The sequence below is a fragment of the Heteronotia binoei genome, unplaced genomic scaffold (assembly GCF_032191835.1).
Source record: "Heteronotia binoei isolate CCM8104 ecotype False Entrance Well unplaced genomic scaffold, APGP_CSIRO_Hbin_v1 ptg001899l, whole genome shotgun sequence".
Lineage (NCBI taxonomy): Eukaryota > Metazoa > Chordata > Lepidosauria > Squamata > Gekkonidae > Heteronotia > Heteronotia binoei.
Window position 1 is genome coordinate 1 of NW_026800455.1, and position 57,444 is coordinate 57,444.

A 57,444-nucleotide genomic window follows, 5' to 3' on the forward strand; every position below is an offset into this window, starting at 1 on the left:
TCCACTCCGAAGAGTCTCAGAGCGGCTCACAATCTCCTTTGCCTTCCTCCCCCACAACAGACACCCTGTGAGGTAGATGAAGATATTGGATTTATATCCTGCCCTCCACTCCGAAGAGTCTCAGAGCGGCTCACAATCTCCTTTCCCTTTCTCCCCACAACAGACACCCTGTGAGGTAGATGAAGATATTGGATTTATATCCCGCCCTCCACTCCGAAGAGTCTCAGAGCGGCTCACAATCTCCTTTACCTTCCTCCCCCACAACAGACACCCTGTGAGGTAGATGAAGATATTGGATTTATATCCCGCCCTCCACTCCGAAGAGTCTCAGAGCGGCTCACAATCTCCTTTACCTTCCCCTCCCCCCCCACAACAGACACCCTGGGAGGTAGATGAAGATATTGGATTTATATCCCGCCCTCCACTCCGAAGAGTCCCAGAGCGGCTCACAATCTCCTTTCCCTTCCTCCCCTCAACAGACACCCTGTGAGGTAGATGAAGATATTGGATTTATATCCTGCCCTCCACTCCGAAGAGTCTCAGAGCGGCTCACAATCTCCTTTCCCTTTCTCCCCCACAACAGACACCCTGTGAGGTAGATGAAGATACTGGATTTATATCCCGCCCTCCACTCCGAAGAGTCTCAGAGCGGCTCACAATCTCCTTTGCCTTCCTCCCCCACAACAGACACCCTGTGAGGTAGATGAAGATATTGGATTTATATCCTGCCCTCCACTCCGAAGAGTCTCAGAGCGGCTCACAATCTCCTTTCCCTTTCTCCCCCACAACAGACACCCTGTGAGGTAGATGAAGATACTGGATTTATATCCCGCCCTCCACTCCGAAGAGTCTCAGAGTGGCTCACAATCTCCTTTCCCTTCCTCCCCCACAACAGATACCCTGTGAGGTGGGTGGGGCTGGAGAGGGCTCTCACAGCAGCCACCCTTTCACGGACAACCTCTGCCAGAGCTATGGCTGACCCAAGGCCATGCTAGCAGGTGCAAGTGGAGGAGTGGGAAATCAAACCCAGTTCTCCCAGAGCTCGCACACTTAACCACTACACCAAACTGGCTCTCCTAGAATGATGTTTACATGTTAAAAAGTATATTAGGTGGACAAGAACATCACTATCCAGTGTATTTCTTTTAGCCGTATTGACACACTCAAACAGGGACTTTGGTTGCTTATCCCGATACATATATTGAACCCATCTCCCATTGTCATTGACAGACAATCTCACATTTTGACATACTGCTGTTTTGTTGCTTTCGCGTGCTCGTGATACTCGGATCAAAGGTTTGCTCCATTTGTTAATTTTACTATTCTGTCATTGCACCATTTTACATTCTCAACCCCTGCCTACCAGATCATTTTACTTCACTGTCATTGGTTCTTAAATCTGTCCCATGTTGCATTCTGGGCCACTGCCTACCAGCTCTGTACGGCTCTGCTCAGCTCTGTATGGCTTTGCTCCCTGTGCTGGATTCCTCGTCTGAGGAAGTGTGCTTAAGAGCACACGAAAGCTGACGCTCTAAATAAAAATTGGCTGGTCTTAAAGGTGCACTTGACTCCTGCTTTGCTCAACTGCTTCAGACCAACACGGCTGGCCGCTTGGATCTATCTGCTTCCTTATTTCTTTAACACGCTTATATCCAACCTTTCCTGGTAGCTCAATACACTTGGAAACATTTTCAATTCAACCAAATATAAAAAAAGAAAGCCAAAATCCCCTATTCCCCAAAAAGATGCCTGCAACTCTTTAGCCTTCCAGGTGATGAAAGAGTGTCTGATATTTATTCCCTGAATGAAATTAGAAGCTACTAGCTCCTCGGTGATGGGAAACGCCATCATAAGAACATCAGAGAAGCCCTGTTGGATCAGGCCAATGGCCCATCCAGTCCAACACTCTGTGTCACATAGGAACATAAGACAAGCCATGTTGTATCAGGCCAATGGCCCATCCAGTCCAACACTGTGTCACACAGTTGCAAAAAATCCAGGTGCCATCAGGAGGTCCATCAGTAGGGCCAGGACACCAGAAGCCCTTCCACTGTGCCCCCCCACCAAGGACCAAGAATACAGAGCATCACTGCCCCAGACATAAGAACATGAGAAGCCCTGTTGGATCAGGCCAATGGCCCATCCAGTCCAACACTCTGTGTCACACAGGGGCCAAAAACCCAGGTGCAATCAGGAGGTCCACCAGTGGGACTAGAAGCTGTTCCACTTTGCCCCCCCACCAAGCACCAAGAATACAGAGCATCACTGCCCCAGACAGTTCCAATAATATGCTGTGGCTAATAGCCACTGATGGACCTTTGCTCCATATTTTTATCCAATCCCCTCTTGAAGCTGGCTATGCTTGTAGCCACCACCACCTCCTGTGGCAGTGAATTCCACGTGTTAATCACCCTTTGGATGAAGAAGGACTTCCTTTTATCCATTCTAACCCGACTGCTCAGCAATTTCATGCAGTGTCCACAAGTTCTTGTATTGTGAGAAAGGGAGAAAAGCACTTCTTTCTCTACTTTCTCCATCCCATGCCTAATCTTGTAAACCTCTATCACGTCACCCTGCTGTCAATGTTTCTCCAAGCTAAAGTTAAGCAAGGTTAGTCCTTGGATAGGAGGCCAGCAAGGAAATTAAAAAGGTGAAGGTAGTCCCCTGTGCAAGCACCAGTCGTTTCCAACTCTGGGGTGACGTCGCTTTTACAACGTTTTCACGGCAGACTTTTTACGGGGTGGTTTGCCATTGCCTTCCCCAGTCCTCTACACTTTCCCCCCAGCAAGCTGCGTACTCATTTGACCGACCTCGGAAGGGTGGAAGGCTGAGTCAACCTCGAGCCGGCTACCTGAACCCAGCTTCTACCGGGATTGAACTCAGGTCGTGTGCAGAGCTTAGGACTGCAGTACTGCAGCTTTACCACTCTGCGCCACAGGGCAAGGAAATTACACAAGGACATAAGAGAAGCCCTGTTAGATCAGCCCAACATTCTGTGTCACACAGGGGCCAAAAACCCAGGGGCCATCAGGAGGTCCGCCAGCAGGGCCAGAACTCCAGAAACTGTCCTGGCTTTTTCTCCCCAAGCACCAAGAAGACAGAGTATCCCTGACCCAGACGGAATCTTCCATCTAGACCTTTTGGCAAATGGACACTCATAGACCTCTGCTCTATCTGTTTTGCCAAAGCCCTCTGGAAGTTCTCTATGCTTGTAACTGCCACCACTTCCTACAGCTGTGAATTCCACATGCTGCTGACAATTTGGGTAAAGAAGTACTTCCTCTGATCTGTTCTAAACCGACTCCTCATTAATCTCAATGAGCGCTTATGTTGTGGGAGTTCTTATGTGGTGGGAAAGGGAGAAATGAGTTCTTATGTGGTGGGAAAAGGAGAAAAGTACTTCTTTTTCTGCCTTCTGTATCCCATGCATAATTTCATAAAGCTTTATCATGTCACCCCTCAACTGTAATTTCTCCACTTTACAGGCTGAAAACTGAAGCAAATATCTAGAATGGACGTCTCGTGAAGGCTGAACGGATTTCCTGATCCTTTCCCCTCTTGAAGCTGGCTATGCTTGCAGCCGCCGCCACCTCCTGTGGCAGTGAATTCCACATGTTAATCACCCTTTGGGTGAAGAAGTACTTCCCTCTATCCGTTTTAACCTGTCTGCTCAGCAATTTCATCGAATGCCCACGAGTTCTTGTAATGTGAGAAAGGGAGAAAAGTACTTCTTTCTCTACCTTCTCCATCCCATGCATAATCTTGTAAACCTCTCTCATGTCACCCCGCAGTCGACGTTTCTTCAAGCTAAAGAGTCCGAAGCGTTTTAACCTTTCTTCATAGGGAAAGTGTTCCAACCCTTGAATCATTCTAGTTGCCCTTTTCCGCACCTTTTTCCAATGCTATAATATGTGATTTATTTGTAAATTTATAAGAAGTCTGTATATATATATATATATATATATATATATATATATATATATATACACACAGAAATATATACAAAAGTCTTTTGTATATATACAAAAATATATATAGAAAAGTCTGAATATATACAAAATTTGTTATTTAACAAGAGTGTGAAAAATTGTTGCTTAGAGGTTTTTCTGTCTATTGACTTAGACCAGGCATCGAACTCATTTGTTATGAGGGCCAAATCTGACATAAATGAGACCTTGTTGGGTCGGGTTATGTTGGGCCGGGCCGTGTGTGTACAGATTTAAGATTAAGTAGCAGAGATATCAACTTTATAAAGGACACAGAGAAACACAAAGATTTTTTTAAAAAAAACCCTGAAAACATGCTTAAAACATTAGCACTCGTTGGTCTTAAAGGTGCTTTCTTTGTATTTCTCCCATGGGACCGAGGGAACTGGGCAATGGAAGCTCTGGCTCTTTCCCTCCTTCCCCAGGGGACCAGAAAAGGGGGGGGGAGGAACCTCAGCCAATAGAAATAAGGAAGGCTTGGCTCAGTAGCTTTATTGTGAGGTTGAGAGAGCCTGGCAAAGCAAGCTCTCACTCTCCCCCCTTCCTCTCCAAGGGAGGAGCCTCAGCCAGTGGGGAAAATAGAGGTATTGCTGTGTAGCTCCTGTGCGATTGAGCAAGCCTTGCAAAGCAAGCTGTGATGCAGAAGGAAGAAGGGAGAAGAAGAAGGGAGAAGGAAACAGACAACAGCCAGTGGCCTGCGGGCTTGACATCCCTGACTTAAATGCTGAGACCTTTTCATTTGTGGATCATAGCAAGGGATAAGCCAAACCCCCTCCCCTCAAAAAGTGGCTGCAGACAAGAGAGAGTACTAGTTAGTAATTGGATGGGAGAGCACCCAGAAAGTGCAGGGTTGCTGTGCAAACCTCTTTGACCCTATCCTAAGAGAACATAAGAGAAGCCATGTTGGATCAGGCCAATGGCCCATCCAGTCCAGCACTCTGTGTCACACAGTGGCCAAAAAACCCCAAGTGCCATCAGGAGGTCCATCAGTGGGGCCAGAACACTAGAAGTCCTTCCAGTCTTGCCCCCCCGAAGCACCAAGAATACAGAGCATCACTGTCCCAGACATAAGAACATAAGAGAAGCCGTGTTGGATCAAGCCAATGGCCCATCCAGTCCAACACTCTGTGTCACATGGGGCCAAAAAACCCAGGTGCCATCAGGAGGTCCATCAGTGGGGCCAGAACACTAGAAGCCCTCCCACTGTGGCCCCTCTCAAGCACCAAGAATACAGAGCATCCCTGCCCCACACATAAGAACATAAAAGAAGCCATGTTGGATCAGGCCAATGGTCCATCTAGTCCTACATTGTGTGTCACACAGGGGCCAATGGCCCATCTAGTCCTACACTAGATGGGCCAGAAAAGTCCAAAAAAGGGCAACTAGAATGATTAAAGGTTTGGAACACTTTCCCTATGAAGAAAGGTTGAAACACTTGGGGCTCTTTAGCTTGGAGAAACGTCGACTGCGGGGTGACATGAGAGAGGTTGACAAGATTATGCATGGGATGGAGAAAGTAGCGAAAGAAGGACTTTTCTCCCTTTCTCACAATACAAGAACTCATGGGCATTCGATGAAATTGCTGAGCAGACAGGCTAAAACGGATAAAAGGAAGTACTTCTTCACCCAAAGGGTGATTAACATGTGGAATTCACTGCCATAGGAGGTGGTGGCGGCCACAAGCATAACCACCTTCAAGAGGGGGTTATGGAGGAGAGGTCCATCAGTGGGTATTAGCCACAGTGTGTATGTGTGTGTTTGTATATTGGCCACTGTGTGAGCCAAATGCTCTACCACTGAGCCACAGCCCCATTCATGGCTCTACGGGGTCTCCAGCTAAGGTTTTTCACGCCTATTTGCCTGGACCCATTTGAGTTGGAGATGCCAGGGATTGAACCTGGGACCTTCCGCTTCCCAAGCAGATGCTCTACCACTGAGCCACAGCCCCATTCATGGCTCTCCAGGGTCTCCAGCTGAAGTTCTTCACGCCTACTTGCCTGGACCCTTTTGATTTGGAGATACCAGGGACTGAACCTGAGACCTTCTGCTTCCCAAGCAGATGCTCTACCACTGAGCCACCGTCCCTTCCCGAAACGATTAATGCTTGCACAGGGGGGCCTTTCCTTTTCCTTTCCCACTTGTCAAATCCTGGCTACCGCCTTGCCGGACAGTGCCTTTCCCACCCAAGCGAGTGGCCCCGAATCCCCGGCTAAAGAGCCGGGCCCGGCAAGCTCTCCTCTCCTGCCCGGCTTCGCGCGGAGCCAGCCTGCCTCAGGGTCCCCGGCCGGGCCGCTTCCTTCCTTCCTTCCTGCCGGGCGGGCGGGCTGCGTGCGCCCAAGCAGCCGGGGAAGGGACTTGGTGCGCGCCTGTTGCGCACAGGATTGCCGCGCGTCGCGCTCCCTCCCGGGGCCAAATCATGGACCAAGGCTGGGGGGGAAGAAGGGGGCTCCTGACCTGCTCGGCTCCGGCTGCTCCGCGGCGCCGCCTCGCCCCCGGGAGCCGCTTCCTTCGGCCCGCCAACGGAGCCCGTGCGCTCCCTTCCCCGGGCACTTTGGCACGCTCCTGCGCCCCCCGCGGGCAGGCGAGGCGAGGCGAGGCAGGCGGCGGCTCTCCTTCCTGCCTGCCTTCTTGCCTCGTTCTCCGCCTCCGGCTCGGCAGCGGCGGCAGCAGCAGCTCCCCCGCGGGGCCGCCGGGCGAACTGAGCGCTCCGGAGCTGAGCTCCGGCCGCTCGCTGCGCCCCCCGCCGGCCACGGGCGCCTAGGCTCCAACCCGCCCCCCCCCCTCCAAAGCCGATTTCTCCAGGCGCGGAGCGGGAAAGCTGCGGCGCCGCGGTTCCTAAGCTCCGCTCACGACCCTGAGCTCGATCCCCGGCGGAAGCTGGGTTCTCAGGTGGCCGGCTGGAGGTTGACTCGGCCTGCCAGCCTTCCGAGGCCGGTCAAACGGGTCCCCGGCTTGCTGGGAGGGGGGGGAAGGTGAAGATGGCTTGGGGGAGGCAACGGCAAACTGCCCTGTGGAAAGCCTGCCGTGAAAACGTTGTGGAAGCAAGGTCACCTCAGAGTCAGAAACGACTGGTGCTTGCACAGGGGACCTTTCCTTTCCACATTCACTTTTTCTCTCCGGCCCTTCTCCTGGCCGTCTCCTCCTCTCTGGTAGTAGTAAAGTGGGCAGACTCTTATCTGGTTTGATTCCCCACTCCTCCACTTGAAGCTCCTGGAATGGCCTTGGGTCAGCCAGAGCTCTGGCAGGAGTTGTCCTAGAAAGGGCACCTTCTGTCAGAGCTCTCTCAGGGTGTCTGTTGTAGGGGAGGAAGGTCACGGACATTGAGAGCCTTCTGAGACTCGGAGATTCGAAGTGGAGAGAGGGGTATAAATTCAATATCATCTTCTTGAGAGCCAGTTTGGTGTAGTGGTGAAGTGCACCGACTCTTATCCGGGAGAACCGGGTTGGATTCCCTCCTCCTCCACTTGCAGCTGCTGGAATGGCCTTGGGTCAGCCATAGCTCTTGCAAGAGTTGTCCTTGAAAGGACAGCTTCTGTCAGAGCTCTCTCAGCCCCACCCATCTCACAGGGTGTCTGTTGTGGGGGGGGGGGAGGAGATTGTAAAGGAGATTGTGACTGCTCTGAGATTCGGAGTGGAGGACGGATATAAATCCAGTATCTTCTTCTTTGATTCGAACAACCACCAGGCCAAAGAGCTGGGGACCTGTCCCGTGCCACTCAGCCAGCTTCTCCTAGCACGGGTGGGGATTTGAACTCGAGTCTCCCAGATCCTGGGGTGGAACTCAAAGCTCCTCTGGGCAAATATCTTCAAGAAATCTAATGACACGTGATAAACATTCGTATCCAAACTATAGCACTGAAGCTACAACTGGTAGCAGTGCGCAGAGTTAAGAGCTTGGGAGTTCTACTGAAGCCTCCCTTGACAATGGAGGCCCAGATAGCAGCTACTGCCAAGTCCGCCTTTTTTCATCTTAGACGGGCGAGGCAGCTGGCCCCCTTCCTGGAGCGCGGCGACCTGGCAACAGTGATCCACGCAACGGTCACCTCGAGGTTGGACTACTGTAATGCCCTCTACATGGGGCTGCCCCTGTACCGAACCCCGAAACTGCAACTAGTGCAAAATGCAGCGGCCAGGCTGCTACTGGGACTGCCTCGGTGGGAACATGTGCAGTCTGGGCTGCGAGACTTGCACTGGCTGCCAATTGCTTACCGGGTTCGTTACAAGGTGCTGGTCGTTACCTTTAAAGCCCTATATGGTCGAGGACCTGCCTACCTTAGGGACCGCCTCTCTCCATATGTTCCCCAGAGAGCACTGCGATCAAGCTCAAAAAACCTGCTTGAAATCCCTGGGCCAAAAGAAACTAAATTAAAAGCTACCAGAGAACAGGCGTTCTCGACAAAGGCTCCCCAATGGTGGAATCAATTGCCGGAAGAGATGCAGGCCCTACGGGATCTTAACCAGTTCCGTAGGGCCTGCAAAACTGCCCTCTTCCAGCTAGCTTTCTAAGACAGAACTTCTGATAAGATCAGGAATACCGAGCCATCCTATATACCATCCGATTGTATTTTAACGTCATACTGTTTTATTGGTTTTATTGTTTAAATTATTAATTATATTATTTATTGTTTATCTGTATCATGGCCTTACCATGTCTTGTTAGCCGCCCTGAGCCTGCCTAGGCGGGGAGGGCGGGATATAAAGTTTATTATTATTATTATTATTACTTTTTTAAAAAAATACAATTTTGGAGTATTACCAGCAAGGGGGGATTACACGATAAATTAAAACTGGAATGTGAGAACCAGATATCCTTGCCTTGGATTGAACATATGAAACTCCATAATCTTATCTCTACTGTCAACTCTAAATCCGGGGTGTCAAACATGCAGCCGGGGGGCTGAATCAGGCCCCCGGAGGGCTCCTATCAGGCTCCCAAGCAACTGGCTCTTATCAAAGATTTCAGGTTTTCACGGCTGGCATCATCATTAGGGTTTGTAGAATCTTTCGGGCTCAAGTGCCGTGTTCTACTGGAGAAAGTTTTTCTTCCAGACGTTTCGTTCTCAGCTGCGGAGAACATCCTCAGTGGCGTTGCAGCCGGAGCAGGCGCTCTGACCTTCTTGACTCAATGCACAGCAGCCAAGAAGGTCAGAGCGCCTGCTCCGGCTGCAACGCCACTGAGGATGTTCTCCGCAGCTGAGAACGAAACGTCTGGAAGAAAAACTTTCTCCAGTAGAACACGGCACTTGAGCCCGAAAGATTCTACAAACCCTAACAACTGGCTCTTGTTTGCTTCCTTCTCTCTCTCTCTCTCGCTTCCTTTTGCAGCTCAGCTTGCTTTGCAAGGCTTGCTCAGTCGCACAGGAGCTACAAGGGAAAGCGTCCATTTTCTCCTTTGGCTGAGGCTCCTCCCCCTCCTGGTCCCCTGGGGAAGGAAGGAAAGAGCCAGAGCTTGCTTTGCCCCGTTCCTGGATCCCATGGGAGAAATACAAAGAAAGCACCTCTAAGACCAACGAGTGCTAATGTTTTAAGCGTGTTTTATTTTTTTTAAAAAAAGCTTTGGTCGCGTTTGTCTGTGTCCTTTAGGTAACAGAGATGCAAAATTTTTAATCTTAAATAGGTACCCGCGTGGCTTGGCCCAACATGGCCCGGGAAGGTCTCATTTATGTCAGATCTGGCCCTCATAACAAATGAAGAAGAACTGCAGTTTTATACCCCACCCTTCTCTCTAAATCAGAGACTCAGAGCGGCTTACAATGTCCTATATCTTCTCCCCCCACAACAAACACCCTGTGAGGTGGGTGGGGCTGAGAGGACTCTCACAGCAGCTGCGCTTTCAAGGACAACCTCTGCCAGAGCTCTGGCTGACCCAAGGCCATTCCAGCAGCTGCAAGTGGAGGAGTGGGGAATCAAACCCGGTTCTCCCAGATAAGAGAGCTCTGGCTGACCCAAGGCCATTCCAGCAGGTGCAAGTGGAGGAGTGGGGAATCAAACCCAGTTCTCCCAGATAAGAGAGCTCTGGCTGACCCAAGGCCATTCCAGCAGATGCAAGTGGAGGAGTGGGGAATCAAACCCGGTTCTCCCAGATAAGAGAGCTCTGGCTGACCCAAAGCTATTCCAGCAGCTGCAAGTGGAGGAGGGGGGAATCAAACCCGGTTCTCCCAGATAAGAGAGCCATGGCTGACCCAAGGCCATTCCAGCAGGTGCAAGTGGAGGAGTGGGGAAACAAACCCGGTTCTCCCAGATAAGAGAGCTCTGGCTGACTCAAGGCCATTCCAGCAGGTGCAAGTGGAGGAGTGGGGAATCAAACCCGGTTCTCCCAGATAAGAGAGCTCTGGCTGATTCAAGGCCATTCCAGCAGCTGCAAGTGGAGGAGTGGGGAATCCAACCCGGTTCTCCCAGAGAAGAGTCCACACACTTAACCACGAAACCCCTGCTCTAAATGGTCCCCTCTTCCTAAATTCTTAACAGAATGCAAAAGGTTGCCGGTGAGCAGAATTAGGTCAATTCACGGTGTGGTCTGTACAATTTACAAAATCTTACTACAGCCAGCTTTCACTAGGCTCATAAAATACCAGTTGGCAAGCAGACTCCAGAATAATAGCATCATAGAATCACACAAAGTTGGAAGGGGACATACGGGCCTTCTAGTCCAATCATCTTTAGTCCATTGATCCCAGACAATTAGAATTTCTCCTTCCTACCAGACACAAAAAGGGTATTCTGCTAGCTAAGCTGGTACATTGCTGAGGAGTATTCATTCATTCATTGCATTAATGTCCCACCCTCCCCTAACAGGCTCAGGGTGGCTAGCGACAACTAACAATTTAATTCTGATGAACAATTGAAAGATGTGACACAAAACCTCAGCCTTTTGAATTTGTGTAGGGTGTGCTTTGGTTTTGACAGTTGGATTGTCGGATGAACTGAGATTGATGGACTGTGTAACTGACTATTCTTTTGGACTGTGATTATTGTACCTCTGAAATGGCTGGGCTGACTGTGAGTGAACTGACTATTGGACTGTACTTGACTTTGCTCTTGCCTAAGCCCTAATACAACTGTTGAACTGGCTGTCTGTGAGTCTGTGTTCATTAGAACTTTAGCTGAAGCTGGGTTGACCAGAGTGGCCCCACGGGACGTCTTCCAGCACACTCTGTCAGGTTTTTTATTATTATTTATTTGACAGTGTTGGCATAAGAACATTAGAAGAGTCCTGCTGGATCAGACCAATGGTTCATCTAGCCCAGCCTCCTGTCTCACACAGTGGCCAGCCAGTTCATCCGGAGGGCGAATAACAGGGCAAAGAGGCTGAGGCCTTCCCCTGAAGAACCTCAGAAGGAGCCTGCTGGATCAGACCAGGGAGGGTCCATCTAGCCCAGCCTCCTGTCTCACACAGTGGCCAGCCAGTTCATCTGGAGGGCCAATAACAGGGCAAAGAGGCCGAGGCCTTCCCCTGAGAAGAACCTCAGAAGAGCCCTGCTGGATCAGACCTGTGAGGGTCCATCTAGTCCAGTATCCTGTCTCACACAGTGGCCAACCAGTTCCTCTGGAGGGCCAACAACAGGGCAGAGAGGCCGAGGCCTTCCCCTGAGAAGAACCTCAGAAGAGCCCAGCTGGATCCGACCAGGGAGGGTCCATCTAGTCCAGCCTCCTGTCTCACACAGTGACCAGCCAGTTCCTCTGGAGGGCCAACAACAGGGCAGAGAGGCCGAGGCCTTCCCCTGAGAAGAACCTCAGAAGAGCCCTGCTCGGTCAGACCAGGGAGGGTCTATCAGTCTAGTTTGCCATAGAAAAAAAGAATACAATAAAATATAGTGAAAATGGGTAAAGTATATGTAACGAGATAAACAGATATTGGCGGTTTATCTTTTTTTCTTTTGTTCTTGTGTTCTTTTTTTCTAATGGCAAACTAGAACAACGTTTACATGTTAAAAAGTAAATTAGGTGTACAGGAACACCACTATCCAATGTATTTCTTCTTTTAGCTGTATTGGATTAGTTGGATGGGAAAATAGATAGAAATTTCTTCCTTTTGGCCCAGGTTTATAGCAATAGAGTCATTGACAGACACATTGACATTACTACTGTTTTGTTGCTTTCGCATGCTCGTGCTAGTCAGATCAAAGGTTTGCTCAATTTGTTAATTTTACTATTTTGTCATTGAATCTTATATTTGTATCATCTTACCTTCTACAGTTTTCCAAAGTTTTATTAGTTTCAGAAAAAGATGGGGGTAGGAATAAGGGGGAAAGAAAGATAAAAGCACAATACATTCGGACACAAGTATAATTCTACAATATTTTCTTTACATAGATTGTCCCATATTATTTTGTCTAAGCTGTGTATATTCCATTTTAAAGTTTTATAGTATAAATCTTTTGATATTATCTAATAATTTTAACAATCCCTATAAAGGTAACTTTTATAATATAAAAAACAGAAGAAAAACAAAAAGAAGTCAGTTCACACCCTCCATCTTACCTTCTAAATCACCAGATAATTTTACTATTCTGTCATCAGTTCTTAAATCTGTACCATTTTGCATTCTGGGCCACTGTCTACCGGCTATGTGTGGCTTTGCGCACTGTGCCGGATTTCTCGTCTGATGAAGTGTGCTCAGAGAGCACACGAAAGCTTACGTTCTGAATGAAACTAAGTTGGTCTTAAAGAAGAAGAAGAAGACGATATTGGATTTATATCCCACCCTCCACTCTGAAGAGTCTCAGAGCGGCTCACAATCTCCTTTTCCTTCCTCCCCCACAACAGACACCCTGTGAGGTAGATGAAGATATTGGATTTATATCCCGTCCTCCACTCCGAAGAGTCTCAGAGCAGCTCACAATCTCCTTTCCCTTCCTCCCCCACAACAGACACCCTGTGAGGTAGATGAAGATATTGGATTTATATCCCACCCTCCACTCTGAAGAGTCTCAGAGCGGCTCACAATCTCCTTTTCCTTCCTCCCCCACAACAGACACCCTGTGAGGTAGATGAAGATATTGGATTTATATCCCGTCCTCCACTCCGAAGAGTCTCAGAGCGGCTCACAATCTCCTTTCCCTTCCTCCCCCACAACAGATACCCTGTGAGGTGGGTGGGGCTGAGAGGGCTCTCACAGCAGCTGCCCTTTCAAGGACAACCTCTGCCAGAGCTATGGCTGACCCAAGGCCATTCCAGCAGCTGCAAGTGGAGGAGTGAGGAATCAAACCCGGTTCTCCCAGATAAGAGTTCGCACACTTAAACACTACACCAAACTGGCTCTCCAGTTGCAATCAACTTCTATTTTGTTCTATAGATGTGATTTTGAGAAAGAGACAGCAGGTGGCGGTATTTCACATGCTTAAGTATTCTGGATGGCCTGTCCCCCCCCCCCCCCGCCCTTCCCCGCCGAGTTTTGGGCCAGGTCCATGAAAGGTGGACTGCAGAAATATTTGGTTCTAGATCAGGGATGTCAAACTTATTTGTTACGAGAGCTGGATCTGACATGAATGAGACCTTGTCGGGCCAGGCCATGTGTATACCTGCAGTACTGCAGTCGGAGCCCTCTGCTCACGACCTGAGTTCGAATCCCAGTGGAAGCTGGTTCAGGTATCCATCCTTCCGAGGTTGGTCAAAGGAGTCCCCAGCTTGCTGGGGGGAAAGGGTAGATGACTGGCGAAGACAATGGCAAACCACCTCGTAAAAAGTCTGCCATGAAAACGTTGTGAAAGCAATGTCACCCCAGAGTCGAAAACGACTGGTGCTTGCACAGGGGACTACCTTTACCTCTCAACAGAGATATAAGCTTTATAAAGGACTCAGACAAACATAATTATATGGGAGGGGTTTAAAAAAGAACTTAAAACATGCTTAAAACGTTAGCACTCATTTGTCTTAAAGGTTCTTTCTTTGTATTTCTGCCATGGGCTCCAGGGAACTGGGCAAAGGAAGCTCTGGCTCTTTCCTTCCTTCCCCAGGAGGACTGGGCGGGGGTGAGGAGCCTCAGCCAATAGAAGGAAGAGAGCCGGTAGTAGCAAATTAGAGCATGCATGGATCCATGTTGTAAAGAGTAGAGCTGTGGCTCCGTGTAACATCAAGAGAAAGAGACTGAGGAAGAACTAACGATTGAAACCGTGAGGACTCATTTAAAAGTCCTTATTCTCTCCACAGCATCACGAGTGGAACGCTAAGAAATTAAAAGACTTCACCCCCACCTTCATTAAATCCTAGTTGAAGAGGCTTTCATTCTTTGTTGAGGGACTTTGTGGGGAAAATTCCAAGAATGTTCAGTGTTCCTTAGTTCTGGTTTTGTTTAACGTCACTAAAAACACGTATTTACACGCTTGGCGTGAAAGTTTTATTGCTTCTGGTGGTTATCTTATCTTGCTCAATAGAAGGAAGAGAGGCTTGGCTTAGTAGCTCTGCTGTGTGATTGAGAGAGCCTGGAAAAACAAGCTCTGCCTTCCCCCGCCCCTCCTCTCTAAGGGAGAAGCCTCAGCCAATGGAGAAAATAGAGGCTTTGCTCCGTAGCTCCTGTGCAATTGAGCAAGCCTGGCAAAGCTTGCTCAATTGCTGCTGTGATGCAGAAGGAAGCAAGAGAGAAGGAGAAGGAAGCAGATGACCGTCAGTTGCTCAGGGGCCTGATAGGAGCCCTCTGGGGGCATGATTCGGCCCCCAGGCTGCATGTTTGACACCCCTGCTGTAGGTTTTGTAAAGGTTATAGTAATATGCTGTTAAAGAGTGCCAGACCCTGGCTAGCTGAGCTGTGGAGGTCACTGACCATACGCCTTGGTTACTCTTCAGGAGTGTCCTTCAGAGCATCCCAGGAGTGCAACGATTTCTCTTCTGTCCCAGAAGCGTGAACCTTACAGAGCGGCACAGAATTCCACCCAGAGTGGAATCTTGACATTTCCGGTAACGCGCAAGCTGTATCCTTCAGCAGGTGAGCATTTGGCTGTTGATCTCTTTATATATGGCGGCCCCGTGGCGCAGAGTGGTAAAGCAGCAGTACTGCAGTACTGTGGTCTGAACTCTCTGCTCACAACCTGAGTTCGATTCCTGTGGAAGCTGGATTCAGGTAGCCGACCCAAGGTTGACTCAGCCTTCCATCCTTCTGAGGTCAGTCAAATGAGTCCCCGGCTTGCTGGGGGGAAAGTGTAAAAGACTGGGGAAGGCAATGGCAAACCACCCCGTAAAAAAGTCTGCCGTGAAAACGTTGTGAAAGCAACGTCACCCCAGAGTCGAAAAATGACTGGTGCTTGTACAGGGGACTACCTTTACCTTAAAAGCCCCGTGGTGCAGAGTGGTAAAGCTGCAGTACTGTAGTCGGAGCCCTCTGCTCACGACCTGAGTTCGATCCCGGCGGAAGCTGGTTCAGGTAGCCGGCTCCTGGTTGGCTCAGCCTTCCGAGGATGGTAAAAGGGGGTTGGTAAAAGAGTGGTAAAGCTGCAGTACTGCAATCGGAGCCCTCTGCTCACAACCTGAGTTTGATCCCGGTGGAAGCTGGGTTCAGGTAGCCGGCTCCAGGTTGACTCAGCCTTCCATCCTTCCGAGGTCGGTCAAAGGAGTCCCCAGCTTGCTGGAGGGGGAAGTGTCGAGGACTGGGGAAGGCAATGGCAAACCACCCCGTGAAAAGTCTGCCATGGAAATGTGAAAGCAACGTCACCCCAGAGTCGGAAACGACTGGTGCTTGCACAGGGGACCTTTCCTTTCCTTTCCTCTTTATATATACTTAACCCAGGGGTGTCAAACCCATTTGTTATGAGGGCCGGATCTGACATAAATGAGCCCATGTTAGGCCGGGCCATGTCGAGTTGGGCCGGGCCATGTTGGGCCAGGCCATTTGTGTACTTATTTAGCAGAGATATACATTTTATGAAAAACAGACAAACACAAATATACATTTTTAAAAAACTTAAAACATGCTTAAAATGTTAGCACTCATTGGTTTTAGATGCTTTCTTTGTATTTCTCCCATGGGATCCAGGGAACTGGGCAAAGGAAGCTTCGGCTCTTTCCTTCCTTCCCCAGGGGACCAGGGGAGGGGGAAGACGCCTCAGCCAATAGAAGAGAGGTTTGGCTCAGTAGCTCTGCTGTGCGATTGAGACAGCCCGTCAAAGCAAGCTATTCCCCCCCTTCCTCCCCAAGGGAGGAGCCTCAGCCAATGGAGAAAATAGAGGTTTTGCTCTGTAGCTCCTGTGCATTTGAGCAAGCGTTGCAAAGCAAGCTGTTTTGTAGAAGGAAGCCAAGATATAGGGAGAAGGAAGCAGATGGTGAATTTGTCCATGGGGTCGCAAAGAGTCAGACTCAACTATGCAGCTGTACAACAAAACAACTATGCAACTGTACAACAAAACAACTATACAACTATACAGCAAAAGCAATTTTTCTCCATGCCACTTTGGCCCAGGGACCCTGGAGGTTTTTGCCATCTTCTGGGCATGGCGGAGGGGTCAGTGGGATGTATGTCTGCGGGGGAGGTATTTGTGGAGTTCCTGCATTGTGCAGGGATTTTGGTTAGATCAGGGGTGTCAAATGTGCAGCCCAGGGGCCGGATCAAATCCCTGGAGGGTTCCTTTCAGGCCCGCGAGCAATTCTGCTTCCTTCTGCATCACAGCTTGCTCAATCGCACAGGAGCTACTGAGCCAAGCCTCTATTTTCTTCATTGGCAGAGGCACCTCCCTTGGGGAGGAGGGAAAGCTTGCTTTGCCGGGCTCTCTCAATCGCACAGCGGAGCTACTGAGCCAAGCCTCTTTTTCTTCTATTGGCTGAGGCTCTGCCCCCCTCCTAATCCCTTAGGGAGGGAGGGAAAGAGCCAGAGCTTCCTTTGCCCTGTTCCCTTGATCACACGGGAGAGATCATAAATGATTTGGAGTTGAGAGTAAGCAGTGAAGTGGCCAAGTTTGCAGATGACACTAAATTGTTCAGGGTGGTGAGAACCAGAGAGGATTGTGAGGCACTCCAAAGGGACCTGTTGAGGCTGGGTGAGTGGGCACCAACGTGGCAGATGAGGTTCAATGTGGCCAAGTGCAAAGTAATGCACATTGGGGCCAAGAATCCCAGCTACAAATACAAGTTGATGGGGTGTGAACTGGCAGAGACTGACCAAGAGAGAGATCTTGGGGTCGTGGAAGATAACTCACTGAAAATGTCAAGACAGTGTGCGTTTGCAATAAAAAAGGCCAACGCCATGCTGGGAATTATTAGGAAGGGAATTGAAAACAAATCAGCCAGTATCATAATGCCCCTGTATAAATCGATGGTGAGGTCTCATTTGGAATACTGTGTACAATTCTGGTCACTGCACCTCAAAAAGGATATTATAGCACTGGAAAAAGTCCAGAAAAGGGCAACTAGAATGATTCAAGGTTTGGAACACTTTCCCTATGAAGAAAGGTTAAAACGCTTGGGGCTCGTTAGCTTGGAGAAATGTCGACTGCGGGGTGACATGAGAGAGGTTTACAAGATAATGCATGGGATGGAGAAAGTAGAGAAAGAAGTCCTTTTCTCTTTCTCACAATACAAGAACTCGTGAGCATTCAATGAAATTGCTGAGCAGTCAGGTTAAAACGGATAGAAGGAAGTCCTTCTTCACCCAAAGGGTGATTAACATGTGGAACTCACTGTCACAGAAGGTGAACATATTGAACATATGAAGCTGCCTTATACTGAATCAGACCCTTGCTCCATCAAAGTCAGTATTGTCTACTCAGACTGGCAGCGGCTCTCCAGGGTTTCAAGCTGAGGTTTTTCACACCTACTTGCCTGGACCCTTTTTGGAGATGCCAGGGATTGAACCTGGGACCTTCTGCTTACCAAGCAGATGCTCTACCACTGAGCCACCGTCCCTCCCAAAGGTGGTGGCGGCTACAAGCATAGCCAGCTTCAAAAGAGGGTTAGATAAAAATATGGAGCAGAGGTCCATCAGTGGCTATTAGCCACAGTGTGTGTGTGTGTGTGTGTATATATATTTGGCCACTGTGTGACACAGAGTGTTGGACTGGATGGGCCACTGGCCTGATCCAACATGGCTTCTCTTATGTTCTTAGATACAAAATCTTTAATTCTGTTTGTCTGTGTCCTTTATAACGTTTGTATCTCCGCTACCTGACATTACATTTTATGTCACATTTATGTCCGATATGGCCCTCGCAACAAACGAGTTTGTCACCTCTGGACGATATAACCCTGGCGGTCCCTTCCAACTCTATGATTTTAAGTTTGGGCTCCCTTCATCCCTCAGTATCATGCCATGTTCCCTCTAAGCTGCAGTCACGTGAGCAGAAATTCTGTTTTGTGAGCTACTGGTATTAAAAACTGCATCCCATTAGTTTGCTCTGAGGCTATTTTGTTCTGAGTTAAGACAACAAAAATGTGTGAGCCAGAGGCTAAAAAACTGTGAGCTAGCTCACACCAACTCAGCTTAGAGGAAACACTGTCGTCAGGGCGTTCAAATTTTCGTCCGATGCAAATTAAGAAAGGTCCAAGACGATCAGATGCTGGAATTATTCCTTTTTATTGTCATTTTTTTTCAATAAACTGCTCCAATAACAAGATACGAAATCTCACCTGTTTTTTTTATTCCTTTCCACTCCCTTGAAATGCAAAAAAAAGTGTTTCAGGGAAAGCCCCCCGAACCAAACAGTCACCAAACTCCAGACTGAACGCCAGCCCCCCGACGGGGGCACAGGTGGGGCTGGGGAGAACACGCCCTGAAGATGCTTGAGCCTAGTCTATATTGCAGAAAGACTCCCCAATGCCATGGGGTGCAAACCCCCCCACCCCCAATCTCCCCACTAAGCAAAACTTCCCATCCCCGAAAGGTGGTTCCGCTAATGAGCATTTTACAGGATAACACAGAAAGTCAGCAGCTACAGAACCACACAAATGTGTACAGATGCCCGGGGACGGTCCCCCAGTGTTTTAGCCACTTGTGGGGGGGAGCATTCAAGTGTCCCAAAAGGGGCGTTTGTGTCTGACGGGCAGTCATTTAGCTGTGGAAGGGCACTTTACAAGCTCCAACCTCCTTTCCCAAGTGGGAAGACGACCGTAGATTTATACCCCTCTTTTCTCTCTGAATCAGTCTCAGAGCGGCTTGTAGTCTCCTTTATCTTCCTCCCCCACAGCAGACACCCTGTGAGGTGGGTGGGGCTGAGAGAGCTCTCCCAGAAGCTGCCCTTTCAAGGACAGAGTCACAAAGCGGCCTACAATCTCCTTTCCCTTCCTCCCCCACAACAGACACCCTGTGAGGCGGATGAGGCTGAGAGGGCTCTCCCAGAAGCTGCCCTTTCAAGGACAGAGTCTCAAAGCGGCCTACAATCTCCTTTCCCTTCCTCTCCCGCAACAGACACCCTGTGAGGTGGGTGGGGCTGAGAGAGCTCTTTCAGAAGCTGCCCTTTCAAGGACAACTCTGCGAGAGCTATGGCCAACCCAAGGCCATTCCAGCAGGTGCATGTGAAGGAGTGGGGAATCAAATCCAGTCGTTCCAGATAAGAGTCCACACACTTAACCACTACACCAAACGGGCTCTCCCAGGTCATTCCTGGTTCCCTGGGAGAGAGCCAGTTTGGTGTAGTGGTTAAGTGCGCGAACTCTTATCTGGGAGAAACAGGTTTGAGTTCCCACTCCTCCACCTGCAGCTGCTGGAATGGCCTTGGGTCAGCCATAGTTCTGGCAGAGCTGTCCTTGAAAGGGCAGCTTCTGGGAGAGCTCTCTCAGCTCACCCACCTCACAGGGTGTGTTGTTGGGGGAGAAGATATAGGAGGATTGTGAGCTGCTCCGAGTCTCTGATTCAGAGAGATGGGTGGGGTATAAATCTGCAGTCTTTTTCTTTTTTTCCACTTGCAGTTTCTGGAATGGCCTTGAGTCAGCCATAGCTCTAGCAGAGCTGTCCTTGAAAGGATGGCGTGGAATTGTTTTCTGTGGCCTCGGAAGGTAGGACCAGAATGAATGGGTTGATATTAAATCAAAAACGTTTCCGGCTCAACATTAGAAAGAACTTCCTGACTGTTAGAGTGATTCCTCAGTGGAACAGGCTTCCTCGGGAGGTGGTGGGCTCTCCTTCCTTGGAGGTTTTTCAACAGAGGCTAGATGGCCATCTCACAGCAGTGTGGATCCTGTGAATTTAGGGAGAAATGTTTGTGAGTTTCCTGCATTGTGCAGCGGGTTGGACTAGATGACCCTAGAGGTCCCTTCCAACTCTATTATTCTATTCCTTCCTTCCTTGGGCTCTCCTTCCTTGGAGGTTTTTCAACAGAGGCTAGATGGCCATCTGACAGCAATGAAGATCCTGTGAATTTAGGGGGAGGCATTTGTGAGTTTCCTGCATTGTGCAGGGGGTTGGACTAGATGACCCTGGAGATCCCTTCCAACTCTGATGATTCTTTTCTATTTGTTACAAAATGACTATACACCTAAATAATCCTTTCTATGCAAAGTTGATTTATTTTTTGAAAAAGAAACCATGAAAGATGTATGCAGAAGACACCCTAAAGCAATAACTCTGTACTTGGAATGTTAAAGTACGGTTTGTTTTACTTTCTTTTGATTTTGTTACGTAATTATGAAAAATCCAATAAAAAATTTAATTGGAAAGAAAAACGAATAAAAGCTTGTTGGTCTTGAAGGCTCTACCTGACTCCTGCATGTATGTTTGCACACACTTTGTTGTGATAAGAAGTATATTTCCGGTGTGGATTGTATTGTTCCATATTTACACATTTGGAACCGGTTGAATTTGTATTTTTATCTGGCCAGCCGGCTTGGAAGGCAGCCCTACCATCTCCCAGACGGATCAGATGAGGGGAGGCGGGAATTGCCTTTTCTCTCCTGATATGCAAAAGCAGCAAGACGGGTTCTCTTGGCCTCTCCCTGCCTGCTCCTCACGGGCCATTCACCCAACTACCTCCACCTGCCGTCCAGGTGTGGTCCATCATCCAATCAGAATCCCTGAGGCATATGAGGATCACATGGGCTTTTCTTAGCTAAGGAGGTGGGTTCTGTTGATCTGCCTTAAAGTAATTCCACGCACACACCCTTAACTGCACTGCCTGGAAGAATATCCATCCGCCAAGGGAGAAAGAAGAGGAAGGAGGAGGAGGAGGAGAAAAAAAGAGGAGAAAGAGTTGGATTTATACCCCGCCCTCCACTAGCCAAAGGAGTCTCAGAGCGGCTCACAATTCCCTTCCCTTCCTCTCACCACAACAGACATCCCCTGAGGTAGGTGGGGCCAAGAGGGCTCTGAGAGGACTGTAACTGGCCCAAGGTCACCCAGTGGACTGCATGTGGAGGAGGAGAGGGGAATCAAACCTGGTTCTCCAGACTAGAGGCTGCCACTCTTTACCACTACACCAAACTGGGTGATTTGAGATGTCAACTCCAGTCTGATTGCAGTGCCGGCAAACGTCCCCTCCCAAAGGAGGAGGAGAAGACCATAGATTTATACCCCACCTTTCTCTCTGAATCAGTTTCAGAGCGTCTGACAATCTCCTTTATCTTCTTTCCCCACAACAGACACCCTGTGAGGTAGGTGGGGCTGAGAGAGCTCAGACAGAAGCTGCCCTTTCGAGGACAACCCCCGCGAGAGCTAGGGCTGACCCAAGGCCATTCCAACAGCTGCAAGTGGAGAAGTGGGGAATCAAACCCGATTCTCCCAGATAACAGTCCGTGCACTTAACCACGCCACCAAACTGGCTCTCTGACGAGCAGGTAGAGTTTTGCCATTTCAGGGCACTGCAAATAATTACAGAAAAACAAAAAATCCTCCCTTCTCAAGTATTGTGAAGACCAGCACTCCCCCCACCCATAACATCTGGTTGCTTTTATTTTCAATTTTGTCGCCATCAACTCCCAGCCAAGTTATGGTGACCCAGTAGGAAGAGATGTTCAGGGGTGGTTCTCCATTATATCCCTCTGCGTCGTGAATGTGAACTTCTTTGGTGATTTCCCATCTAAATGCTAACCTGGGCCAACCCGGCTTATCTTCCAAAATCGGAGGCGATCCGAATCAGTCTGGCCTATCCAGGTCAAAGCAAAAGATGTTCAGAGGTGGTTTGCTATTTTCTGCCTTTGCATTGTGAACCCTGGGCTTGGCAAACTTTTCTTCAGAGTGTAAGCTTTTGTGTGTGCATGCGCACTCCTTCAGATGAGGAATGAGGTACAGTAAGCAGAGCTACATATAGCTGGTGGGGTTTAGAAGCAGAAGAAGATTTATACCCTGCCCATCTCTCTGAGTCAGAGACTCAGAGCGGCTTACGATCTCCCATATCTTCTCCCCCCACAACAGACACCCTGTGAGGTGGGTGGGGCTGAGAGAACTCTGACAGCAGCTGCCCTTTCAAGGACAACTTCTATGAGAGCTCTGGCTGACCCAAGGCCATTCCAGCAGGTGCAAGTGGAGGAGTGGGGAATCAAACCCGGTTCTCCCAGATAAGAGAGCTCTGGCTGACCCAAGGCCATTCCAGCAGGTGCAAGTGGAGGAGTGGAGAATCAAACCTGGTTCTCCCAGATAAGAGAGCTCTGGCTGACCCAAGGCCGTTCCAGCAGATGCAAGTGGAGGAGTGGGGAATCAAACCCTGTTCTCCCAGATAAGAGAGCTATGGCTGACCCAAGGCCGTTCCAGCAGATGCAAGTGGAGGAGTGGGGAATCAAACTCGGTTCTCCCAGATAAGAGAGCTCTGGCTGACCCAAGGCCATTCCAGCAGGTGCAAGTGGAGGAGTGGGGAATCAAACCCAGTTCTCCCAGATAAGAGAGCTCTGGCTGACCCAAGGCCATTCCAGCAGGTGCAAGTGAAGGAGTGGGGAATCAAACCCGCCTCTCCCAGATAACAGTCCACGCACTTAACCACGACACCAAACTGGCTCTCTTAGAATGCAAAGTGGCACAAAGTTAAAATCCAAGAGCAGAATTGGGTTTTGTTTTTTTTAACCCAGTCTTATTAGCGATAGAATAATTAACAGGCATTCTCACATTCTGACATGTTACTGTTTTATTGGTTTCCCACGCTAATGCAACCCAGATCAAAGGTGTCCTGAATTTGTTAATTTTACTGTTCTGCCGTCAGATTTTAACTTTGTACCGCTTTGCGTTCTAACCCCCCCCCCCCCCAGCTCTATGTCGCTCTGCTTCCTGTTCCTCATTCCTCGTCTGAAGAAGTGTTCTTGGAGCACACGAAAGCTGACATTCCGAATATAACTTGGTTGGTCTTAAACTTGACTCCTGCTTTGTTCTACTGCTTCAGACCGACACGGCTGCCCTTAGCTCGCAAAGCAGAATTGATGCTCTCGAGACTCCACAGTGCAGAGGGAACATGGTCTCTCACCCAAGTACAAACCACAGCTGACCCTACTTGGCTTCTGAGATCTGAGGAGACTGAGCTAGCCTAGGCCGTCCCAATCAGGGCAAAAGACATGCAGAGACAAGTTTACCATTGCCTGCCTCTGCAGAGAAGAAGATGAGGATGATATTGGATTTATATCCCGCCCTCCGCTCCGAATCTCAGAGCAGCTACAATCTCCTTTATCTCCCCTCCCCTCACAACAGACACCCTGTGAGGTGGGTGGGGCTGAGAGGGCTCTCACAGCAGCTGCCCTTTCAAGGACAGAGACTCAGAGCGGCCTACAATCTCCTCTGTCTCCTCCCCCCGCAACAGACACCGTGCGAGGTGGGTGCAGCTGAGAGGGCTCTCACAGCAGCTGCCCTTTCAAAGACAGAGACTCAGAGCGGCCTACAATCTCCTCTGTCTTCTCCCCCCGCAACAGACACCCTGTGAGGTGGGTGGGGCTGAGAGGGCTCTCACAGCAGCTGCCCTTTCAAAGACAGAGACTCAGAGCGGCCTACAATCTCCTCTGTCTTCTCCCCCCATAACAGTCACCCTGTGAGGTGGGTGGGGCTGAGATGGCTCTCATAGCAGCTGCCCTTTCAAAGACAGAGACTCAGAGCGGCCTACAATCTCCTCTGTCTTCTCCCCCCGCAACAGACACCCTGTGAGGTGGGTGGGGCTGAGAGAGCTCTCACAGCAGCTGCCCTTTCAAGGACAGAGACTCAGGGCGGCCTACAATCTCCTATGTCTTCTCCCCCCACAGCACACACCCTGTGAGGTGGGTGGGGCTGAGAGAAGAAGAAGACTGTAGACTTATACTTCGCCCTTCTCTCTGAATCAGAGACATAGAGGGGCTTACAATCTCTTCTGTCTTCTCCCCCCACAACAGACACCCTGTGAGGTGGGTGGGGCTGAGAGAAGAAGACGACTGCAGACATATACCTCGCCCTTCTCTCTGAATCAGAGACTCAGAGGGGCTTACAATCCCCTATATCTTCTCCCCCCACCACAGACACCCTGTGAGGTGGGTGGGGCTGAGAGAGCTCTCCCAGAAGCTGCCCTTTCAAGGACAACTCCTGCGAGAGCTACGGCTGACCCGAGGCCATTCCAGCAGCTGCCGGTGGAGGAGTGGGGAATCAAACCTGGTTCTCCCAGATTAGATTCCGCACACTTAACCACTACACCAAACTGGCCAGGACGTCTTTGCTGGCATTTGATTTATTAGAGACAAGAATATAAACAAACCAGGAACTTGGAATCCCCCATTAGCATTCTGGTGGGATATAGGCAGATGAGATAAGTTACATTTGTATGGGGTTTTTTCCCTACTGGTAAAGAATTCCGCCGTTTGCAGACATGGAAAGGAGAACACAGGGCCCCTGGTTTGGGGAGAAATGGAGCCAGGAAAAGGGAGGGAAAGGGCTGTGTTTAGTTCTGAGGACATCGCTGAAGGCCTAGATCAGCTCTCCCGTTCCCAAAGAAAAAAGATTCCTGGGACTTAACTCCCCGCCCCAGCAGAGCAAGCCTCATCCTGCGGCTACAAAAATCTGCTTGCTCTGAGGTTGCCAACCTTCAGGTGTGGCCGGGAGATCCTCCGGATTTAGAACTGAACTTCAGATCAGAGAGTTTAATTCCTGACCGGGGGTGAAGGGCTGCGTTGTAGGGCGGGCTCTATTGTATTACATCCCACTGGGGGCCCTCCCCTCCCCGAACCCCAAGTCTCCGGAGGTTCCCAACCCAAAGTGAGAGACCCTGGTTTACTTATTCCGCGATGGTGTCTGGAGGGAGAATCTTTTTGGGCAAGGGGGGTGGCAGTATTTCTTCCCCAAACACAAACGCCATGGGTTTTACACAGACAAAACAGAAGCCCAGGTCGGGGGGGGGGGGGACACCACAGGAAACCTGGCGAGGGAACTGCCCTGAGTCACCGCTGTGCCCACCCCCCCCTCAGTTGACGCTGTCTTCGTCGCTGCCCTCCGCCCGGTCGTCTTTGGTCTCAGATAAGCTGCTCTCGTCGATGTTCTCCAGGGAGTCGGCGTGCTGAATGGAGAGCTCGGCCAGCCCCACGGCGGGCAGGGTGCTCTGCTCCGGGAACAGCCAAGGCTTGAAGCTGGGGTTGTGTTTCTGCTTCCAGTCCGGATACTTCAAGCAAGCCTTGTACATCTTCCTCATGGCCTGGGGGAAGGAGAGGCCAAGAAAGAAGGGGTGAGTCAGTCAGAGCTGAGGAACAGGAATGTAAGAGAAGCCATCTTGGATCGGGCCAGTGGCCCCTCCAGTCCAACACTGTGTCACATAAGAACACAAGAGAAGCCCTGTTGGATCGGGCCAATGGCCCCTCCAGTCCAACACTCTGTGTCACATAAGAACATAAGAGAAGCCCTGTTGGATCAGGCCAGTGGCCCCTCCAGTCCAACACTGTGTCACATAAGAACACAAGAGAAGCCCTGTTGGATCGGGCCAATGGCCCCTCCAGTCCAACACTCTGTGTCACATAAGAACATAAGAGAAGCCATGTTGGATCAGGCCAGTGGCCCCTCCAGTCCAACACTCTGTGTCACATAAGAACATAAGAGAAGCCCTGTTGGATCAGGCCAGTGGCCCCTCCAGTCCAACACTCTGTGTCACATAAGAACATAAGAGAAGCCCTGTTGGATCAGGCCAGTGGCCCCTCCAGTCCAGCACTCTGTGTCACATAAGAACATAAGAGAAGCCCTGTTGGATCAGGCCAGTGGCCCCTCCAGTCCAACACTCTGTGTCACATAAGAACATAAGAGAAGCCCTGTTGGATCAGGCCAGTGGCCCCTCCAGTCCAGCACTCTGTGTCACCCAGTGGCCAAAAACCCAGGTGACCTCAGGAGGTCCATCAGCGGGGCCAGGACACTAGAAGCCCTCCCACTGTTATCATCCCCCCAAGCACCAAGAATTCAGAAAACCACTGCCCCAGACATAAGAACATAAGAGAAGCCATGCTGAATCAGGCAAAGGCCCCTCCAGTCCAACGTTCTGTGTCACGCAATGGCCAAAAAAAACCCCAGGAGCCATCAGGAGGTCCACGACTGAAGCCAGGACACTAGAAGCCCTCCCTCTGTTTCCCCCCCAAGCACCAAGAATACAGAGCATCACTGCCCCAGTCAGAGAGTTCCAGCAATACCCTGTGGCTAATAGCCACTGGTGGACCTCTGCTCCATGTGTTTATCCAATCCCCTCTTGAAGCTGGCTATGCCTGCAGCCGCCACCACCTCCTGTGGCTGTGAATTCCATGTGTTAATCACCCTTTGGGTGAAGAAGGGTTTCCTTTTATCCATTCTAACCTGACTGCTCAGCAATTTTATAGAGTGAAAGAAACCAGCAAAGAAAGTGGTCAGCTTATGGCATCTGTGGACAGGAATTTGAACCCAGGTCTTTTAGGTTTGAATTTAGTTGGTCTGAAGGACCCAAAATCAGTCCTTTCTGGGTCCTGAGTGAATCTGAGACATAAACCTCTGTGCAACATGTAAGAGCCCTGCTAGACAGATCAGTGGTCCTTCTAGCCCAGCATCCTATCTCACACAGCGGCTAACAAATGTATCTGGATGGCCAACAACAGCATAGAGGCTGAGGCCTTCATAAGAACAGCAGAAGAGCCCTGCTGGATCAGACCAGTGAGGGTCCATCTAGCCCAGCCTCCTGTCTCACACAGTGGCCAGCCAGTTCCTCTGGAGGGCCAACAACAGGGCAGAGAGGCTGAGGCCTTCCCCTGAGAAGAACATCAGAAGAGTTCTGCTGGATCAGACCAGTGAAGGTCCATCTAGTCCAGCCTCCTGTCTCACACAGTGGCCAGCCAGTTCCTCTGGAGGGCCAACAATAGGGCAGAGAAGCCAAGACCTTCATAAGAACAGTAGAAGAGCCCTGCTGGGGAAGACCAGGGAGGGTCCATCTAGTCCAGCCTCCTGCCTCACACAGTGGCCAACCAGTTCCTCTAGAGGGCCAACCACAGGACAGAGAAGCCAAGGCCTTCCCCTGAGAAGAACATCAGAAGAGTTCTGCTGGATCAGACCAGTGAAGGTCCATCTAGTCCAGCCTTCTGTCTCACACAGGGGCCAACCAGTTCCTCAGGAGGGCCAACCACAGGACAGAGAGGCTGAGGCCTTCCCTTGAGAAGAACATCAGAAAAGCTCTGCTGGATCAGACCAGGGAGGGTCCATCTAGTCCAGCATCCTGTCTCACACAGGGGTCAACCAGTTCCTCTGGAAGCCACCAACAGGGCAGAGAGGCCGAGGCCTTCCCCTGGGAAGAACCTCAGAAGAGCCCTGCTGGGTCAGACCACGGAGGGTCCATCTAGTCCAGCCTCCTGTCTCACACAGTGGCCAACCAGTTCCTCTGGAGGGCCAACAACAGGGCAGAGAGGCAGAGGCCTTCCCCTGAGAAGAACCTCAGAAGACCCTGCTGGGTCAGACCAGTGAGGGTCCATCTAGTCCAGCCTCCTGCCTCACACAGTGGCCAACCAGTTCCTCTGAAGGAGCAACAACAGGGCAGAGAGGCTGAGGTCTACCCCCGAGAAGAACCTCAGAAGAGCCCTGCTGGATCAGACCAGGGAGGGTCCATCTAGTCCAGCCTCCTGTCTCACACAGTGGCCAACCAGTTCCTCTGGAGGGCCAACAACAGGGCAGAGAGGCAGACGCCTTCCCCTGAGAAGAACCTCAGAAGACCCTGCTGGGTCAGACCAGTGATGGTCCATCTAGTCCAGCCTCCTGTCTCACACAGTGGCCAGCCAGTCCCTCTGGAGGGCCAGCAACAGGGCAGAGAGGCCGAGGCCTTCACAAGAACATAAGAACAGCATTGCTGGATCAGCAGCTGCCCTCCACTTCTGAGCTCCACCGTTCCTCCAAAACCACCCACATCTAGTAATTCCGTTGCTTAAGAGAAATATGTTTCAAGACTGGCTGTGTACAAACCGGTTCTCAAACAGGCATGTCTGACCAGGAAGCAAACTCAGAGGCCTCCGGATAATGAAAGGGTCATAAACAAGGAGAGAAAGGGGCCCTCTGGCTCTGTCTGGTGGTGGTGGAGGTTTTAATTAAACGGAGGCATGTTTACTGCTGCTGACGCGGGCGACTCTGTGATGCCACCCTGGGCAGAGTTTTAACGTGAGAGCAGGGCTCATTAATCCAGCGATGGCTGGGGTGGGGGGAGGGAAACTACCACGGCAACGGAACAGATCTGGGAGGAGCCACAGGGCAATCTCTGCCGGCAGATGGGAAAAAGACTCACCGTGTTTGCAGCTGGGAAACCTCTCAAGCCACCGTTGGGCCACCCCTGCTCTAACATGTGGCTCTCTCTGCAAGCTGGTGGGAGATGAAACCCAGACAGGCACGCACCCGTCCCCTCCTAAAGCAAGAGAGAACAGGCAATGCGGCATCTGGTTCATCTCCCACCAGTTTGTGGCTCTTTCACACACATTGTGTGGCTCTTGAAGCCCCCATGGCCCCGTGGCTGGCTTGGAGAAGGCGTTTGTCTCTTTAAATCACTTCTCCAAACCAAGCCAGCTGGTGACCTGGAGAATGCATTTAAAGTTAAAGTTGCTTTCTTCCTTTCCCTCCTTCAACCCTCCCCATCTATTTTCCTTCCTTCCTTCCTTTTTTCCTTCCTTCCTTGTCTTGCAGCTCTCAAACATCTGACATTTATTGTGGCTCTTACATTAAGCAAGTTTGCGCTAGAGCCACAGAGAATAAGTGTCAAAGGTTTGAGAACCGCAAGACATGAACATCAGATGTTTGAGAGTCGCAAGACAAGGAGGGGGGAAGGGAGGAAGGAAAACAGATGGGGAGGGAAGGAGAGGTGGAAAGAAAACAACTTAAACCGTAAATGCATGGAATTCACTGCCACAGGAGGTGGTGGCGGCTGCAAGCATAGACAGCTTCAAGAGGGGATTGGATCAACATCTGGAGCAGAGGTCCATCAGTGGCTCTTAGCCACAGCGTATCGTTAGAACTCTCTTTCTGGGGCAGTGATGCTCTTTCTTCTTGGTGCTGTGGAGGGCAAAGTGGGAGGGCTTCTAGTGTCCTGGCCCCACTGATGGACCTCCTGATGACACCTGGTTTTTTGGCCACTGTGTGACACAGAGTGTTGGACTGGAGGGCCCATTGGCCTGATCCAACAGGGCTTCTCTTATGTTCTTATCTCTGGGGCAGTGATGCTCTGTATTCTTGGTGCTTCGGGGGGGGGGGCACAGTGCAAGGGCTTCTGGTGTCCTGGCCCCACTGATGGACCTCCTGATGGCACCTGGTTTTTTGGCCACTGTGTGACACAGAAAGTTGGGCTGGATGGGCCACTGGCCTGATCCAACATGGCTTCTCTTATGTTCTTATGACAGCCAGTTGCTCGGAGGCCCGATAGGAACCCTCCAGGGGCCTGATTCAGATCCGAGCCTCATGTTTGACACCCCTGCTGTAGAAAATTCCCCCCTCCAGAAGTGCCATTTCCTCCCAGGGTAACAGCTAACCGCAAATTATCTAACTCTCACACTCAGAATGTGTATATCCTAATGAATTCTTTACGAAGAACGATTAAAGTTTACCATTCATACTATACAGTCTTTGCCTTGAACGCAGCGACTAGTCCAAAGTCCAGGTTCTCACATCATCCTCAGGAATGAATGCAAAAAAGTCTCCTCTGGATTAAATGCCTCCAAAGTATTCTGCTCCTGAACCCTTGAGGAGCCAATAATTGTTAAAGGAGCCCAAAGAATCCAGAAGAGAGAATACAGGACTTTGCCACCGTTTCCATCCTTCTTTACCCTGGTCTCTCTCTTTGAAGCTGCTTCACAGTCCCACAGTACATAAATTTTCAGGTTTGGATTAACGCAGTGGATGCACAGCTTCTGTTTCCGAACTTAAAGGACTAGTCGCTGCATTCAAGGGAAAAGCAAAGGCTAGAAAGGGTTGCAAACACAGTAGAAGACAGAAACAGGATACAGGATGATCTCGACAGGCTGGAAAACTGGGCTAAAGCCAATAAAATGAATTTTAACGGGGATAAATGTAAAGTTCTGCATTGAGGTAGGAAAAATCCAATGCATGGTTATGGGATGGGGGAGACTTGTCTCAGCAGTAGTCTGTGCGAAAAGGATCTCGGGGTCTTAGTGGACCATACTCTGAACATGAGTCAACAGTGTGATGCGGCGGCTAAAAAGATAAACGCAATTTGGGGCTGTATCAACAGAAGTGTAGTGTCCAGATCACGTGATGTGATGGTATCACTTTACTCTGCTCTGGGAAGACCTCACCTGGAGTATTGTGTTCAGTTTTGGGCACCACATTTTTAAAAAGGATATAGACAAGCTGGAAGGGGTCCAGAGGAGGGCGACAAAGATGGTGAGGGGTCTGGAGACCAAGTCCTGTGAGGAAAGGTTGAAGGAGCTGGGCCTGTTTAGCCTGGACAGGAGGCGGCTGAGAGGTGATAGGATCACCATTTTCAAGTACTTGAAGGGCTGTCCTATAGAGGATGAGGGGTCTGGAGAGCAAGTCCTATGAGGAAAGGCTGAAGGAGCTGGGCCTGTTTAGCTTGGAGAGGAGGCAGCTGAGAGGTGATAGGATCACCATCTTCAAGGACTTGAAGGGCTGTCCTAGAGAGGATGGGGTGGAATTGTTTTGGTCTGGAGACCAAGTCCTATGAGGAAAGGTTGAAGGAGCTGGGGATGTTTAGCCTGGAGAGGAGGTGGCTAAGAGGTGATAGGATCACCATCTTCAAGTACTTGAAGGGCTGTCATATAGAGGATGGTGTGGAATTGTTTTCTGTGGCCCTCGAAGGTAGGACGAGAACCAACGCGTTGAAATTAAATCAAAAGAGTTTCCGGCTCAACATGAGGAAGAACTTCCTGACCGTTAGAGCGATTCCTCAGTGGAACAGGCTTCCTTGGGAGGTGGTGGGCTCTCCTTCCTTGGAGGTTTTTCAACAGAGGCTAGATGGCCATCAGGCTGCAGTGACGATCCTGTGAATTTAGGTATTTGTGGAGTTTCCTGCATTGTGCAGGGGGTTGGACTAGATAACCCTGGAGGTCCCTTCCATCTCTATGATCCTATGTATTGTATGCATGGTGGGCTTTAATTGCTGTTTGTATAAAATTCATTAGGCTATACGTACTTTGAGTGTGAGAGTTCAATCATTTCCAGTGAGCTATTGTTATTCCAGTTTAACCTTAAGTCAGAACCTGTGTGTGTGGGGGGTCGCATTTCCTCCAGGAGAGCTGAGCTCTGTAGTCTGGAACGGTTGCATTTTGGAAAGTCTCTAGGCCCTACTTGGAGGTTGGCAACCATATCAATAAGCAACTGCCAGAGAAGAAGACGACGACATTGGATTTATATTCCGCCCTCCACTCAAGAGTCTCAGAGCGGCTCACAACCTCCTTTCCCTTCCTCCCCCACAACAGACACCCTGTGAGGTAGATGAAGATATTGGATTTATATCCCGCCCTCCACTCTGAAGAGTCTCAGAACGGCTCACAATCTCCTTTCCTTTCGTCCCCCACAACAGACACCCTGTGAGGTAGATGAAGATATTGGATTTATATCCCGCCCTCCACTCCGAAGAGTCTCAGAGCGGCTCACAATCTCCTTTCCCTTCCTTCCCCACAACAGAGAGCCTGTGAGGTAGATGAAGATATTGGATTTATATCCCACCCTCCACTCCGAAGAGTCTCAGAGCAGCTCACAATCTCCTTTACCTTCCTCCCCCACAACAGACACCCTGTGAGGTAGATGAAGATATTGGATTTATATCCCGCCCTCCACTCAAAAGTCTCAGAGCGGCTCACAATCTCCTTTCCCTTCCTCCCCCACAACAGACACCCTGTCAGGTGGGTGGGGCTGAGAGGGCTCTCACAGCAGCTGCCCTTTCAAGGACAACCTCTGCCAGAGCTATGGCTGCCCCAAGGCCATGCCAGCAGGTGCAAGTGGAGGAGTGGGGAATCAAACCTGGTTCACACCTATTTGCCTGGACCCTTTTTTTTGGAGATGCCAGGGATTGAACCTGGGACCTTCTGCTTCCCAAGCAGATGCTCTACCACTGAGCCACCGTCCCTCCCAGATAAGAGTCTGCACACTTAACCACTACACCAAACTGAAGACAGAGACAGAGAGAGAGAGAGAGAGATATGACATACCTTTGGAGCCAGGAACTGTGAGGATTTATTCACTACCCACTTGGGCAAAGAACCTGAGGGGGGGAAAACATCAGAGAGGTGAGACAGGCTTTGCTTTGGAAAACACAGCCCCCTTAAAGGGGCACAGAAGGGACCTGAGCTCTGGAGGTTTTTACCTCCATGTTTACGAGCTTTGGCCCCAGCTTTGTCATCCAGAATCCCCCAAGGAAGGACCCCAAACCACGCAAGCAAAATTAACGTCTAATTATCCGACTTCACCACCGCTGCGAGCGACAGACAGATGGCTCCCACAGATGGCGACTAGACAACCACTGACTAATTCATTTCAACGCTGCGTTCCCTTCCCTCACGCACACGAGTTTGTTATCCTCACCGGCTTTGTTTTCGTCTTGGGCTGATATGCGCCGGCTGAGTCAGCCGGATGGGTTTGTTCGCACCCTTCGGAAAGTCTACAGCAGATTCCACATTGTTTGCACCCTGTCGAACGGAGGGGATAAAACTGACCGGCGGGGGGCGGGATGAGAATACTTTGTTCATTTACATCTGAGATCTCAAAAGATCTTTCTCAGCCTTTTACCCCCCCCCCTCCCCCTTGACACTGTAAAAAGGTAAAGGTAGTCCCCTGTGCAAGCACCAGTTGTTTCCAACTCTGGGGTGACGTTTTCATGGCAAACGTTTTACGGGGTGCTTTGCCCTTGCCTTCCCCGGTCCTCTCCACTTTCCCCCGCAGCAAGCTGGGGACTCATTTGACCGACCTCGGAGGGATGGAAGGCCGAGTCAGCCTGGAGCCGGTCGTGAGCAGAGAGCTCGGACTGCACTGACACTGGTTAATTCAAAAAGTGGAATGTTGGCAGAAGGCTGGATTTTGGCGGCAGATTACAACAATCCAAGCTGTGATCGGGATGGCTTAGGTTAGCCATTCTTGTCAGATCTGGGCAGCTAAACAGGGTCAGACCTGGTTAGCTCTTGGGTGGCAGACCACCAAGGAACGCCAAGGTTGCTACGCGGGCAATGGCCAGAGGCAATGGCCTCTGAATATCTCTTGCCCTGACCTGGATGGCCTAGGTTAGCCCGATTTTGGCAGCTGAACAGGGTCTGGCCTGGTGAGGCCTTGCATGGATGTCAAGTCCCCTGTCTGTTATCCTATCTGGCTTAGTAACTCTTGTTTTACAGTTCATCTCTGTGTTGAGTCTTTGGAAGAATGCGAGCCGCAAAGCCACTAACCCTCCCTCCCTTTTCCCAGGTTCCTTATCAGTTTCTGTGCGCTTTGTAGTAGACTAGCGATGTTATTTTACTCCCGTAACCTTGAGGTTTGAAAGATGCGCGCCAATTATTAACGGCTAGTGCTCATCTAAAGAGCCCCGCGGCGCAGAGCGGTAAAGCTGCAGTACTGCAGTCGGAGCCCTCTGCTCACGACCTGAGTGCGATCCCGGCGGAAGCTGGTTCAGGTAGCCAGCTCCAGGTTGACTCAGCCTTCCATCCTTCCGAGGTCGGTCAAAGGAGTCCCCAGCTTGCTGGGGGGAAAGCGTAGATGACTGGGGAAGGCAATGGCAAATCTCCCCGTCAAAAGTCTGCCGTGAAAACGTTGTGAAAGCAACGTCACCCCAGAGTCGGAAACGACTGCTGCTTGCACAGGGGACGACCTTTACCTTTTAGTGCTCATCTATATAATGCTTGCTCTGCTTTTGTTATCCAATCTTCACACTGCCCAGTCGGTGAGGTGTCTTACTCTCTACAATAAATGAATCTATTTGGAAATACAAAGGATCTTGTTATTGCAAGACGTGTGGACTTGACAATGGGAGACCAGCAAGGAAGTCCAGGGTGGATATGCAGAGACAGGCAATGACCTCTGTGTCTTTTCCCTTGAAAACACAAGGGGGTCACCATAAATCAACTTGATGGCACTTCCCACCTCTTCAGCAATCTCAAAGACTCTATGACCATTTAGAATCCTAGAGTTGGAAGAGACCTCCAGGATCATCTAGTCCAACCCCCTGCACAATCCAGGAAACTCACAAACCCCTCCCCCTACATTCACAGGATCTTCATCGCTGTCAGATGGCCATCTAGCCTCTGTTGAGAAACCTCCAAGGAAGGAGAGCCCACCACCTCCCGAGGAAGCCTGTTCCACTGAGGAACCGCTCTAACAGTCAGGAAGTTCTTAATAGAATCATAGAGTTGGAAGGGACCTCTAGGGTCATCTAGTCCAACCCCCTGCACAATGCAGGAAACTCACAAAAACCTCCCCCTAAATTCACAGGATCTTCATTGCTGTCAGATGGCCATCTAGCCTCTGTTGAAAAACCTCCAAGGAAGGAGAACCTGTCCCAAGAGGAAGCCTGTTCCACTGAGGAACCGCTCTAACAGTCAGGAAGTTCTTCCCAATGTTGAGCTGGAAGCTCTTACAATCTCCTATATCTTCTTCCCCCACAACACACACCCTGTGAGGTGGGTGGGGCTGAGAGGGCTCTCCCAGCAGCTGCCCTTTCAAGGATAACTCCTAAGAGAGCTCTGGTTAATCCAAGGCCATTCCAGCAGATGCAAGGGGAGGAGTGGGGAATCAAACCCGGTTCTCCCAGAGAAGAGAGCTACAGCTGACCCAAGGCCATCCCAGCAGCTGCAAGTGGAGGAGTGCGGAATAGAACCCAGTTCTTCCAGATAAGAGAGCTATGGCTGACCCAAGGCCATTCCAGCAGGTGCAAGTGGAGGAGTGGGGAATCAAACCCGGTTCTCCCAGAGAAGAGAGCTACAGCTGACCCCAGGCCATTCCAGCCGCTGCAAGTCGAGGAGTGGGGAATCAAACCTGGTTCTCCCAGATAAGAGAGCTCTAGCTGACCCAAGGCCATTCCAGCAGCTGCAAGTGGAGGAGTGGGGAATCAAACCCGGTTCTCCCAGATAAGAGAGCTCTAGCTGACCCAAGGCCATTCCAGCAGCCGCAAGTGGAGGAGGGGGGAATCAAACCCGGTTCTCCCAGATAAGAGAGCTCTAGCTGACCCAAGGCCATTCCAGCAGCTGCAAGTGGAGGAGTGGGGAATCAAACTCAGTTCTCCCAGATAAGAGAGCTATGGCTGACCCAAGGCCATTCCAGCAGGTGCAAGTGGAGGAGTGGGGAATCCAACCCGGTTCTCCCAGATAAGAGAGCTCTGGCTGACCGAAGGCCATTCCAGCAGGTGCAAGTGGAGGAGTGGGGAATCAAACCCGGTTCTCCCAGAGAAGAGAGCTATGGCTGACCCAAGGCCCTTCCAGCAGCTGCAGGTGGAGGAGGGGGGAATCAGACCCGGTTCTCCCAGAGAAGAGAGCTATGGCTGACCCAAGGCCATTCCAGCAGCTGCAAGTGGAGGAGTGGGGAATCAAACCCGGTTCTCCCAGATAAGAGAGCTCTGGCTGACCCAAGGCCATTCCTGCAGGTGCAAGTGGAGGAGTGGGGAATCAAACCCTGTTCTCCCAGATAAGAGAGCTCTGGCTGACCCAAGGCCATTCCTGCAGGTGCAAGTGGAGGAGTGGGGAATCAAACCTGGTTCTCCCAGATCAGAGTCTGCACACTTAACCACTACACCAAACTGGCTCTCAACCACTTAACCCGCTCACCAAACTGTTTAAAGAAACAGTTCGTTTCAGTCTACCACAGGACTAGGGGTGCTATTTGTCACGGACTTTTCAAAAGCTGTACTTGATGTATTAATTATGTTGTAAGAAGGTGTCTACATATATCAAATTAAGATAACCTGTTTATCATTTGGAATATTGTTTATTTCGGTGATTTTCCTTTACACTGTATTATTTAGACACCAAAACTGTGATTGTACTATATATCTCGTAGACAGGTTTTTGGTCTGATCCTGAGAGCCAGTTTGGTGTAGTGGCTAAGTGCACGGACTCTTATCTGGGAGAACCGGGTTTGATTCCCCACTCCTCCACTCACAGCTGCTGGAATGGCCTTGGGTCAGCCATGGCTCTCAAAAAGCTGTTCCTCTCAAGAGCAGTTTCTGTCAGAGCTCTCTCAGCTCCAGCCACCTCACAGGGCGTCTGCTGCGGTGGAAGGAGATCAAGGAGATTGTAAGCTGCTCTGAGACTCTGATTCAGAGAAAAGGGCGGGATATAAATCTACAGTCTCTTCTTCTTCGTCAGTCTTAGAAGGTTAAAATAACTTAATTTTAAAATTAACCTGCCCCGGCCTTCAGAGAACAGCTGGTTGACGCAGAGACCCATCTTGGGAAAAGACACCAACCAGAGAGGTGGAAGGGATTGGAGCTTATAGATCTGGTCATTCCAGCGGATGTTTCGATCCTGGGCTGCCAGGCCCACACACTTTCCCCTACTCAAGAGCAAGTCCTTGACGCCTCCGATGGAAACTCTTCCCAAACAGCTGTGTCTGCTTCTGTTGCCGGCAGAAATAAATTCTCTGCACAGCTGGGATGGATTTGTGCTTTAAAAAGAAAAAAGGCCAGCACCCAAATCCGACCCGCTTTGCTGTTAGCTAGTCCCTGCACCCCACCCCCGCCCTCGCAGTCAGCACTGCAGAAATTTGTGGTTAGGGCTCAGATACACCCGCAGTTAGCGCAACTGAGCTCCACAGTCCATTAAGAGGTCTAAGCCAAGATGACGCCTCTGGAGGCCGCGGAGAGCAGATCCTGAGAAATAGAGGAAGGGATTTCTGCATGGCTGATGCTGCAGAAAGGAAGAGAGGGCACCTAGAGCCCAGCTCTGCTAAAAATAATCTGTATTCTGCAAGCGCCCACTCTAAATTCTTCCTGGGGAATCAACTGTGCAAACAGGAAATCGCCGGGAGCTTTTCTGTTTTTGTACATGCGTGCACACGGAATTTCACGTTCTTCTATGGACATGATTTCCAGGGATTCAGGGAATCACAGAACAGAATCTGGTCGCCGCACCTCAAAAAGGATATTATAGCATTGGAGAAAGTCCAGAAAAGGCCAACTACAATGATTAAAGGGCTGGAGCACTTTCCCTATGAAGAAAGGTTGAAACGCTTGGGGCTCTTTAGCTTGGAGAAACGTCGACTGAGGGGTGACATGATAGAGGTTTACAAGATAATGCATGGGATGGAGAAAGTAGAGAAAGAAGTACTTTTCTCCTTTCTCACAATACAAGAACTCGTGGGCATTCGATGAAATTGCTGAGCAGACAGGTTAAAACGGATAAAAGGAAGTCCTTCTTCACCCAAAGGGTGATTAACATGTGGAATTCACTGCCACAGGAGGTGGTGGCGGCCACAAGTATAGCCACCTTCAAGAGGTGTTTAGATAAAAATATGGAGCACAGGTCCATCAATGGCTATTAGCCACAGTGTGTGTGTATATATAAAATTTTTTGCCACTGTGTGATACAGAGTGTTGGACTGGATGGGCCGTTGGCCTGATCCAACATGGCTTCTCTTACGTTCTTATGTGACACAGAGTGTTGGACTGGATGGGCCACTGGCCTGATCCAACATGGCTTCTCTTATATTCTTATGTGACACAGAGTGTTGGACTGGATGGGCCACTGGCCTGATCCAACATGGCTTCTCTTATATTCTTATGTGACACAGAGTGTTGGACTGGATGGGCCATTGGCCTGATCCAACAGGGCTTCTCTTATGTGACACAGAGTGTTGGACTGGAGGGGCCACTGGCCTGATCCAACATGGCTTCTCTTATGTTCTTATGTTCTTATAGAGTAACAGGAACGGAAAGGTCCCCTGTGCAAGCACCAGTGGTTTCCGACTCTGGCGTGACGTTGCTTTCACAAAGTTTTCACGGCAGACTTTTTACGGGGTGGCTTGCCATTGCCTTCCCCAGTCATCTCCACTTTCCCCACGGCAAGCTGGGTCCTCATTTGACCGACCTCAGAAGGATGGAAGGCGGAGTCGACCTTGGGCCGGGTACCTGAACCAGCTTCTGCTGGGATAGAACTCAGGTCGTAAGCAGAGAGTTCAGACCACAGTACTGCTGCTTTACCACTCTGCACCACGGGGCCGCTAACAGAGTAACAGAGGGTATCAAAAAAGCCCAACGCCATGCTGGGAATGATTAGGAAAGGAATTGAAAACAAATCAGCCAGTATCATAATGCCCCTGTATAAATCGATGGTGCGGTCTCATTTGGAATACTGTGTGCAATTCTGGTCACCGCACCTCAGAAAGGATATTATAGCATTGGAAAAATGTGCAGAAAAGGGCAACTAGAATGATTAAAGGGCTGGAACACTTTCCCTATGAAGAAAGGTTAAAACGCTCGGGGCTCTTTGAGAAACGTCGACTGAGGGGTGACATGACTGAAGTTTACAAGATTATGCATGAGATGAAGAAGGCAGAGAAAGAAGTACTTTTCTCCCTTTCTCACAATACAAGAATACATGGACATTCAATGAAATTGCTTAGAAGTTGGGTTAGAAGGGATAGAAGGAAGTCCTTCTTCACCCAAAGGGTGATTAGCACATGGAATTCACTGCCACAGGAGATGGTGGCAGTTGCAAGCATAGCCAGCTTCAAGAGGGGATTGGAGCAGAGGTCCATCAGTGGCTATTAGCTACAGCATATTGTTGGAACTCTCTGTCTGGGGCAGTGATGCTCTGTCTTCTTGGTGCTGTGGGGGGGGGCACAGTGGGAGGCCTTCTGGTGTCCTGGCCCCAATGATGGACCTCCTGATGGCATCTGGTTTTTTTCCGGGCCTTGTGTAACACAGAGTGTTGCACTGGGTGGCCTACTGCCCTGATCCAACATGGCTTCTGTCATGTTCTTAGAGTTGGAAGGGACCTCCAGGGTCCATCTAGTCCAACCCCCTGCACAATGCAGGAAACTCACAAATACCTCCCCCTAAATTCACAGGAACCTCATTGCTGTCAGATGGCCATCTAGCCTCTGTTGAAAAAGGAGAATCATAGAATCCTACATTTGGAAGGGACCTCCAGGGTCCATCTAGTCCAACCCCCTGCACAATGCAGGAAACTCACAAACACCTCCCCCTAAATTCACAGGAACCTCATTGCTGTGAGATGGCCCTCTAGCCTCTGTTGAAAAACCTCCAAAGGAGAATTCATAGAATCCTAGATTTGGAAGGGACCTCCAGGGTCCATCTAGTCCAACCCCCTGCACAATGCAGGAAACTCACAAATACCTCCCCCTAAATTCACAGGAACCTCATTGCTGTCAGATGGCCATCTAGCCTCTGTTGAAAAAGGAGAATCATAGAATCCTACATTTGGAAGGGACCTCCAGGGTCCATCTAGTCCAACCCCCTGCACAATGCAGGAAACTCACAAACACCTCCCCCTAAATTCACAGGAACCTCATTGCTGTGAGATGGCCCTCTAGCCTCTGTTGAAAAACCTCCAAAGGAGAATTCATAGAATCCTAGAGTCAGAAGGGACCTCCAGGGTCCATCTAGTCCAACCCCCTGCACAATGCAGGAAACTCACAAACACCTCCTCCTAAATTCACAGGAACCTCATTGCTGTGAGATGGCCCTCTAGCCTCTGTTGAAAAACCTCCAAAGGAGAATTCATAGAATCCTAGAGTCAGAAGGGACCTCCAGGGTCCATCTAGTCCAACCCCCTGCACAATGCAGGAAACTCACAAACCCCTCCCCCTAAATTCACAGGATCTTTTGCCTGAAAATCTTGATATAATAAATATTTATTCATCCATTCATTAAAATATTTCTTAGAATCTGGAATTCTTGATTCCTGATTGGCTTCCGGGGGGGGGGGGGGGGCTCAGAAGGAATCCCCTCTTTACGAACTGAGCAGCGAATAAGAATGATCATTAAAAGGAACAAAGAAAGCAGGCAAAAAACCCTTACCTTTGGGGTCTACCTGAGCCAGGTAGGTAAGGCAGGAATGGTTGGGTCCTTTCCCCTGGATTAGGTAGCCAGTCTGAATGGAGACCGCTCTCACCATGTCTTTCCTGGGAGGGTATTTCTGGAATGAGAAAAGCGGCACAGAGATCGGGTCAGTAGCAGGTCAGGTCTGGCTCACCCCACCCCTCTGTCCCCCTGCAGAAAGCTCCAGCCCCACCCTCCCAGTGGGAGGAGCCAAGATCAGACTCCACCCAGAGCATCAGAAGGACTTCCTGCTGGACCAAACCTCATTTCTGAAGCAAGGAGGGGGCGGTAGTCTTTCACGGCACCTTTTCCTCCACAATCTAAAATAGGTTTGCCCAGACCTCATTTTGCAAAATGGAAACAACCCGCAGGGTTATAATGACCACAATTACTAAAATTTAATGCACTACGATTTCCAATTTGTCATTTAAAATAAGTGATTGTTATAAGACGTAACAAAATTTCATATAACATTTAAAATCATCAAGGCATTCCCAGTTTATTGAGGACAGCTTCCTTCCTTCCTTCCTCCCCCCTTCCTTCCTTCCTTCCTCCCTTCCTCCCCCCTTCCTTCCTTCCTTCCTCCCTCCCCCTCCCTTCCTTCCTCCCCCCTTCCTTCCCTTCCTCCTCCTCCCCCTTCCTCTTCTCCCCCCTTCCTTCCTTCCTCCCTCCTCCCCTCCCCTCCTTCCTTCCTTCACTCCTTCCTTCCTCCCTTCCTCCCCCTTCCTTCTTCCTCCCCCCTTCCTTCCTCCCCCGCTTCCTTCCTTCCTTCCTTCCTTCCTTCCTTCCTTCCTTCCTTCCTCCCTTCCTTCCTTCCTTCGAACAAGTAAAAAAAGATCCAGAGTCTCTGGGCCTTTTTGTACTGCGATTCGGGGCACACAGCGTCGCTGTTCCTTCTCTGCGTCACTTTATGTTTCTGTGCTTCTTAAACACCTTCTTAAAAGACGTTTAAAAGCCGCTTTGCAGGTCAGCCGTGAGGCTGTAATGTGAACGCATCAGCAAAAAAAGTCCAGGCCGGATTCATGCAGGAATCTCTGCATGGATCAGGGGTGCCCAAACTTGATTAACGTAAGAGCCACATAGAATAAATGTCAGATGTTTGAGAGGCACAAGTCATCAGATCTTTGAGAGCTGGAAGGAAGGAAGGGAGGGAGGGAGAAAGAAAGAGAGAAAGGGAAAGACAGAGGGAAAGAAAGAAAGACACTTTAAATGCATTCTCCAGGCTGCCAGCAAGCTTGGCTTGGAGAAGTGATATAAAGAGAGAAAGGCCTTCTCCAAGCTGGCCAGCAGGGTGCTGAGGCTTCAAGAGCCACACAATATGTGTGAAAGAGCCACACGTGGCTCCCAAGCCACAGTTTGGCTACCCCTGGACCGGATCATGTCCTTTGTTTTGCTTTTCTTTTCTTTTTTTGCAGACCCAGTCTTCCAGAGCTCATCTCAGTTCAGCTTTTAAGTGGTTTTTAGTTTCTTAAAAAAGATAGAGATGTTCCGGGAGTCACAACTGCCTGGAACAGTCCCCTGTGCTTCCTAATCTGGGGGGTTGCCAAGTCCAGCTTGGGAAATTCCTGGAGAACTGTGGGTAGGGCCCTGGAGAGGAGCGGGGTTTGGGGAGGGGAAGGACCCTCAGAGGGGTATAGTCATACAGCCCACCCCTCCAAGCCAGCCATTTTTTTCCTTCCAGCATGGCTTCTCTTATGTCCGGGGGCAGTGATGCTCTGTATTCTTGGTGCTTTTGGGAGGGGGGCAGTGGGAGGGCTTCTAGTGTTCTGGCCCCAGTGAGGGACCCTCCCGATGGCACCTGGTTTTTGGGCCACTGTGTGACTCAAGAGTGTTGGACTGGATGGGCCATTGGCCTGATCCAACATAGCTTTCTTATGTTTCTGATGGCCCCTCATTTCTTTGGCCCCTGTGTGACACAGAGTGTTGGGCTGGATGGGCCTTTGGCCAGGAGAGCCAGTTTGGTGTAGTGGTTAAGTGTGCGGACTCTTATCTGGGAGAACCGGGTTTGATTCCCCACTCCTCCGCTTGCACCTGCTAGCATGGCCTTGGGTCAGCCATAGCTCTGGCAGAGGTTGTCCTTGAAAGGGCAGCTGCTGTGAGAGCCCTCTCCAGCCCCATCCACCTCACAGGGTGTCTGTTGTGGGGGAGGAAGGTAAAGGAGATTGTGAGCCGCTCTGAGACTCTTCGGAGTGGAGGGCGGGATATAAATCCAATATATTCTTCTTCTTCTGATCCAACAGGGCTTCTCTTATGTGACACAGAGTGTTGGACTGGAGGGGCCACTGGCCTGATCCAACATGGCTTCTCTTATGTTCTTATGTGACACAGAGTGTTGGACTGGAGGGGCCATTGGCCTGATCCAACAGGGCTTCTCTTATGTTCTTATGTGACACAGAGTGTTGGACTGGAGGGGCCACTGGCCTGATCCAACATGGCTTCTCTTATGTTCTTATGTGACACAGAGTGTTGGACTGGAGGGGCCATTGGCCTGATCCAACAGGGCTTCTCTTATGTGACACAGAGTGTTGGACTGGAGGGGCCACTGGCCTGATCCAACAGGGCTTCTCTTATGTTCTTATGTTACACAGAGTGTTGGACTGGAGGGGCCACTGTCTGATCCAACATGGCTTCTTTTATGTTCTTATGTGACATAGAGTGTTGTACTGGAGGGGCCACTGGCCTGATCCAACATGGCTTCTCATAAGAACATAAGAGAAGCCATGTTCGATCAGGCCAACGGCCCATCAAGTCCAACACTCTGTGTCACACAGTGGCAAAAAATTTTATATACACACATACACTGTGGCTAATAGCCACTGATGGACCTGTGCTCCATATATTTATCTAAACCCTTCTTGAAGGTGGCTATACTTGTGGCCGCCACCACCTCCTGTGACAGTGAATTCCACATGTTAATCACCCTTTGGGTGAAGAAGTACTTCCTTTTATCCATTTTAACCTTTCTGCTCAGCAATTTCATCGAATGCCCACGAGTTCTTGTATTGTGAGAAAGGGAGAAAAGTACTTCTTTCTCTACTTTCTCCATCCCATGCATTATCTTGTAAACTTCTATCATGTCACCACCCGCAGTCGACGTTTCTCCAAGCTAAAGAGTCCCAAGCGTTTCAACCTTTCTTCATAGGGAAAGTGCTCCAGCCCTTTAATCATTCTAGTTGCCCTTCTCTGGACTTTCTCCAATGCTATAATATCCTTTTTTAGGTGCAGCGACCAGAACTGCACACAGTACTCCAAATGAGACCGCACCATCGATTTATACAGGGGCATTATGATACTGGCTGATTTGTTTTCAATTCCCTTCCTAATAATTCCCAGCATGGCGTTGGCCTTTTTTATTGCAGACGCACACTGTCTTGACATTTTCAGTGAGTTATCTACCACGACCCCAAGATCTCTCTCTTGGTCAGTCTCTGCTAGTTCACACCCCATCAACTTGTATTTGTAGCTGGGATTCTTGGCCCCAATGTGCATTACTTTGCACTTGGCCACATTGAACCGCATCTGCCACGTTGACGCCCACTCACCCAGCCTCAACAGATCTCTTTGGAGTTCCTCACAATCCTCTCTCGTTCTCACCACCCTGAACAATTTAGTGTCATCCGCAAACTTGGCCACTTCACTGCTCACTCCCAACTCTAAATCATTTATGAACAAGTTAAAGAGCATGGGACCCAGTACCGAGCCGTGCGGCACCCCACTGCTTACCGTCCTCCACTGCGAAGACTGCCCATTTATACTCACTCTCTGCTTCCTATTACTCAGCCAGTTTTTGATCCACAGGAGGACCTGTCCTTTTACTCCATGACTCTCAAGTTTTCTAAGGAGCCTTTGATGAGGAACTTATCAAAAGCTTTCTGGAAGTCAAGGTAAACAACATCTATCGGGTCGCCTTTGTCCACATTTGTTCACCCCCTCAAAGAAATGTAACAGGTTAGTGAGGCAAGATCTTCCCTTACAGAACCCATGCTGAGTCTTCCTCAATAACCCATGTTCATCAATGTGCCTACTCATTCTGTCCTTGATAATGGTTTCTACCAACTTTCCCGGTATTGAAGTCAGACTGACTGGCCTGTAATTTCCCGGATCTCCTCTGGAACCCTTTTTAAAGATGGGGGTGACATTTGCTACCTTCCAGTCCTCAGGAACGGAGGCAGATTTCAATGAAAGATTACAGATTTTTGTTAGAAGATCCACAAGTTCAACTTTGAGTTCTTTCAGAACTCTCGGATGTATGCCATCCGGACCCGGTGACTTATTAGTTTTTAATTTGTCTATCAGTTGTAGGACCTCCTCTTTTGTCACCTCAATCTGACTCAGGTCTTTCAACACCCCTTCCAAAATTAGTGGTTCTGGGGAGGGCAAAAAGTTCTCGTCTTCCACAGTGAAGACGGAGGCAAAAAATTCATTTAGCTTCTCAGCCATTTCCCTATCCTCCAGTAATCCTTTTACCCCATGGTCATCCAAGGGCCCCACTGCCTCCCTGGCTGGTTTCCTACTTCTAATATATTTGAAGAAAGTTTTATTGTTGGTCTTTATGTTTTTTGCAATATGCTCCTCATAGTCCCTTTTTGCCTGCCTGATCACAGTCTTGCATTTGATTAGCCACAGCCTGTGTTCCCTTTTACTAATCTCACTTGACTGGTTTTCCACCGCTTAAAGGAGTCCTTCTTACCTTTTACAGCTTCCATTACTTTGTTTGTGAACCATGCAGGTCTTTTCTTATGCCTGTTTGTGCCTTTCCTAACTTGTGGTATGTATTTTATCTGAGCTTCTAGGATTATAGTTTTAAATAGCTTCCAAGCTTCCCCGAGGGTTTTGTACCGTATGTACCTTTCTTTTCAGTTTCCTCCTCACATGCCTCCTCATCTCAGTGTATTTACCCCTTTTAAAGTTAAAACGTGGTTGTGGCGGTCTTTTTGGACAACTCCCTATTTATACAAACGGTGAAATCAATAACATTATGGTCACTCTTATGTTCCTGATGGCCCCTGGTTTTTTGGCCCCTGTGTGACACAGAGTGTTGGGCTAGATGGGCCTTTGGCCTGATCCAAGATGGCTTCTCTTCTGTTCTCATGAATTCCTGTGGCCTGGCCACCCCCAGAGGGCCTGCGCCTCCCTTTGCCTCCTCCCTCCCTGCCCAGAAAGCAAAAGGGACTCACGGGATGCTTGACGGAGTAGTTCATGATGATGTAGTCGCTGCCCATGGGCAGCCAGGAGCGGAGCGTGATCACGTCTCGGTTTCTTCAAGGGCTTTGGGGCACTTCCCTGCCAAGGTAAAAAAAAAAAAAAGACAACTGACTCAAGAGACGGGAAGGAAGTCCTGCTAGACTGCAGGCTGACCCCAACCCTCCCACCATCGCCAACTGTCCTCCCCGCCCCCAATTTAATGTGGGGTTGTCCGACAGCTTGTTTGATTCTCCTGGAGGATATTGAGGGAGGTGGCTGACTAAAGCCTGCCCCTGCCCTCCAAAATGCTGGCATTCCATGGAGGTCTCCCCTCCAAGATGGGGGAGTCTTGTCTTAGCAAAAAGGGATCATATGCTGAACCATTCCATTTTGTCTGCTTGAGAGCATACGGAAGTTTACATTCTGAATAAAACTTAGTTGGACTTGAAGGTGCCATGTGTCTACCTGCTTTGTTCTATTGCTTCAGACCAGCCCAGCTGCCCATTTGGATCTATCTACATGAATCAACAGTGTGATGCGGTGACTAAAAATACAAATGCAATTTTGGGCTGTATCAGCAGAAGTGTAGTTTCCAGATCACGTGATGTGATGGTATCGCTTTGCTCTGCTCTGGTAAGACCTCAACCTGGAGTCTTTTGTTCAGTTTTGGGCGCCACATTTTAAGAAGGATCTAGACAAGCTGGAATGGGTCCAGAGGAGGGCGACGAAGGTGGTGAGGGGTCTGGAGACCAAGTCCTATGAGGAAAGGTTGAAGGAGCTGGGCATGTTTAGCCTGGAGAGGAGGCTGCCGAGAGGTGATAGGATCACCATCTTCAAGGACTTGAAGGGCTGTCCTATAGAGGATGGGGTGGAATTGTTTTGGTCTGGAGACCAAGTCCTATGAGGAAAGGTTGAAGGAGCTGGGGATGTTTAGCCTGGAGAGGAGGCGGCCGAGAGGTGATAGGATCACCATCTTCAAGTCCTTGAAGGGCTGTCCTATAGAGGATGGGGTGGAATTGTTTTGGTCTGGAGACCAAGTCCTATGAGGAAAGGTTGAAGGAGCTGGGGATGTTTAGCCTGGAGAGGAGGCTGCCGAGAGGTGATAGGATCACCATCTTCAAGTCCTTGAAGGGCTGTCCTATAGAGGATGGGGTGGAATTGTTTTGGTCTGGAGACCAAGTCCTATGAGGAAAGGTTGAAGGAGCTGGGGATGTTTAGCCTGGAGAGGAGGCGGCCGAGAGGTGATAGGATCACCATCTTCAAGTCCTTGAAGGGCTATCCTATAGAGGATGGGGTGGAATTGTTTGGTTTGGAAACCAAGTCCTATGAGGAAAGGTTGAACCATATGAAATGTTTTAATGATGTTGTTGTCACTCTATTTAACACCATGTTGTTTTTACCTGTTCTTTGCCGCCCTGAGCCCGTTAGGGGAGGGCAGGAGAGAGATGTACTTTTTTAAAAAAATGCCCTTGAGCTCAGGTGGGACCAGGAGGCACCAGTTTGCCAGCCCAGGTGAGCTCTCCCTTGGCAAAGGGCCACCAAGACATGGGTGCGAAACATGAGCTCGGCCACACCTCCCCCAGCATGCAACGCAACCCCCGCTCACAGGAGTAGTATCCCAAGTCTGCGTTGACCGTCAGTTTGCCGATGTCAAACGTCTCGATAACGTTGGTGTCCCACTTTTTCCTGTATTCGATGTCGTGCAGGACGTCGTAGAGGATTTCTGCCGCCACATCCTTGCAGTCCATCCTGCACTGAGAGACAAAGAGGGTCAGAAACCCGCCCAAGGACAGCCCCCCAGCAGCCTGCTTTGGGGGGGAGAGAAGATGGGGGGGGGGAGAGAAGTGGGGGGGAGGGAAATGTCTGCTGGGCACTCAATTATTCCCTATGGAGATCGATTCCCACAGGGTATAATGAAGAATTAATCTGCGGATATCTGGGGGGGGGCTGTTTTTTGAAGTAGACGCACCACATTTTCACCATAGCATTCTCTTAAACTCCTCGAAACACCTCCAAGTTTCAAGAAGATTGGACCAGGGGGTCCAATTCTATGAGCCCCAAAAGAAGGTGCCCCCACCTAGCCATTATTTCCAATGGAAGGAAGGCATTTAAAAGGCATGTGGTCCCTTTAAATGTTATGGCCAAAACTCCCTTTGGAGTTCAATGATGCTTGTCACAACCTTGCTCCTGGCTCCACCCCCAATGTCTCCTGGCTCCACCCCCAAAGTCCCCAGAGATTTCTTGAATTGGACCTTGCAACGGGTTGGAGTGAAGAGAAAAAGAAGAGGAGAAAGACGTAGCCTCTTGGGAGTTCCCAGTGGGAGAGAAAGGTGGGATAGAAATAAAGCAAAGAAATAAAAATACAGTTGAATCGTGATAAGCACCAAGGACATCATAGAGCATCACATAAAAACATAAGAGAAATCTTGGATCAGGCCAATGGCCCATCCAGGCCAACACTCTGTGTCACATAACATAAGAGAAGCTCTGTTGGATCAGGCCAGTGGCCCCTCCAGTCCAATACTCTGTGTCACATAAGAACATAAGAGAAGCCCTGTTGGATCAGGCCAGTGGCCCCTCCAGTCCAACACTCTGTGTCACATAAGAACATAAGAGAAGCCCTGTTGGATTAGGCCAGTGGCCCCTCCAGTCCAACACTCTGTGTCACATAAGAGAAGCCCTGTTGGATGAGGCCAGTGGCCCCTCCGGTCCAACACTCTGTGTCACATAAGAACATAAGAGAAGCCCTATCGGATCTGGCCAATGCCCTCCAGTCCAACACTCTGTGTCACACACTGGTCAAAAAACTAGGTACCATTGGGAGGTCCACCAGTGGGCAAGGACACTGGAAGCCACCCACAGTTGCCCCCGCCCCCAAGCACCAAGAATACAGAGCATCACTGCCCCGGACAAAGAGTTCTATCAACACGCTGTGGCTAATAGCCACTGATGGATCTCTGCTCCAGATGTTGATCCAATCCCCTCTTGAAGCTGGCTATGCTGGCAGCTGCCACCACCTGCTGTGGCAGTGTATTTCATGTGTCAATCACCCTTTGGGTGAAGAAGGACTTCCTTTTATCCGTTCTAACCCGACTGCTTTGCAATTTTATGGAATGTCTGCAAGTTCTCATATTGTGAGAAAGGAGAAAAGTAATTCTTTCTCTACCTACTCTATTCCGTGCATAATCTTGTATACCTCTCTCATGTTACCCCGCAGTCGACGTTTCTCCAAGCTAAAGAGCCCCAAGCATTTTAACCTTTCCTCATTGGGCTTGGGAGGCCAGAAACTAGACCATCCTAGCTGTGGCCGCATTTTATGCACACTCGCACACACACAAACACACACACACAATTAGACAGCTGCCTGCCATTCACCGGCCTGACTCCTCCGCAAAGTGGGTCTACGGATTCGTTTCCGAGCTCGCTAATTATTCATCAGGGCTATCGTTGATGTCCTGCTTACAAGCTGGAACTCTAAATATTTCATCAGCAACCGCAGGACTCCTTTCTCGCCTGCCCGCCCCCGCCGGCCCAGAAACCGCCCAACAAAGGAGGCAAGGGAGGGGCCCCCATCGGCGGCACAATGGAAAGATGGGCACCCGGGAACCCCGATGCTTCCACTGATACCCGCACGGCCACGGACGTCATGTTTCGAACACGAGGCAGGCTGCAACTCGCAACTCGGCCTTCGTAGGAGCTGCCGGCCTTTTGTGCGAGATGCTGTCCGGCGCGCTCTGCGATTACACTCCTTCCAAAGGGCTTTTTTTCTTTCCACTCAGCTCAGGCCTCCTTACCGATGAGAACTGAAAACGGATGCGCCTTCTTTGACATTAGCGAGAGAGCAGCAACTGATATGGAGGAAGGGGGGTGGGTGGGGGGGGGAGGCTTAATGAAACTCTGGTTTTATGAGAAACGAGTGCCAGGACTGGTCTGTGAGGAGGGGTGAAGAAAGGAGTGACGTCCTGGACCCAAAGGGCCCGGCTAATAGCTGCAGTCTGAGAGAAGACCTGGTTTTTATAACCTGGTTTCCTTTACCCTAAGGCAAGGGAGTCAAGCATGTGGTTCGGGCCCACATCAGGCCCCGGGAGGGCTCTTGTCAGGCCCCCGAGCAAGTGGCAGTCATCTGCTTCCTTCTCCCTCTCTCTTGCTTCCTTCTGCATCACAGCTTGCTTTGCCAGGCTTGCTCAATCGCACAGCAGAGCTACGGAGCAAAACCTCTATTTTCTCCATTGGCTGAGACTCCTCCCTTGGGGAGGAAGGGGAGAGGGTAGAGCTTGTTTTTCATAGAATCATAGAGTTGGAAGGGACCTCTAGGGTCATCTAGTCCAACCCCCTGCACAATGCAGATAACTCACAAACACTTCCTCCTAAATTCATAGGATCTTCATTTCTGTCAGATGGCCATCTAGCCTCTGTTAAAAACCTCCAAGGAAGGAGAGCCCACCACCTCCCAAGGAAGCCTGTTCCACTGAGGAACCGCTCTAACGGTCAGGAAGTTCTTCCTAATGTTGAGCCGGAAACTCTTTGATTTAATTTCAACCCATTGGTTCTGGTCCTACCTTCCGGGGCCACAGAAAACAATTCCACACCATCCTTTATATGCTCTCTCAATTCCACACCATCCTCTATGTGCTCTTTTCCAGGCTCTCTCAACCACACAGCAGAGCTACTGGGCCAAGCCTCTCTTCCCTTCTATTGGCTGAGGCTCCACCCTCCCCTGGCCCAGCCTGACAAGGTCTCATTATCTCAGATCCGGCCCTCATAACGAATGAGTTTGACAACGCCTGCCCTGCGGTGTCTCCAAGCAGCTCACAGCTGCCTTCCCTCCTTCTCCTCACAACTGTCCTCTTGTAAGTTAGGCGGGGCTGAGAGGGCTCTGAGAGAACTGGGGCTGGTCCCAGTGGTTAATATTTTTCCAGATATATTCGGGCACCCCGAGAATATCTGGAAAATATTCGGTAATAAAACTGACAGAGAAGCTGAGTGGCCAGCTCTAGGTTGGGAAATCGGTGGAGATGAGGCTTTAAAAGGGGAGGGGGAGATCTTCAGGCTCAGATCCATTCCCACCCACAAAAGAAGCCGAGCTTGGCTTCTGCTGTCCTATTTGCATCCAGTCGGTGGCAGAAGCGTGAATTCCCGAGGGGTCTTTTCACAAGCGATCTAACAGCAAGATCAGGCTTTCTAATGAATTCCGCACAGCAGCCGGAAGAAGGGAGCCCATTAGAAACCACCACTGGATTGTTATGGAACGAAGAAGGGTGTCTGGCATGGGGCTCCTTTGGATAGAAAATTGTGAGAACGTTTGATTAGTTTTCTCCAGCTCCCGGTCCCCAGATTGCTCTTTCGACAGTTTTCCGGCTCTGTCTTCCATTTGTCTTCGCTGATCTGCACAGAGCAGCCGTTTCACTTATTTGCTTTGCTTCGTGTTGTGGCATCCAATAGAATCCCCGTCCCTCTCTGTTCTTTCCGTTTGCCAGCTTCCCTCTGTCTTGCACTTGTGCCCCCCCCACGTTCCTTATATTGCCCCCCCCCATCACGCTAAATTCGCACTTTGCCAACGCAGCAGCCTCTCCTCCTTCTCTCATTGCCTCCAATATTTCTGTTGTCTTCCTGGTTTTGCTTTTCGCTAACCGGCTTTATCGTCAGCTTTATCGTCGAGAGCCAGTTTGGTGTAGTGGATAAGTGCGCGGACGCTTATCTGGGAGAACCGGGTTTGATTCCCCACTCCTCCACTTGCACCTGCTGAGATGGCCTTGGGTCAGCCGTAGCTTTCATAGAAGCTGTCCTTGAAAGGACAGCTGCTGTAAGAGCCCTCTCAGCCCCTCCCACCTCACAGGGTGCCTGTTGTGGGGGAGGGGGGAAGATAGAGGGAGATTGTGACCGCTCTGAGACTCTGAGATTCAGAGTATAAGGCGGGATATAAATCCAAAATCATCATCATCTTCTTTACTGCCTTTTTTTTGCAGCCCTGCATGATTCACGTAATGCGTGAAGCTGCTTTATACTGAACCAGACCCTCGGTCCATCAAGGCCAGTCTTGTCTACTCAGACCGGCAGCCGCTCTCCAGGGTCTCAGGCTAAGGGTCTCCTATCACCCCCTGCCTGGTCTTTTTAGCTGGAAATGCCGGGGATTGAACCTGGGACCTTCTGCATGCCAAGCAGAGGCTCTGCCCCTGAGCCATGGCCCTTCCACATTTAACAACATCCATTGTTTTGTCCTTACTTCTTTTTAGGCACGAATCAGTGGGTGCTTTGCTCATGCAAAGTAAGGGTGTTTTGAGGGCTGGATCTGACATAAAAGAGAGCCGGCCAAGTGTGCACCTTTTTAAGATTATGTAGCAGAGTTATAAGAGCCCCGTGGTGCAGAGCGGTAAAGCTGCAGTACTGCATTCGGAGCCCTCTGCTCACGACCTGAGTTTGGTCCAGCGGAAGCTGGTTCAGGTAGCCGGCTGCAGGTTGACTCAGCCTTCCATCCTTCCGAGGTCGGTCAAAGGAGTCCCCAGCTTGCTGGGGGGAAAGCGTGGATGACTGGGGAAGGCAGTGGCAAACCACCCCGTCAAAAGTCTGCCGTGAAAACATTGTGAAAGCAACGTCACCCTAGAGTCGGAAATGACTGGTGCTTGCACAGGGGACCTTTCCTTTTCGACTGCCTTTCTGCAGCCCTGCATGATTCACATAACACATGAAGGTGCCTTATATTGAATCAGAGCCTTGGTCCTTGTGGCAGCAGCTCTCTTTGGTGTCAGGGTCTTTCTCATCACCTCATGCCTGGTCATTTTTTAGCTGCAAATGCCAGGGATTGAACCTGGGACCTTCTGATGCAAAGCAGATGAACACATGAAGTTGCCTTCTACTGAATCAGACCCTCAGTCAGTATTGCCTACTTGGACTGGCAGCTGCTCTCCAGGGTGAGGTCTTTCCCCATCACTTCCTGCCTGATCCTTTTAGCTGGAGATGCCGGGATTGAACCTGGGACCTTCTGCATGCCAAGCAGAGGCTCTCCCACTGAGCCACTGAGGTTCTTTCCCATCACCTTCTGCCAGGTCCTTTTAACTGGAGATGCCGGGGATTGAACCTGGGACCTTCTGCATGCCAAGCAGAGGCTCTCCCACTGAGCCACTGAGGTTCTTTCCCATCACCTTCTGCCTGGTCCTTTTAACTGGAGCTGCCGGGGATTGAACCTGGGACCTTCTGCATGCCAAGCAGATGTTCTACCACTGAGGTTCTTTCCGGTTACCTGCTGCTGGGCCTTTTAACTGGAGATGCTGGGGATTGAACCTGAGACCTTCTGCATGCCAAGCAGAGGCTCTGCCCTGAGCCACTGAGGTTCTTTCCATCACCTCCTGCCTGGTCCCTTTAACTGGAGATGCCGGGGATTGAACCTGGGACCTTCTGCATGCCAAGCAGAGGCTCTGTCACTGAGCCACTGAGGTTCTTTCCCATCACCTTCTGCCTGGTCCTTTTAACTGGAGATGCCAGGGATTGAACCTAGGACCTTCTGCATGCCAAGCAGAGGCTCTGTCACTGAGCCACTGAGGTTCTTTCCCATCACCTTCTGCCTGGTCCTTTTAACTGGAGATGCCGAGGATTGAACCTGGACCTTCTGCATGCCAAGCAGAGGCTCTGTCACTGAGCCACTGAGGTTCTTTCCCATCACCTCCTGCCTGGTCCTTTTAACTGGAGATGCCGGGGATTGAACCTGGGACCTTCTGCATGCCAAGCAGAGGCTCTGTCACTGAGCCACTGAGGTTCTTTCCCATCACCTCCTGCCTGGTCCTTTTAACTGGAGATGCCAGGGATTGAACCTAGGACCTTCTGCAGGCCAAGCAGAGGCTCTGTCACTGAACCACTGAGGTTCTTTCCGATTACCTCCTGCCTGGGCCTTTTAACTGGAGATGCCGGGGATTGAACCTGGGACCTTCTGCATGCCAAGCAGAGGCTCTGTCACTGAGCCACTGAGGTTCTTTCCCATCACCTTCTGCCTGGTCCTCTTAACTGGAGATGCCGGGGGATTGAACCTGGGACCTTCTGCATGCCAAGCAGAGACTCTGCCCCTGAGCCACAGCCCTTCCCCATCTAACAACATCCATTGCTTTGTCGTTACTTCTTTTTAGGCAGGGATCAGTGGGTCCTTCGATCATGTAAGGCAGAGGTGTCTAAACTCATTTGTAACGGGGGCTGGATCTGACATAAAAGAGACCTTGCTGGCCATGCTATGTCGGGCCGGGTCGGGCCATGTGTGCACCAATTTAAGATTAGGTAGCAGAGATATAAATTTTATAAAGAACTCAGACAAACAGAAATATATATTATAAAAAAATATGCTTAAAACATTAGCATTAATTGGTCTTAAAGGCGCTTTCTTTGTATTTCTCCCATGGGACCCAGAGAACTGGGCAAAGGAAGCTCTGGCTCTTTCCTTCCTTCCCCAGGGACTTGGCGGGGGAGGAGTCAATAGAAGGGAAAGAGGTTTGGCTCAGTAGCTCTGCTGTGTGATTGCGAGAGCCTGGCAAAGCAAGCTCTCCCTCCCCCCTTCTTCCCCAAGGGAGAAGTCTCAGCCAATGGAAGAAGACGACGACATCAGATTTATATCCCGCCCTCCACTCCGAATCTCAGAGCAGCTCACAATCTCCTTAATCTTCCTCCCCCACAACAGACACCCTGTGAGGTGGGTGGGGCTGAGAGGGCTCTCCCAGCAGCCGCCCCTTTTCGAAGACAACCTCTGCCAGAGCTCTGGCTGACCCAAAGCCATTCCAGCAGGTGCAAGTGGAGGAGTGGGGGATCAAAACCCGGTTCTCCCAGCTAAGAGTCCGCACACTTAACCACTACACCAAACTTGTTCTCTCTCTTGAAGAAGAAGAGAAGAGTTGCAGATTTATACACTGCCCTTCCCTCTGAATCAGAGACTCAGAGCGGCTCACAATCTCCTTTATCTTCCTCCCCACAACAGACACCTTGTGAGGTGGGTGGGGCTGAGAGGGCTCTCCCAGCAGCTGCCTTTTCAAGGACAACCTCTGCGAGAGCTATGGCTGACCAAAGGCCATTCCAGAAGCTGCAAGTGGAGGGGTGGGGAATCAAACCCGGTTTTCCCAGGATAAGAGTCCTTTTACCTTTCTCTTTTTACCTTTCTCTGCCACAACAGACATCCTGTGAGGTGGGTGGGGCTGAGAGGACTCTCACAGCAGCTGCCCTTTCAAGAACAACCTCTGCCAGAGCTATGGCTGACCTAAGGCCATTCCAGCAGCTGCCAGTGGAGGAGTGGGGAATCAAACCCGGTTTCTCCCAGATAAGAGAGCTCTAGCTGACCCAAGGCCATTCCAGCAGGTGCAGGTGGGGGAGTGGGGAATCAAACCTAGTTCTCCCAGATAAGAGAGCTCTGGCTGACCAAGGCCATTCCAGCAGCTGCCAGGTGGAGGAGTGGGGAATCAAACCTGGTTCTCCCAGATAAGAGAGCTCTGGCTGACCCAAGGCCATTCCAGCAGGTGCAAGTGGAGGAGTGGGGAATCAAACCCGGTTCTCCCAGATAAGAGAGCTATGGCTGACCCAAGGCCATTCCAGCAGCTGCAGTGGAGGAGTGGGGAATCAAACCCGGTTCTCCCAGATAAGAGAGCTCTGGCTGACCCAAGGCCATTCCAGCAGCTGCAAGGGGAGGAGTGGGGAATCAAACCCGGTTCTCCCAGATAAGAGAGCTCTGGCTGACCCAAGGCCATTCCAGCAGGTGCAAGCGGAGAAGTGGGGAATCAAACCTGGTTCTCCCAGATAAGGGAGCTCTGGCAGACCCAAGGCCATTCCAGCAGCTGCAAGTGGAGGAGTGGGGAATCAAAGCCGGTTCTCCCAGACAAGAGAGCTCCGGCTGACCCAAGGCCATTCCAGCAGGTGCAAGTGGAGGAGTGGGGAATCAAAGCCGGTTCTCCCAGACAAGAGAGCTCTGGCTGACCCAAGGCCATTCCAGCAGGTGCAAGTGGAGGAGTGGGGAAATCAAACCCGGTTCTCCCAGATAAGAGAGCTATGGCTGACCCAAGGCCATTCCAGCAGCTGCCAGTGGAGGAGTGGGGAAGCAAACCCGGTTCTCCCAGATAAGAGAGCTCTGGCTGACCCCAAGGCCATTCCAGCAGGTGCAAGTGGAGGAGTGGGGAATCAAACCCGGTTCTCCCAGATAAGAGAGCTCTGGCTGACCCAAGGCCATTCCAGCAGGTGCAAGTGGAGGAGTGGGGAATCAAACCCGGTTCTCCCAGATAAGAGAGCTCTGGCTGACCCAAGGCCATTCCAGCAGGGTGCAAGCGGAGGAGTGGGGAATCAAACCTGGTTCTCCCAGATAAGGGAGCTCTGGCAGACCCAAGGCCATTCCAGCAGCTGCAAGTGGAGGAGTGGGGAATCAAAGCCGGTTCTCCCTGACAAGAGAGCTCCGGCTGACCCAAGGCCATTCCAGCAGGTGCAAGTGGAGGAGTGGGGAATCAAACCCGGTTCTCCCAGATAAGAGAGCTATGGCTGACCCAAGGCCATTCCAGCAGCTGCCAGTGGAGGAGTGGGGAAGCAAACCCGGTTCTCCCCAGATAGAGAGCTCTGGCTGACCCAAGGCCATTCAGCAGGTGCAAGTGGAGGAGTGGGGAATCAAACCCGGTTCTCCCAGATAAGAGAGCTCTGGCTGACCCAAGGCCATTCCAGCAGGTGCAAGTGGAGGAGTGGGGAATCAAACCCCGGTTCTCCCAGATAAGAGACCTCTGGCTGACCCAAGGCCATTCCAGCAGGTGCACGTGAGGAGTGGGGAATCAAACCCGGTTCTCCCAGATAAGAGACCTCTGGCTGACCCAAGGCCATTCCAGCAGGTGCACGTGGAGGAGTGGGGAATCAAACCCGGTTCTCCCAGATAAGAGACCTCTGGCTGACCAAGGCCATTCCAGCAGCTGCAAGTGGAGGAGTAGGGAATCAAACTCGGTTCTCCCAGATATGAGTCCGAACACTTAACCACTACACCAAGCTGGAGAAAATGGAGGTTTTGCTCTGTAGCTCTGCTGTGCGATTGATCAAGCCGTGGAAAGCAAGCTGTGATGCACAAGGAAGCAAAAGAGAGGAAGAAGGAAGCAGATGACAGCCATTTGCTCGGGGGCCTGATAGGAGTACTCCGGGGGCCCGATTCGCCCCCCCAAACTGCATGTTTAACACCCAAAGCATACAAGAGGAGCTAGACTGCAAGAACAAGAGAAACGCTTTATTCTTCAATGGCCATGGGAATCCGAGCTTTGCTCCAGAACACGGGTGGCCAAACTGTGGCTTGGGAACACAAGTGGGTCTTTCGCATATATTGCGTGGCTCTTGAAGCCCTCGGTGCATCACCAGCCAGCATGGAGAAGGCATTTGTCTCTTTAAACCACTTCACCAAGCTGAGTCAGCTGGTGCCCTTGGAGAATGTGTTTAAAGTTGTCTTCTTCCCCACCTCTATAAATAAAAAGGCCCAATGCCATGCTGGGGATTATTAGGAAGGGAGCTGAAAACAAATCAGCGAGTATCATAATGCCCCTGTATAAATCGATGGTGCGGTCTCATTTGGAGTACTGTGTGCAGTTCTGGTCGCCGCACCTCAAAAAGGATATTATAGCATTGGAGAAAGTTCAGAAAAGGGCAACTAGAATGATTAAAGGGCTGGAACACCTTCCTTATGAAGAAAGGTTGAAACGCTTGGGACTCTTTAGCTTGGAGTAATGTCGACTGAGGGGTGACATGATAGAGATTTACAAGATAATGCATGGATGGAGAAAGTAGAGAAAGAAGTCCTTTTCCTCCCTTTCTCACAATAGAAGAACTCCTGGGCCTTCAATGAAATTGCTGAGCAGTCGGGTTAGAATGGATGAATGGAAGTCCTTCTTCACCCAAAGGGGGATTAACATGTGGAATTCACTGCTACAGGAGGTAGTGGCGGATACAAGCATAGCCAGCTTCAAGAGGGGATTGGATAAAAATATGGAGCAGAGGTCCATCAGTGGCTATTAGCCACAGCGTATCACTGGAACTCT

At 50.3% G+C, this 57,444-nt stretch overlaps 1 pseudogene; it reads right to left on the reverse strand.

Moving 5' to 3' along the window:
- Nucleotides 1-24,486: 24,486 nt before the first annotated feature.
- Nucleotides 24,487-49,081, reverse strand: LOC132565893 (START domain-containing protein 10-like; annotated as a pseudogene).
- Between the last annotated feature and the right edge of the window lie 8,363 nt (nucleotides 49,082-57,444).